This window comes from Thalassophryne amazonica, chromosome 17 (genome assembly GCF_902500255.1).
Source record: "Thalassophryne amazonica chromosome 17, fThaAma1.1, whole genome shotgun sequence".
In the NCBI taxonomy this organism is placed as follows: domain Eukaryota; kingdom Metazoa; phylum Chordata; class Actinopteri; order Batrachoidiformes; family Batrachoididae; genus Thalassophryne; species Thalassophryne amazonica.
In genome coordinates, this window is record NC_047119.1 from 62,965,260 (window position 1) to 63,037,348 (window position 72,089).

General features: G+C 42.5%; 1 protein-coding gene across 1 annotated transcript; it reads left to right on the forward strand.

Annotated features, from left to right (window-relative positions):
- The first annotated feature begins 6,385 nt into the window (after positions 1–6,385).
- On the forward strand, positions 6,386–50,057 carry LOC117529664 (long-chain fatty acid transport protein 6). The gene is made up of 10 exons (XM_034192508.1): positions 6,386–6,893; positions 27,896–28,099; positions 29,348–29,506; positions 32,638–32,762; positions 35,325–35,519; positions 37,971–38,061; positions 38,138–38,336; positions 43,198–43,295; positions 49,030–49,160; positions 49,246–50,057. The coding sequence occupies exons 1-10, from the start codon at positions 6,416–6,418 to the stop codon at positions 49,420–49,422; spliced, it is 1,857 nt and encodes a 618-aa protein (XP_034048399.1). The 5' UTR covers positions 6,386–6,415; the 3' UTR covers positions 49,423–50,057.
- The last annotated feature ends 22,032 nt before the right edge of the window (positions 50,058–72,089 follow it).

Sequence of the window (72,089 nt, forward strand, 5' to 3'; positions counted from 1 at the left end):
GCATAAGACATGTCCAACGCATCCAACGCAAAAACATCCATCCATCCATCCATCCATCTTCTACCGCTTAGTCCAATTAAGGGTCGCGGGGGGCTGGAGCCTATCCCAGCAGTTATAGAGCGCGAGGCGGGGTACACCCAGGACAGGACGCTAGTCTGTCGCAGGGCCACAAATAGACAAACAAACACAGACACACCCACACACACACCTACGGACAATTTTAAAGATCCCAATCCACCTAACCCGCACATCTTTGGATGTGGGAGGAAACCGGAGCACCTGGAGGAAACCCACGCAAACACGGGGAGAACATGCAAACTCCACACAGAAAGGCCACGGGAATCGAACCCACAACCTTCTCGCTGTGAGGCATCAGTGCTAACCACTAAGCCACCGTGCTGCCCAACGCAAAAACAGTCATCACTCATTTGACGCTAATGAAGCGTGCTGTGTGAAAGGCCCTTAACAGTCCGAGGAATCATATGGGACACCAGTTAGACAATGCAGGTAGTGTCCCCCTATGTGACATGTCAGGTGTGAAGGAGCTTACAAAGCAGAAGCAAGATCCCTGGGGTTGTGATGGTCCAGGCTCTCAGGTGTTGCAAAGCCGCCAAAAGATAGCCAGAGCGCCACCAGTACAAGATGCACATGCAGCTGTATTGAATGAGCAAGAAACCAACTGTCAGGTTCTCTCATTCACAGGACAGTGACATGTTGCAGAAACATGAGCCATTGAGAGCAGCATCCATGACGATATAGTCCATCCCAGAGGCACGCTAATCCTAGTGAGCACACGCCAGTGTGCGACAGCCAGCAGGAAACTGGTTCACCCAAAAGTCACGTCAGCATAGACGCGTTACCTGTGCAACCGGAATGCCTGGACAGAGAACAAATGGGAAATGCTCTCCTCGGCACCCCTGGGGCCTCAACAGAAACCAGGAGCTGCAGACCAACAAGTCTAACAGCATGACATGTTCCAGCAATAACCTCCAGACAACACTCCCCAGGAAGTGAGGCAAACCAGAAGTCACAGTGTTTGGCCCCAGTGTCAAGGTTAGTAGAGGACCGATCTGAGATGTGTGTGCACATCATTTAGGAGAGGGCAACTCAACTGTTCTAGACTAATATGACTCCAATGAACAACTTGGGATATGTGCCAAAATCTCTATTCGGGACAAACAGCCCAAAAATGACCACACCCTTTTAAAAAATGACCACACCCTTTTTCATCTGAAGCTGGGATGAAAAAGGATCCTAGCCACGCCTATTTTCAATAGCCAGGAGGCGGGTAGGGGTCAAATGAACAATTACACAGGTGTCAAAATTTAAAAATGCTCCAATCATATTGAAAACTATACCACATTATTTGTCTGATCATAACGACTCCAGAAAGGTATAGTTTGGACAATCTGTGACTGAATTCTATGGAGTTACAGGGTAAAACAGCAAAAATGGTAGAATGCTCCAAATTATTGGTTGAGTTAATGAGGTTTTAAAAAGGAACAGTTTGCACCATGTGTCATGCTTAGTTATCACCTTACAGGGTAACATATGTCACATGTCATAGAATCCAAAAGACACTGACCTTGTTTGTCCTTTACTTTGGAGACCAAACATTCAACACAGTGAAAACTGTTCCATGCATGTATGCACACACTGTGAGCGCGTGCACTGACAAAGTCCAGCTCACTAACCTGCCACTGCCCCCCCCCCCCCCCCCCGCCCAACTTTATTTAACCCCTAATGAACTCACAAAACAAACATGCAACCAAGTTGTAAGCATTGATGGCCTCAGATGAAGCCCACCCAGATGAAGAAACAGTTGAAGTTCCTTCACTGGCCACTTGAGGCTGGCTCCGAAAGCAGTCAGGTTCCCATTCAAGTCCATGTTAAAATGTCAAGCTTTAGAGTAGAAATAAACATGTTTACAGGTTGGCTTTGGTCTATATAGATGGTTTTCTGTTCCGTGACAACTGGGAAAGGGGTGAATTTCTTCTAACTTCTTAATTTAAGACATTTTAAGCAATAAAGTTATGAATAATTGGGGCGACTGCTGAGCTGATCCCGATTCTCACTGTTTGTAATTCATTGTCCACTAGCAGTGGCTGCTAGCTGTTGTGGAGGGCTGTGTCTGTCGTTTTGAGAATGACATTGACTCTGGCCATGCGTGATCAGTCCATGAAATTTTCAGATACATGTGTAATGGTACGGTCCATCCTGCAACGCCAGTTCTGCTTACCAAAAGTGGCCCACTAGGCAGCTAGCATTCCATGCCTGGCTCCAAGCCAGCGAGCTGGGCTTCTTACCCATTTAAAGTTTGCGAAAAGGTTGAGATCATTTCAGCCCCAAGCCCTCTAGTCATTCGTTTTACCAGATGAAATTCCGAGCGCCAGCGCCAGGGGTCCTGGGGGAAACTTCAGAGGGAACCAGCTACTAGATGGTTTGATTTTTCCAGGGGTGCCCAAGTTCGGTCCTTGAGATCTACCTAGTTGTCTCCCTGTTCCAACACACCTGAATCCAATGAAAGACTCATTAGCAGGCTTTTAATGAGCCTTTCATTGGATTCAAGTGTGTTGGAGCAGGGAGACATCCAAGAGTGTCAGGAAGGTAGATCTCAAGGACCGAACTTGGGCACCCCTGGATTAGTCTTTCATCCCTATACCCAGGTCAGATAACTAATTTGCACTTCAAGACCACTACAGGCCTCCACCAGAGTTTCCTCTGGCTTTGTCCTGCCCAGGCATAGTTCACCATCTTTCAGATCCTATTGCACGCGCTCATGCTCCACCTCCCTGATGGCACGGGCAAGACAGGCCGGCGGTGCCTCCGATTGGCAGGTCGTCAGGTGGGCGCCGCCAGGATGGCTCCCCTATCTCCCCTCCCCATGGGATCCCACCTCATCCAGTGCTGTGCATTGAAGTTAACCTCACTCCCAAATCGATAATGGCATTGATTGATAAAATCTTATCAATACCCATCCCTAGACCTAAATGACATGGTGAGATGCAGAAGAGATTCACTAGTTCATATCCGCAACATATACATATTAAAAATTCATTTAAAGATTAATTTTTTCAGCATCGGTAACATTGTTGTCTCACCACTCGCAAAGGGGTCCACCATGGCTGTGATGTTAACTCAGGTTTCCTCAGGTTACTCAATTTTCTCACGCGTTTCCAAGCGAAAATTCAAGCCCGATGTAGGGTTCAAGCCATTCTTCCCTGAGATAAAGGTCGGAATCTCTGAACCTCTGAGGGTTCTAAACATAGCATCGGGCTTCATCATTGGGTTTTCTACCTAGGTGAGGCAGGGTCTTGCCTATGCTCCGCCTCTTTACCCATTTATGGATTGTCTGGGACGTAGGTGGAGTAAGCACTGCTAACATGGCGACACCCAGAGCCACACGAGAACCACTCTCCAGAACAAGATAGATAGATAGATAGATAGATAGATAGATAGATAGATAGATAGATAGATAGATAGATAGATAGATAGATAGATAGATAGATAGATAGATAGATAGATAGATAGATAGATAGATAGATAGATAGATTATGTATGGCTAATATCAACATACCACAATTTGAAAAAGGTTATATGGCTGTGTTTTTGTTGTTTTTCTGACAAAAAAGTACTTGCATGATGGTCGGGTGTACTTCTTGCTTTATGGTAGCGCTTTGGTTTTGTTTTATACTCTCTCACCTGTGATAGTTTTTGTTTGATATATAGAACTTTCACCAAACTTCCGTATATTTGACCGGAAATAACACACAATCGTTGTGGAAACCTTTTTCCGGCAATAAGTAAACAAATACGTTTATAGCGACAGTAAGGAAAAGGCTAGCAACAATAGTGTTTAAACAAATGGCGCGATCAATGAGCAAGAGTTCTTGTAGCGTACTGGGCTATTCTTGTAATGCTCAAAAACAGCTATACGTGTCATTTCATTCCTTTCCTGTTGACTGTGAAGTTCGTCAGAAATGGATTCAAGCTATCCGGCAGCATGACGGATAGCATCTAGCCCTCACAAACACCTGCCAATCCACTATATTTGATACTATGAAATGCAAAACCATGCACATTAAGGCAGACATTACCAGAGAAAAATATTAGGCTAACTGATTAGGCTAACATTATTGTCAGTACACACAAGCTGTTCACTTGGACAACTATAGACAGAACAAATTAATATTATAATGCTACATAAAAAGTAGATGATGATAATTTACAAAGGTACTTTATATCTCCCATGTCTATGGTATACATAGTGCATACGCTAATGATTTGACATTCTAGTTAACAGGTCAGTAACAGTTAGCCAGTGCTCGCTCTCTACTTACCTTGATATTTCTGGACGAATCCTTTGTGGAAAAATCTGTACCCTCTGTTCGTTTTTTTCCTCCACCAATCTTGCAACATCGATGAAAGAAAATTTTGGTAAATCTGTCAGTGAAGTTGTGCAGACTCTCCATTTTCAACCAACTGGTTCCCCCCTAAAAATCAGTCCACCCTGCCTTCACTGCGCATGGGTCATTAGCCGCGGTTCACGGATTAACACCTTGTTTCGCCAGTCATCATCTGTCTCAGTGACAGATATCTGAAGCTTTTGTACAATAATCATTTCCACATAAATTCAGCATTACTACATCATGAAGCGATCAGAGCTCCGCGGCTACACACCAGCTGCTAGCTGATGTGTTCACTGCGCGTCGGTCATTTCAAAGCGTGACAGAGTTTCACAGAGTTTCTGCTTATAATGGCCGTTTCTGCTTAAAACTGACTTTAGAATGATTTAAGAGGTTTAATCCCATTAATCCATTTGATCACTTTGGGTGGGTGAAGAGACATCATCTCAGATGTGCTGCTGTGCTCTGAAGCAAGGCGGACCGATTTTTAGGGGCGGAGGGAGGGAGGCGTTCGTTCTGCTACACTGGGTATGGTTTTCCTGTTATGCTGACACTTGACAGGAACTCCGTGTTTGTGACAGTTCTCACTTTAGCCACCGGGTGTCACTGTTAAATGGAGCAGCGTGAGGTTACACAAGAGATATGGGCAAAAGAGTAAGAACTGCTAGGCTAAGAGCCGAGTGTGTCGTTCTCACAGATTGTTGTTAATAAAGCCAATTAACAGAACCAGAGCTGGGTACTTCATGATAGTTTCCACAATGATGACATACGAGGTCTGTTAGAAAAGTATCCCACCTTTTTATTTTTTTGCAAAAACTTGATGGATTTGAATCACGTGTGCTTGCATGAGCCAACCTTGAACCTTCGTGCGCATGCGTGATTTTTTTCACGCCGGTCGGGTGCGTCATTTGCTTGTAAGCAGCCTTTGTGTGAGGATGGGTGGAGTCTCTCGTCGGATTTTCTTTGCAAGGAAAATGGCGGAACGACTGGAGCATCAAATTTTGCCAGAAACTGGGCGACAGCCAGGTGGAAACCATTTGGATTATTCAGATGGCTTTCGGTGACGATCCTATGGGCATCACACAGATTAAGGAGCAGTACAACCAGTTTAAAGACGTCCGCACAACGGTGGAGAGCGCGCCGCGCTCCAGTCGGCCATCAACATGCTGAAATGACCAGATCATTTCCGAAGTGAACGCTGTGGTGATGTGGGACCCTCATGTGATTATCCGAGAAATTGTGGAAGAGGTGAACATCAGCACTTTTTCGGCACATTCCACTGTGACAGAAGATTTTGCCATGAAAAGAGCGGCGGCGAAATTCATCGGCACGAAGCTGATGGCGCAGCAACAGCGCCTCCGTGATGAAGCCTCACAGGACATGTTGTGACATGCTCACCTCGTCCACCATTCGGAAGATTCAGACGGCTTTCGGTGGCGTTTCAGTTGTGTGACTATCCGAGAAATTGTGGATGAGCTGGGCATGTCAGGGCATGTCCTGTGAGGCTTCCCTGTCTGTAAGAGCAACGCTGTGCTGTGTCACACAACATGGAGCAGCGCAACCTTGCATTGTGGTTTGTCAGCCCTCTACCTCAGGAGATTTTGTTTTAAGTTGTGTTGAGCAATATTTTTTTTAAACAAAAATGTTGATTGTGATAGTAAAGCATTTTGTTGTCACGTACAAATGTTTGGCGAAATTCTGTCCTCGGTCTTTTGGATCCTTTGGATCTATGAAGCTTAAGTATGAAAAAGTATCGGTATCGGTATCGGCGATACTGGGCCTGTATTTACTTGGTATCAGATCAATCCCAAAATTCCCGGTATAGCCCACCTCTAGAATAGAGGATTGTTGCAGTCTGAAATCTCACCACTAGATGTCACACAGAGGCCCTTTAAGAGTTGGGCTACTTTCTGAGTGCCATTACTTCCAGCTCGCAGCTGATTGGCTGGCCTGACAGCACGCGCAGGCGGTGCCGGGCAAGCTTCAGCGGAAGTTCGCAGCGACTAAAGATGACACCGTGGCTGCTGAACAGTTTGGCAGCGGGTCTGCTGGCTCTTTTCGTCTACCAGAGGATGTTTCATCCCTTCTTTTGGGCAGATTTGATTTATTACTTAAAGCTGCGCGGATACACAAAGGCGCTGCGGGCTCGCGCGCGCGCTGGAACTGTGACGTTCACAGACTGTTTTCGCTTCCAGGCGGCAAAAAACCCAAACAAGGCCTTCATTATCTACCAGAACCAGACTCTGACCTACCGGGACGTGGACAGGAGAAGTAACCGCTTCGCCAGCACTTTCCGGGCGGATGCGGGTCTGGCGGCGGGAGACGTGGTGGCGCTGTTGATGTGCAACGAGCCGGACTTCGTGTGCGTGTGGTTCGGACTGTGCAAACTGGGCTGTGAAGTGGCCTTTGTCAACGTCAACATTAAAGACGCTAATCTGCTGCACGCTTTCCGCAGCTGTGGAGCCACGTCAGTTGTTGTTGGCGCAGGTATTGCACACTTTTCTGGCTACTTTGCGGACACTGATTGAGAGTTGTGGGGCTTTCTGGGGCTGTCAGATGGTTCACACAGCAGGGCTGCACCAAGAACTTTCTGGGGCCTCAATTTAGCCACCAGGATTTTACAGGTGCACATCTGGAAAGACTTGCTGTGATTTATAGCTCGGCTAATAATAATAACTAGAGACATTCGTCACGAAATGCCCCGTGCGCAGTACTATTTTCCATGTAAAGTGCAGTAATAGTACTCCTCCAAGGCATGTACCCACCAAATATGAAGTTTTTGCAAGCAATAGGTGCCGAGGTACATTGCAGCGAACAAATTTCAGGCAAAGGATTTGACAGCTGTGACCACTGGTGACCTTGAAAAGTAGGTCAAGGTCATCGGCCTTCGAACCCATGCAGAGTACTCCTCCAAGGCATGTACCCATCAAATATGAAGTTTCTGCGAGCAATAGGTGCAGAGGTACATTGCAGCGAACAAATTTTGGACAGACAGACGGATGGACAAACAACCCGGATGCTATATGCCCCGCCTCACGGCGTAAGTGCCATGCAGGGCATAAAAAGTAGAGGAGAGTTTCGTGCAGGGAGATGGGCGGTGCATGTCTCTGCTGACTTGCATTCCTGCTTCACTCTTCCACCCTGCACTCAACTTCAAAGACAACCTATTATAGGCAAAAAAAAACAAAACTGTTTTACATTTCAATCTGTCTGTAGTTTAAAGGAATCTTTGAGAAGCAGCACTTTGGAAGTAAGAGTTTCAAATACAGTGTGACCCCAAACAACAGAACCCATATCAATTGTAATAAATCCTACAAAGGACAATTGGATCTGAAACCGCTATACTAAAATACGAAGTGGAGCCTTATAATCAAGAAATGGGGGTAAAATGTCACGAAATGGAGCAGACTGACCCAAACGGATTCCATCCATCCATCCATCCATCCATTTTCTTCCGCTTTATCCGGAGTCGGGTCGCGGGGGCAGCAGCTCAAGCAAAGCCGCCCAGACCTCCCGATCCACACACACCTCCTCCAGCTCCTCCGGGGGAACCCCAAGGCGTTCCCAAGCCAGCCGAGAGATGTAGTCCCTCCAGCGTGTCCTGGGTCTTCCCCAGGGCCTCCTCCCAGTGGGACGTGCCCAGAACACCTCTCCAGCGAGGCGTTCAGGGGGCATCCGAAAAAGATGGCCGAGCCACCTCAACTGACTCCTTTCGACATGGAGGAGCAGCGCCTCGACTCCGAGCTTCTCACCCTATCTCTAAGGGAGCGCCCAGCCACCCTGCGGAGGAAACTCATCTCGGCCGCTTGTACTCGCAATCTCGTTCTTTCAGTCATGAGCCAAATCTCATGACCATAGGTGAGGATCGGAACGTAGATCGATCGGTAAATCGAGAGCTTTGCCCCCCTACTCAGCTCTCTCTTCACCACGACAGTCCGATAGAGCGACCGCATCACTGCAGATGCTGCACCGATCCGTCTATCGATCTCATGCTCCATCCATCCCTCACTCGTGAACAAGACCCCGAGATACTTAAACTCCTCCACTTGAGGCAAGGACACTCCACCGACCTGAAGAGGGCAAAGCACCTTTTTCCGGTCGAGAACCATGGCCTCGGATTTGGAGGTGCTGATTTTCATCCCGGACGCTTCACACTCGTCTGCAAACCGCCCCAGTGCACGCTGAAGGTCCTGATTTGACGAAGCCAACAGAACCACATCATCCGCAAACAGCAGAGACGAGATTCTGTGGTTCCCAAACCAGACCCTCTCTACACCCTGGCTGCGCCTAGAAATTCTGTCCATAAAAATAATGAACAGAACCGGTGACAAAGGGCAGCCCTGGCGGAGGTCAACGTGCACTGGAAACAGGTTTGACTTACTACCGGCAATGCGAACCAAGCTCCTGCTGCGGTTGTACAGGGACCGGATAGCCCTTAGCAAAGGACCCCGGACCCCGTACTCTCGGAGCACTCTCCACAGGGTGCGCTGAGGGACACGGTCGAATGCCTTCTCCAGATCCACAAAACACATGTGGACTGGTTGGGAAAACTCCCATGAACCCTCAAGCACCCGATGGAGCGTGTAGAGCTGGTCCAGTGTGCCGCGACCAGGACGAAAACCACACTGCTCCTCCTGAATCCGAGGTTCAACCATCGGTCGAATTCTCCTCTCCAGTACTCTGGAATAGACCTTACCGGGGAGGCTGAGGAGTGTGATCCCCCTATAGTTGGAACACACCCTCCGGTCCCCCTTCTTAAACAGAGGGACCACCAACCCGGTCTGCCAATTCAGAGGCACTGTCCCCGATCGCCACGCGATGTTGCAGAGGCGCGTCAGCCAAGACAGCCCCACAACATCCAGAGACTTAAGGCACTCAGGACGGATTTTATCCACCCCAGGAGCCATGCCACCAAGGAGCTTTCTAACCACCTCTGTGACTTCGGCCTGGGTAATGGATGAGTCCGCCTCCGAGTCCCCAGTCTCTGCTTCCTCTTCGGAAGACGTGACGATGGGATTGAGGAGATCCTCGAAGTACTCCTTCCACCGCCCGACAACATCCCCAGTCAGAGTCAACAGCTCCCCACCCGCACCGTAAACAGTGCTGGTGGAGAACTGCTTCCGCCTCCTGAGGCGTCGGACGGTTTGCCAGAATCTCTTCGAGGCCGACCGATAGTCCTCCTACATAGCCTCCCCGAACTCCTCCCAGACCCGAGTTTTTGCCTCTGCGTCCACACAGGCTGCGGCACGCTTGGCCTGCCGGTACCTGTCAGCTGCCTCTGGGGTCCCACCTACCAACAAAGATAAGTAGGACTCCTTCTTCAGCTTGATGGCATCCCTTACTTCCGGTGTCCACCACCGGGTTCGGGGATTGCCGCCGCGACAGACACCAGAGACCTTGCGACCACAGCTACGAGCAGCCACATCAACAATGGAGGTGGAGAACATGGTCCTACTCGGACTCCATGTCTCCAACCTCCCCCGGGATCTGGGAGAAACTCTCCTGGAGGTGGGAGTTGAAGACCTTGCTGACAGAGGGTTCCGCCAGTCGTTCCCAGCAGACCCTCACGATACGTTTGGGCCTGCCAGGTCTTACCGGCTTCATACCCTCCCAGCGGATCCAACTCACCACCAGGTGGTGATCAGTCGACAGCTCTTGTTTGGATTCCAAATATGATTAAATATGATTTATTTAATTATTTTTAGGCAAAATGGAGCAAAATGGGGACTCATAATAACGAAACAGTGGTTAAACGTAGTGAAATGGAGCAGACTGACTCCAAATATTCAATTAAGTACTTTTTTTAATAGCAAAATAAATGGTAAATGGACTGCATTTATATAGCACTTTTCCATCTGCATCAGACGCTCAAAGCGCTTTACAATAATGCCTCACATTCACCCCGATGTCAGCCGCTCACTACACACCAGGAGCAATAGGGGATTGAAGACTTTGCCCAAGGGCCCTTAGTGACTTTCCAGTCTGGCTGGGATTTGAACCGAGGGTCTCAAGCCCAATGCCTTAACCACTAGACCATCAGTTCCCCTAGGATGAAACGGGGACTGATAATAACAAAAGGGGTGTTAAACGTTGTAGCACCCTCAAGGATTTAGCATAGGCACGAGGTGGTTAAAACAGGGTTTATTTTCTTCATAACCTTTGACAACCAAAAAGAAATACAACAAAATAAATATTAGAAAATGAATTGTCCATCAATTAAATGCAATTAAACAAACAAATTTGGACAAACCTTCGTGAGCTGACATCCACAGGGGGCTAAATGTTCTTCTCAGGTACGCTTTACAATAATGCCTCACATTCACCCCAATGTCAGGATGGTGCCATACAAAGCGCTGACTACACACCGGGAGCAATAGGGGATTGAAGACCTTGCCCAAGAGCCTTTAGTGACTTTCTAGTCGGGCTGGGATTTGAACCAAGGATCTTCTGGTCTTAAGCCCAATGCCTTAACCACTAGACCATCACCTCCTCTAGGATGACACAGGGACTGATAATAACGAAATGGGAGTAAAACGTAACGTAGGGGGTCACCCTGTATTTTCAGCATGATATAATCTCAATTTCTTTTGAGATCTATAGAAAAATAACTTCTGGAACAAAATGACCCATGTGAAATACTTTGTGATGATGTGATCCTTATTAAAAAAAAATCTAAGAAAAGTAAATTTCTTAGAAAAGATCGTTTCTCTCTGAATTATTCTGAGGTTGACAAGGTTGAGGTTTATTTAATTGGGGACAGTTGCACTGAGGGAAATCAATTTAAGAGACAATTTGTGAATATGGGGGCATATCAATCAAGATGTTTGGACATTGTGTGTGGCGTTTCCAAGGGGTCAGTGTTGGGCCCGAAACTTTTCATCATCTACAGCAATGACCTGTGCATAGCAAATACTGAAATTAATTTTATTCCCAGATGACAAAAATATTTTAATTTCCGGTCAGAAATTAGAGCAACTTTTAGACACGGTCACTTCAGAATTTGGCAAAATGAAATTATGGTTTGACATGAATAAGTTATTGCTAAATGGAATGAATGAATGAATTTATTCGGCACACAGATGAAACAACAAAGACAATAACAAGATTTATAAAACAACAATGTACAGAGAACCCGTGTGGCTGAAAGGGCGAAGGCAGAAGCAAAGCTTATACAATAAAAAATAAAGAATGTGTGCATATATAAATATATATACTCATAACAACAATACAAAAGAAATGTGCACGAACCATTAACCAAACAAGCAATAGTGCACAATGACAAAATTGCTAAACCTAAATTTTTCAAACTATAAAGGATAAATATATGGTTTTTGTAATTTAAGTCTTTTAAATCTAACTAAGGCACCAAGTAATTTAATATTATCAGGGCAGTTATTCCCAGTATTAACACCTTTGATGGAAACAGGACTTTTTACAGTAGTACGGATCTTTTTAATTTCTCAAATAATAATATTCCTCTCAAATTGTAGCTGGAGACTCTCATTTTAAACAGATCCTGGACATGTTGAGGTAAAAGTTTATTTTTAACTTCATACATAATTTGTATTGTGGTGTAATCAATCAAGTCCCACAATTTTAAAATTTGTAAACAAGCAAATAACGGATTTGTTGGTTCACAATATGGTTTATTACTGATAATTCTTAGTTTTCTTTTGCAACAGAAATATTGGATTAGTATTAGTTTTATATGTATTTCCCCAAACCTCAACACAGTATGTCATACATGGAAAAAGTAATGTGTGACATAAAATGGTTAATGAATGTTGGGAGAGGAAGTCTTGTGCTTTATGCAGAATTGCAATGGCTTTTAACATAATTAGTGCATTTTCCAGCTTCATTTATCATCAGTATAAACAAGGAATTTTGTATCTGGGCAATTCTGTGGTAATGGAATTACAACAGCAGCAAAATCTGGACATACGAGGTCTGTCCATAAAGTATCGTACCTTTTTATTTTTTTCAAAAACTATATGGATTTCATTCATATGTTTTTACGTCAGACATGCTTGAACCCTCGTGCGCATGCGTGAGTTTTTCCATGCCTGTCGGTGACGTCATTCGCCTGTGAGCACTCCTTGTGGGAGGAGTCGTCCAGCCCCTCCTCGGAATTCCTTTGTCTGAGAAGTTGCTGAGAGACTGGCGCTTTGTTTGATCAAAATTTTTTCTAAACCTGTGAGACACATCGAAGTGGACATGGTTCGAAAAATTAAGCTGGTTTTCAGTGAAAATTTTAACAGCTGATGAGAGATTTTGAGGTGATTCTGTCGCTTTAAGGACTTTTCACGGTGCGAGACGTCGCGCAGCGCTCTCAGGCAGCGTCATCAAAGGAACACCTCCATTTCGGAGTGTTAGAGGACAAGTTGGGACATGTCCAGCTCTCCACAAGTTCTTTTATACTCACTCGACTGGTAAGCACTGAAAGCCGAGATAGACATGTCCCAACTTGTCCTCTAACATGCCGAAACGGAGGTGTTCCTTTGTCTCGCTTCATCAGCGAATCGGTCGTGACGCGCGAAGCCTCCGCGCGGCTTTCCATGACAAAATCTCTTGTTAAAAGTGAAATCTGACGGAAAATGGCTGATGTCCAGGTCTTGTGATAACCAGAGAAAAGAGAAAGAGCACACGACGGTCTCGTATCCACAGAGCCATCAGCTTAGAAATGATCCAGTGGTTTGTGCCGCATCGTCGCAGCGCGGCGCACCGACCGTCCTTTAAAGGGGTCCTTAAACCTATAGTTAAAGTCCTTATTCTCTGTGAAGCCCGTAAAATTTTCACTGAAAGCCAGATAAATTTTTCGAATGGTTTCCAGGTGCCAGTCTCTAACAGCTTCTGAAAAAATTCTGATGGAAAAAAAGTCCTTTTCATTCCGCCATTTCCAGACAATGAAAATCTGACGAGGGGGCGGGACCACTCCTTCCACAAGGCGTGCTCACAGGCGAATGACGTCACCGACAGGCGTGGAAAAACTCACGCATGCGCACGAGGGTTCAAGCATGTCTGACGTAAAAACATATGAATGAAATCCATATAGTTTTTGAAAAAAATAAAAAGGTACGATACTTTATGGACAGACCTCGTGTGGCATCTAACCATGACAGATTAGTTCAGATTGTAATTCCGTTGCCGTAGAATTGCCCACCTGTTACAATTTCAATATTGTGTAATAATAAATTTCAACTTATTCCTATATATGATACACTTAGTTTTACTAAAATGGAGCAATAATTTGTTTGAATCGAACCATTGTTTAAATTTCTGTAATTCATTCTCCATCATGTCCAGGAGCTGTCCCAAAAGATCCCCACTACAAAACACAGTTGTATCATCACAAATAAAATACAACTCACGGACTTGGAAACCAAACATATATCATTAAAAAACAGCAATGGCCCAATGACTGAACCCTCGGGCACCCCACATGTAATCTTCAAGTATTCAGAATTTGTCCCACCGATGTGGACAGACTGATACCTATTGTGTAAGTAGCTCATTATCCAGTCATGTGCCAATCCCCTGATACCATACTTCTGTAATTTGTCCAATAGCAAACTATGATCTGTTGTATCAAATGCTTTCTGTAATAAAAAAAACCCCTACAGTATATTACTTGTTATCAGTCGCATTGGAAATTTGTTGAACGAAATCCATTACAGCCAATGAACTAGCACAATTCTAAAACCGTATTGCTTGCTCTCTAAGGGTATGATGTTTAGTTAAGAAATCATTTATCATCATTACAAACACCTTTTTCCAAAATTTTAGAAAACTATGGTAAGAGGGAGATTGGCCTATAATTAAAAAAAAAAACATGTTTGTCACCAGATTTAAACAATGGTATCACTTTAGCTATTTTTATTTTGAAAGGAAATTTCCCAGTTATTACTGACAAATGTAATTAATGACAAATGTAATTAATGACAAATATACGTTAAAGGCTTAACAATACAGTTAATATTTTTAACCAAAAACATATAAAAATTGTCACTATCAGTTTTTTTTCCCTCTTAGGTTTATGAACTGTCAATTTCCTTTTCATCCGTTCCTTTAATGAACATTGAATCTACAACTGTATTAATTGATTTGCTGTAATCCAAAGAGTTTTAGACATTTTAGAAGATACAGTTGAATTTACCAAATTTTTACCCACGTTAACAAAATAACCATTAAAATGATGTGCTGTAGCTTTGTTTTCTTTAACAATTGTCAGTATTTGTATAAAAATAAGGATATTCTTTAACAACTTTTTTCTTATTTATGATTTCATTTAAAACTTCCAAGTACTCTTTATTTGTTTTTTCCAATAAATCACCATAGTACTTACTGCCTTTTACATGATCGCATAATGCTACTTTGTTTTTATATGCCTTATATGTTCTCTTAGCTTCATTTGTTATAAATAAAAAAATTTAAAAAAAAACTGCTTGTACAAAAAAAGTTTTCTTTTTACATGCATTCTGAAGTCCATTAGTGATCCAGGATTTATCAGTGTTTCCTCATTTCCAGTTTTTGACCCAAATAGGGCAATGTTTATTATATAAATTGGAAATAATAGAAATTAATGATTCGTAAGATTGCTCTACATCCTTGATATAAATGCCACTCCAGTTTTGATGTATTAACTTATATTTCCCACAGTAATATATGTTAATATATTGTCTAACTGTTGATGTATTCCTAGTTGGATGGGTAATCACTGGATACAATCCCATACAAAACTCAGAATTTATAAATTCAGCTATATGTAATTGACGATGATGATTCAGGAAATCTATATTAAAGTCACCACAGATAAAACAAAAGCTTATGTTTAAAATTGTTGTACATATCCATCAATTTATCCCCAAAAATATTTATGTTTGAACCAGGATCTCTAGAAACGCAGCTTATAATTATGTTATTTGATTTTTCACATTTAATTTCCACAGTAACACATTCCATGACATTTTCAAAATAAAAGAACATATTAACAATTTCACAACGATAACTAGAACTGATGTAAAGTGCCACACCATTGTCACAGAAGTCATAACCCTCGAGTTGGACAGTGTCCATGTGCTCATCCCTCAACCATGTCTCAGTAACCGCAATAACAGAAAATTGTTTAGGGACATTTTTAAACAATCCTGAATTTTAGAGAAGTTCATAGAAAGAATTCTACTATTAAACTGTATAATGGAGAATGACCTGTTTATCATGGAACAGTTCTTAAGTTGTTCCTCAGTAAAGTAATTGCAGTGGTGAGTAAAATTAAGAAAAAAAACATCTGGATCTATATTACACTCAACAAAAATATAAACGCAACACTTTTGGTTTTGCTCCCATTTTGTATGAGATGAACTCAAAGATCTAAAACTTTTTCCACATATACAATATCACCATTTCTCTCAAATATTGTTCACAAACCAGTCTAAATCTGTGATAGTGAGCACTTCTCCTTTGCTGAGATAATCCATCCCACCTCACAGGTGTGCCATATCCAGATGCTGATTAGACACCATGATTAGTGCACAGGTGTGCCTTAGACTGCCCACAATAAAAGGCCACTCTGAAAGGTGCAGTTTTATCACACAGCACAATGCCACAGATGTCGCAAGATTTGAAGGAGCGTGCAATTGGCATGCTGACAGCAGGAATGTCAACCAGAACTGTTGCTCGTGTATTGAATGTTCATTTCTCTACTATAAGCCGTCTCCAAAGGCGTTTCAGAGAATTTGGCAGTACATCCAACCAGCCTCACAACCGCAGACCACGTGTAACCACACCAGCCCAGGACCTCCACATCCAGCATGTTCACCTCCAAGATCGTCTGAGACCAGCCACTCGGACAGCTGCTGGAACAATCGGTTTGCATAACCAAAGAATTTCTGCACAAACTGTCAGAAACTGTCTCAGGGAAGCTCATCTGCATGCTCGTCGTCCTCATCGGGGTCTCAACCTGACTCCAGTTCGTCGTCGTAACCGATTTGAGTGGGCAAATGCTCACATTCACTGCCGTTTGGCACGTTGGAGAGGTGTTCTCTTCACGGATGTGTTGCACTGCATGAGGCAAATGGTGGTCACACCAGATACTGACTGGTATCCCCCCCAATAAAACAAAACTGCACCTTTCAGAGTGGCCTTTTATTGTGGGCAGTCTAAGGCACACCTGTGCACTAATCATGGTGTCTAATCAGCATCTTGGTATGGCACACCTGTGAGGTGGGATGGATTATCTCAGCAAAGGAGAAGTGCTCACTATCATAGATTTAGACTGGTTTGTGCACAGTATTTGAGGGAAATGGTGATATTGTGTATGTGGAAAAAGTTTTAGATCGTTGAGTTAATCTCATACAAAATGGGAGCAAAACCAAAAGTGTTGCGTTTATATTTTTGTTGAGTATATATTCAGTGCTATGAGATGTATGTTCAGATAATCAAAAACTTTAGGTCAAGCTCCTGTGCAGAAGTAAATTGTAAAGAATCAATTGACATCATAAAAAGTTGTAATTGACAAATTATAATGCAGCTAAATAAAGGTTAACTGTTATATACGAGGTGTGTTAGAAAAGTATCGGAGCTTTTTATTTTTTGCAAAAACCTGATGGATTTGAATCACGTGTGCTTGCATGAGCAAACCTTGAACCTTCATGCGCATGCGTGAACTTTTTCACGCTTGACGATTGCTTCATTTCCTGGTAAGCAGCCTTTGTGTGAGGGCATGTGCTGTGCGCTCGGCGGATTTTCATTTCAAGGAAAAAGACGGAACGACTGGAGCAGCGGCGCATCAAATTTTGCCAGAAACTGGGCGACAGCCAGGTGGAAACCATTCGGATGATTCAGACGGCTTTCGGTGACGATCCTATGGGCATCACACAGATTAAGGAGCAGTACAACCGGTTTAAAGAAGTCCGCACAACGGTGGAGAGCGAGCCGCGCTCCGGTCGGCCATCAACATGCTGAAATGACCAGATCACTTCCAGAGTGAACGCTGTGGTAATGCGGGACCGTCGTGTGACTATCCGAGAAATTGCGGAAGAGGTGGACATCAGCACTTTTTCGGCACATTCCACTGTGACAGAAGATTTGGCCATGAAAAGAGTTGCAGTGAAATTCATGTTGCTGCTGACGGTGCAGCAAAAGCAACTCCGTGTTGAAGTCTCACAGGACATGCAGTTTCTGGCAAAATTTGATGCGGCGCTGCTCCAGTCATTCCATCTTTTTCCTTGAAATGAAAATCCGCTGAGCGCACAACACACGTCCCACACAAAGGCTGCTTACCAGAAAATGATGCAGTCGATAGGCGTGAAAAAGTTCACGCATGCACACGAAGGTTCAAGGTTTGCTCATGCAAGCACACGTGATTCAAATCCATCAGGTTTTTGCAAAAAATAAAAAGGTCCGATACGTTTCTAACAGACCTCGTAAACCTGTACATGCTACAGATTTTCTCAAAAGTTGTCTCATAACAAAAGCAAAAACAAAAATCAATATGAAAATCCCTGCAAGTAAGCCACAGAGAACCAATAAGGAACATTTTCCTCCTTAAGGAGCAGTCATTTAAAATCATACAAGTTCAAAAGCTCTCGTATCATTATGACTTTCGCTTCCTCCGGAGTACCAATTTAATTTAATCTTTACAGTTCCTGGTCCAGGTCGCCTGTGTTTTTTCTTTTTTTGAAGGACTCTGGCTTGTCCTGCAATCTCCGCATTTTTCTTTGTCAAATGTTCATTCACATACACCTCAGATCCTCTCAACGTTTTTGTTTGTCTTAACAATTCACTCTTAAACTGCCTGTTCATGAACTGGATGATAATAACCGGTTCTGACTTTTTGTCTTTTCTTGAAACTGAATGGCAGTCTGCAATATCAGTACTATTAATGTGGATGTCCTTGGAGGAAAAAAAAACCTATTGCTCCAGGGAGTGAGTTTCTTCCTGCGTGATGTCTACCTCACCGGCACTGCTGCCCACATCTGCGGCCCCGGCATACGTCCAGTGATTGTTTAATTTGAACAAAACTAACTTTGTGGTGTTTGGCAGCAGTAGACTTAATAATCAGGCTCAGATAAAGATACAGGATGTGAATATAGAAAGAGTATATGAAACAAAATTCCTTGGAGTGATGTTGTTGTCCATTCAGCAGCTCCCTGTTTTTGTTTGGGGTCGCCACAGCGGATACAGCCAGATCCGCATTGGTATTTGGCACAAGTTTTATGCTGGATGCCCTTCCTGATGCATCTCCAGTGTAACCTGGAGAAACACACACAGCCGCTGGTGTTCCAAAAAGGTCTCCCATCCAAGTACTAACCAGGCCCTTGGAGTGATGGTAGATGACAAAATTTGCTGGAAACTGCACATTAAGTACATCCACACTAAATTATGTAGAAGTATAGAAGGAATCGTGATGACGTTATCCATGTATGACATCATCACATCTGTGGGGCCCCGCCGCGTGCGGGGCCCATACAGGTAGGCAGAAAACTTAGCCACTGACTGTGTGTACAACCCCAATTCCAATGAAGTTGGGACATTGTGTGAAATGTAAATAAAAACAGAATACAATGATTTGCAAATCCTTCAACCTATATTCAATTGAATACACCACAAAGACAAGATATTTAATGTTCAAACTGATAGACTTTTTATGCAAATATTTGTTCATTTTTAAATGAATGCCTGTAACACATTACCAAAAAGCTGGGACAGGGGCAACAAAAAACTGGGAAGTTGATGAATGCTCAAAGAACACCTGTTTGGAACATTCCACAGGTGAACAGGTTAATTGGAAACAGGTGAGTGTCATGATTGGGTATAAAAGGAGCATCCCCAAAAGTCTCAGCTGTTCACAAGCAAAGATGAAGTGAGGATCACCACTTTGTGAACTGCATGAAAAAAATAGTCCAACAATTTAAGAACAGTGTTTCTCAACATTCAATTGCAAGGAATTTAGGGATTCTATCATCTACAGTCCATAATATAATCAGAAGATTCAGAGAATCTGGAGAAGTTTCTACACATAAGAGGCAAGGCCGAAAACTACCATTGACTGCCCGTGACCTTCGTTCCCTCACACGGCACTGCATTAAAAGCTGACATCATTGTGTAAAGAATCTTATCGCATGGGCTCAGGAACACTTCAGAAAACCATTGTCAGTTAACACAGTTCGTCACTACATCTACAAGTGCAAGTTAAAACTCTACCATGCGTTTGTGGATCTTGTGTTGTGCTCAGGATTTTTTGGGGGGGTGGGCCACACAGGTGCAGGTGTATATACGAGGTCTGTCAATAAAGTATAGGTCCTTTTTATTTTTTCAAAAACTATATGGATTTCATTCATATGTTTTTACATCAGACATGCTTGAACCCTCGTGCGCATGCGTGAGTTTTTCCACGCCTGTCGGTGACATCATTCGCCTGTGAGCACTCCTTGCGGGAGGAGTTGTCCAGCCCCTCGTCGGAATTCCTTTGTCTGAGAAGTTGCTGAGAGACTGGCGCTTTGTTTGATCAAAATTTTTTCTAAACCTGTGAGGCACATCGAAGTCGACACGGTTCGAAAAATTAAGATGGTTTTCGGTGAAAATTTTAACGGCTGATGAGAGATTTTCAGGTGATACTGTCACTTTAAGGACTTCCCACAGTGCGAGACGTTGCGCAGCACTCTCAGGCGCCGTCGTCAGCCTGTTTCAAGCTGAAAACCTCCACATTTCAGGCTCTATTGATCCAGGACGTCGTGAGAGAACAGAGAAGTTTCAGAAGAAGTCAGTTTCAGCATTTTATCCGGATATTCCACTGTTAAAGGAGATTTTTTTTAATGAAAGACGTGCGGACGGATTGCAGCGTCGGCTCGCAGCCGCTGTGACGCTCTACCACAGGAAAAACACCTCTGTTGGAAGACTTAAGGACAAGTTGGAACATGTCCAGCTGTTAAACAATTTCTCATATACTCACTCCACTGAAAGCCATTAAAAGCCACCTGGATTTTACAAATGGTTATCAACATGGAGGTGTTTTTCCTGTGCCAACGCACCGCGCCGGCTGCGTCCCGACGCACGGACCCGTCCGCAAGTCTTTCATTAAAAAAAATCTCCTTTAACAGTGGAATATCTGGATAAAATGCTGAAACGGACTTCTTCTGAAACTTCTCTGTTCTCTCACAACGTCCTGGATCAGTAGAGCATGAAATGTGGAGGTTTTCAGCTTGAAACAGGCTGACGATGGCGCCTGAGAGCGCTGCGCGACGTCTCGCACCGTGGGAAGTCCTTAAAGCTACAGTATCACCTCAAAATCTGTCATCAGCCGTTAAAATTTTCACTGAAAACCAGCTTAATTTTTTGAACCGTGTCCATTTCGATGTACCTTACAGGTTTAGAAAAAATTTTGATCAATCAATCAATCAATCAATTTTTTTATATAGCGCCAAATCACAACAAACAGTTGCCCCAAGGCGCTTTATATTGCAAGGCAAGGCCATACAATAATTATGTAAAACCCCAACGGTCAAAACGACCCCCTGTGAGCAAGCACTTGGCTACAGTGGGAAGGAAAAACTCCCTTTTAACAGGAAGAAACCTCCAGCAGAACCAGGCTCAGGGAGGGGCAGTCTTCTGCTGGGACTGGTTGGGGCTGAGGGAGAGAACCAGGAAAAAGATATGCTGTGGAGGGGAGCAGAGATCGATCACTAATGATTAAATGCAGAGTGGTGCATACAGAGCAAAAAGAGAAAGAAACAGTGCATCATGGGAACCCCCCAGCAGTCTACGTCTATAGCAGCATAACTAAGGGATGGTTCAGGGTCACCTGATCCAGCCCTAACTATAAGCTTTAGCAAAAAGGAAAGTTTTAAGCCTAATCTTAAAAGTAGAGAGGGTGTCTGTCTCCCTGATCTGAATTGGGAGCTGGTTCCACAGGAGAGGAGCCTGAAAGCTGAAGGCTCTGCCTCCCATTCTACTCTTACAAACCCTAGGAACTACAAGTAAGCCTGCAGTCTGAGAGCGAAGCGCTCTATTGGGGTGATATGGTACTACGAGGTCCCTAAGATAAGATGGGACCTGATTATTCAAAACCTTATAAGTAAGAAGAAGAATTTTCAATTCTATTCTAGAATTAACAGGAAGCCAATGAAGAGAGGCCAATATGGGTGAGATATGCTCTCTCCTTCTAGTCCCCGTCAGTACTCTAGCTGCAGCATTTTGAATTAACTGAAGGCTTTTTAGGGAACTTTTAGGACAACCTGATAATAATGAATTACAATAGTCCAGCCTAGAGGAAATAAATGCATGAATTAGTTTTTCAGCATCACTCTGAGACAAGACCTTTCTGATTTTAGAGATATTGCGTAAATGCAAAAAAGCAGTCCTACATATTTGTTTAATCTGCGCTTTGAATGACATATCCTGATCAAAAATGACTCCAAGATTTCTCACAGTATTACTAGAGGTCAGGGTAATGCCATCCAGAGTAAGGATCTGGTTAGACACCATGTTTCTAAGATTTGTGGGGCCAAGTACAATAACTTCAGTTTTATCTGAGTTTAAAAGCAGGAAATTAGAGGTCATCCATGTCTTTATGTCTGTAAGACAATCCTGCAGTTTAGCTAATTGGTGTGTGTCCTCTGGCTTCATGGATAGATAAAGCTGGGTATCATCTGCGTAACAATGAAAATTTAAGCAATACCGTCTAATAATACTGCCTAAGGGAAGCATGTATAAAGTGAATAAAATTGGTCCTAGCACAGAACCTTGTGGAACTCCATAATTAACTTTAGTCTGTGAAGAAGATTCCCCATTTACATGAACAAATTGTAATCTATTAGACAAATATGATTCAAACCACCGCAGCGCAGTGCCTTTAATACCTATGGCATGCTCTAATCTCTGTAATAAAATTTTATGGTCAACTGTATCAAAAGCAGCACTGAGGTCTAACAGAACAAGCACAGAGATGAGTCCACTGTCCGAGGCCATAAGAAGATCATTTGTAACCTTCACTAACGCTGTTTCTGTACTATGATGAATTCTAAAACCTGACTGAAACTCTTCAAATAGACCATTCCTCTGCAGATGATCAGTTAGCTGTTTTACAACTACCCTTTCAAGAATTTTTGAGAGAAAAGGAAGGTTGGAGATTGGCCTATAATTAGCTAAGATAGCTGGGTCAAGTGATGGCTTTTTAAGTAATGGTTTAATTACTGCCACCTTAAAAGCCCGTGGTACATAGCCAACTAACAAAGATAGATTGATCATATTTAAGATCGAAGCATTAAATAATGGTAGGGCTTCCTTGAGCAGCCTGGTAGGAATGGGGTCTAATAAACATGATGGTTTGGATGAAGTAACTAATGAAAATAACTCAGACAGAACAATCAGAGAGAAAGAGTCTAACTAAATACCGGCAACACTGAAAGCAGCCAAAGATAACGATACGTCTTTGGGATGGTTATGAGTATTTTTTTCTCTAATAGTTAAAATTTTGTTAGCAAAGAAAGTCATGAAGTCATTACTAGTTAAAGTTAATGGAATACTCAGCTCAATAGAGCTCTGACTCTTTGTCAGCCTGGCTACAGTGCTGAAAAGAAACCTGGGGTTGTTCTTATTTTCTTCAATTAGTGATGAGTAGAAAGATGTCCTAGCTTTACGGAGGGCTTTTTTATAGAGCAACAGACTCTTTTTCCAGGCTAAGTGAAGATCTTCTAAATTAGTGAGACGCCATTTCCTCTCCAACTTACGGGTTATCTGCTTTAAGCTACGAGTTTGTGAGTTATACCACGGAGTCAGGCACTTCTGATTTAAAGCTCTCTTTTTTAGAGGAGCTACAGCATCCAAAGTTGTCTTCAATGAGGATGTAAAACTATTGACGAGATACTCTATCTCACTTACAGAGTTTAGGTAGCTACTCTGCACTGTGTTGGTATATGGCATTAGAGAACATAAAGAAGGAATCATATCCTTAAACCTAGTTACAGCGCTTTCTGAAAGACTTCTAGTGTAATGAAACTTATTCCCCACTGCTGGGTAGTCCATCAGAGTAAATGTAAATGTTATTAAGAAATGATCAGACAGAAGGGAGTTTTCAGGGAATACTGTTAAGTCTTCTATTTCCATACCATAAGTCAGAACAAGATCTAAGATATGATTAAAGTGGTGGGTGGACTAATTTACTTTTTGAGCAAAGCCAATAGAGTCTAATAATAGATTAAATGCAGTGTTGAGGCTGTCATTCTCAGCATCTGTGTGGATGTTAAAATCGCCCACTATAATTATCTTATGTGAGCTAAGCACTAAGTCAGACAAAAGGTCTGAAAATTCACAGAGAAACTCACAGTAACGACCAGGTGGACGATAGATAATAACAAATAAAACTGTTTTTTGGGACTTCCAATTTGGATGGACAAGACTAAGAGTCAAGCTTTCAAATGAATTAAAGCTCTGTCTGGGTTTTTGATTAATTAATAAGCTGGAATGGAAGATTGCTGCTAATCCTCCGCCCCGGCCCGTGCTACGAGCATTCTGACAGTTAGTGTGACTCGGGGGTGTTGACTCATTTAAACTAACATATTCATCCTGCTGTAACCAGGTTTCTGTAAGGCAGAATAAATGAATATGTTGATCAATTATTATATCATTTACCAACAGGGACTTAGAAGAGAGAGACCTAATGTTTAATAGACCACATTTAACTGTTTTAGTCTGTGGTGCAGTTGAAGGTGCTATATTATTTTTTCTTTTTGAATTTTTATGCTTAAATAGATTTTTGCTGGTTATTGGTGGTCTGGGAGCAGGCACCGTCTCTACGGGGATGGGGTAATGAGGGGATGGCAGGGGGAGAGAAGCTGCAGAGAGGTGTGTAAGACTACAACTCTGCTTCCTGGTCCCAACCCTGGATAGTCACGGAGCAGCCACCTCACTGTTGTCTTTTTTTTGGGGGGGGGGGGGGGGGGTCATGGAAAACCTGTTGGCTCCACACTAGTTGTTTTTTCTCTATTTTTTTTCTGTCTTGCACTGGGTGCACACATGCAGAACTGCTGCATTTAATGACTCTGTCAACAGAGGTGAAATGCAGGCTGATGCACAGATGCGCACCCCGGCCGGACTGTGCAGGAGTGTCTTTTTTGGACTGCGTTTAAAAAGTTACTCAAAGCACGTCCTGCTGCTGCACTGCACTCAGCCCACAAGACAGGATCAGACAGCAGAAAGAACACAAACAGCAACAGGCTGGTGATGCCATGTGACCACTGATAAAATAAATGCACACTTCCAAATACTTGAAAGCCTTCACTGTCGTCATCTCCATGATTTAATTTCTCACAATTTTGCTTTCAATCTTCGGGATCAAGAGTTGACAAGTTGTCTGAAGTCATCTTCCTGTGAATTTTCTCACTGCACCTGCTTGAAGTCGGGAGTTTTCTGCTTCCCAGGTCTGTGCGTATGCGCGGGAAAGTCGGAAGTAAACAACAACAGTGATCCTTTCTATTGCAGTTATGGCAAAAGCAAACCATTTACTGTTCAGATGTCTGGGGTAACACTTATAAGAGTTCTCTACATTCACTCTTTATCTGCAAAAAGAGAGCTGTTCAAATTGTTCACAATGTTGGGATTCATGATAATACTAATGTATTATTTTTAACATCTAAAATACTCAAAGCCTGTAACATTATTGAATTGCAAACAGCACTGTTTGTGTATAAAGTCGGTCATAATTTGTTACCTCAGAACTTACTGACAATGTTTCACAACAAGAGACCAGGGGTATAGTTTGAGGGGAACACTGAATTTTAAGAGCCGCAGTGTTTGAACCACAATGAAAAGATTTACAGTGTCACAAGCAGTGGAGTTAAACTGTGGAATGGTCTGAATGGGGAACTAAAATAAGGTCCAGACATCATCCAGCTTAAAAACAAATACAAGCACATTATGTTTAATAGTGTGGCGGCAGAGTAAAACAATTGTTAATTTTGTGATAAAAGCATGGAATTTGGCACACATATTCTAAATTAATTGTTTATTTTCAGATATGGAACCATTCTGGAGCTGACCTCTAAAGAGCTACAGGGGTCACAATTTTAAAAATGCTCCAGTCATGTTGAAAACTATACTACATTATTTATCTGATCATAATGATTCCAAAAAGGCATAGTTTGGGCTATCTATGACCGAATGTTATGGGGTTAAAAACGGCCAAAATGGTGACAAAGGTCAATTTCAGTTTGTACAGGGGTCAGAAGTTAAAGTTGCTCCAATTTTGGTAAAAATGGATGCAAATTATTGGTTCACATAAAAGTATTAATAATTAATTAATAATGGAATAGTTTTGACTGTGTTTAATGCTTGGTCTCCAAAGTAAAGGTCAAACAGGGTTGATATCCATTGGATTCTGTGACGTGTGTTACCCCGTAACATAACTAAGCATGAAAGATGGCGTAAACTATTCCTTTTTAAAATGCTGTTAACTCGGCCAATAATTTGCATCATTTTACGAATCATAAGTAACTGAAACTGACCTTTGTCAACATTTTTGCTGTTTTTACCCCATAACATAGATAGTCCAAACTATACCTTTTTGGAATCGTTATGATCAGACAAATAATGTGGTATACGAGGTCTGTCCATAAAGTATCGTACCTTTTTTATTTATTTTTTTTTAACTATATGGATTTGATTCATTTTCACGTCAGACAAGCTTGAACCCTTGTGCGCATGCGTGAGTTTTTCCGCCTGTCAGTGACGTCATTCGCCTGTGAGCACGCCTTGTGGAAGGAGTGGTCCCGCCCCGTCGTCGGATTTTCATTGTCTGGAAATGGCGGAATGATTTGGGGTTTTTTCCATCAGAATTTTTCAGAAGCTGTTAGAGACTGGCACCTGGAAACTATTCAAAAAATTTATCTGGCTTTCGGTGAAAGTTTTACGGGCTTCACAGAGAATAAGGTCTGTTAGTACAGCTTTATGGACCCCTTTAAGGATGCTCAGCGTGCCGCGCTCCGAGCTGCGATGATGCGGCACAAGCCACCGGACCATTTCTGAGCTGATGGCTCTGTGGATACGAGACCATCGTGTGCTCTTTCTCTGGTTATCACAAGAACTGGACATCAGCCATTTTCTGCCAGATTTCACTTTTAACAAGAGATTTTGTCATGGAAAGTCGCACGGAGGCTTCGCGCGTCACGACCGATTCGCTTTGGAAGCGAGACAATTTAACACCTCCGTTCGGCATGTCAGAGGACAAGTTTGGACATGTTTATCTCGGCTTTCAGTGCTTACCAGTCCAGTAAGTATCAGTGAAATTGTGGAGAGCTGGAGTTTTGTTTTGAGAGTTTTTTGTTTTTGATAGCATATGTTTTATTATAGAAAACTGTAAATATTATAAACATTTAATGGGTTAATAATCAAGAAGTTATTTATATAATGCTGATGATGGGCAGGGGGGTGTCTTTGGAACAGTTAAAACAGTAGCAGGGGTAGGACTCGATAAACAATTCTGTTTCTTCCAGCTCCTTCTCGAGTATATTTTTCTTTTTTCTGTTAAATCGATATTATGTGTTGTTTTTGGAGATTTAGTTTTCATGCCTATTTCACATCGTCTGTAATACTGCAATACATAAGTCCCTTCAGCTGCTCCCTGCTCCTGCCACAGCAGATCCAAGGTGGACCTGCATGTTGATTTGGCATAAATTTTACACTGGGTGCCCTTCCTGATGCAACTCTACATTTATTTATTTTTAATGATATAAGAATATTTTTTTTTCAACTCCAGATTTGAATCATTCAAATTCAATTGTTTATACATGAAGTGAAAAGAATGTAGTACCACCTTCATTGAGCTGAGGACGCAGTATTTGTTTGAGGGGGAAAAAATGGGTGGAACATGAGAGATTTCCCTAGAGATCAAACTGAGCACTGTTGAGTTGTTATTTAAAGGAATAACAGCCACCAAGTGCCAAAGGATGGAAGTAAAATCTTTATTTGCATGATGGCTGAGATCCACCAATTATTCACAAGCCAAACATGACCTGGGCAAAGTCAGGGAGTCTGGGCACACTGCGAGGCTTAACAGGGTAAAAATTAGTCACCTGCCTGAAGACATTGTGATATACTGTTTGTCAGCAATTGCTCAAACCTAAATTATTATAATTTTTAAGTAGCCAAGGCTGGTATCGTGACCTATACTTTGTAAACCAGCAGTTTACTTTAAAAATATTTTAACTATTTAATTACCAACTACACAGTACCATTGTCAATGAAGGTTGGCACTGAAACTGCTGTTTAAAAAAAACTATTTGATAAAGCTTAGAGTCTAGGAATTCATTTTTCAACTCTATTTGGACTAAATGTGGTATAAATGGGTGGATTCCAGAGTTGCCCTGACAAGGTCAGCCAGCGAGCAAGTCGTTTAGGTAAGGGTCATGGTCAGCGGGGTCAAATCTTAGATTACCTGGACAAACTAGTTGGTGGAAGTTAAAGCAGTGCTGTTTAACCCATTTTCTCTCTTTGTACAGACTTGGTACATTTGCTGGAAGAGGTCCAGCCTGAACTGAAGGAGGACAACATCAGTGTGTGGGTGGTCGATCACACTTCACCCACTGAGGGGTTCAACAGTGTCCTTGATAAGCTGGATCGCATGTCTGGAGAACCTTTAAGTGACCTTCCTAAAGTTGATATCATGTCAAACTTCCTCTTTATCTTTACTTCAGGCACTACAGGTACTTGTCAAAATCTCTCTCTCTCTACAAATGCTAAATAAGAACAAAAGCCTCACTGCACATGCACTGAAAGTGTACACTTTGCTTCCTTCAGTTGAGACAGTATTGTGTCTTTGTACTGTTGACAGTTTCATTTGTCCATTTTGTTTTACATTGCATCATATGGAGAAAATGGCCCATTACTTCAGGCACTGAGGGGCCATTATTCCATACCACCCTTTTGAAATATGTATCACTGTGTCAGCCCATTCTTTATGTAATGAAGTAGCATCAGGAAGGGCATCCAGTGTAAAATTTGTGCCAAATCAACATGCAGATCAACCTTGGCTCTGATGTGGCAACCATGAATAAAACAAGGGAGAAGCTGAAACAACTTACTTTTAAAGGGCATGTTGTACATTATTTAATATCCTGGTTAGCAACACAGCATTCATGCTAAGGAAAAAAATTATAGTGGTGCCAAAGAAAATTCTTCTTATGACTTAAATCTTAAAATAATTTAAATTTCACTCCACACAAAATCACAATTTTCTTCTCTCAGCAAGCAAATTACGTGGATTGGGGATCATTGTTTATTTGGTAATATATTTTACACCAGTGATAAACAAAAATTGTGTATTTTTTTTTTATTTCTTTCCTGTCGCAGACATACACACACAGAACAAAAGTCCAGTTCACAAAACACGCGTGCGCGCGCGCACACACACACACACAGACCCACCCACATGGGGTATGTGCGGTGTCATCAAACCCACATGGAGTTGGTGATTGTGATTAGTTAGCTTCTGTTTTTTTTCACCAGTGGTAACACCCCGTTCTCCTGCTGCAGTTGAGGGAGTCCTGTTTCATTCCAGCCCTCTTGCTTGTCCAGCTGAAAGGAGAAAATGAGTCGTTTTGCTGCAGCTGTCTGCAAAACGCGCAGCAAAGATGAGAATATTATCCCCCCAAAAAACTTGCATAAATTATTAATCATAATTCAAGTTATACTTGGCCTAGTAACAAAATTTAAAAAGTGGTTTGGAGGTTGAAGTCTCCACATTTAGCACACTTTCAGACAGACACTCAGAGTGGAGCTGATTGTTTGTGCCATCTGCTTAATTAGGTCATGTGACTTTTGACGTGCTGGTGCGTCATTCGACTCCAGAGGATTAAAGTGGGAGTATTTAATGTTTTCAGGGGTGTAAGTGGCTTTAAACTGTGTTCCTTTTGTTCTTTCATGAAGCACCAGTGATCAGTGTTGTGTTTCAGGTGTTTCCAAAGCGGCGCGCGTTGGTCATCTTAAAGCCGTTAGGTCCATGTCGTTTTTTCACTTCTGTGGAGCCACAGCTGATGATATCATCTACACCACGCTGCCCCTGTACCACATGTCCGCCTCGCTGTTAGGGATTGGAGGATGCATCCAGCTCGGTAAGAACATGTTTGCTCCAAAATGACTTTGTGCAGAATTTAAGATTTGTCATCTGAAATTAATTAGGACACAGACAACAATTCATTAAACAGTCAATTCATGATGCTTTATGTCCCTAGAATTACATTTTATCGACTATAGTTGTGCCTCCATATTCAATCTGCTGCTACATTAAAGTGCCTCAGGCCAAAGAATGAAGGATAGAGTGTGAGTGAGTGTGTGTGTGTGTGTGTGACATCACCCATAGTTTTCTATAAAGACCCGGTATCGTACTCGATTAGTCCTGCTTCCATACTCATCACAGTCCGCTGCGAGATCTCGCAAAACTTTCAACAGTGCCAAATAGCTTTGAACGCTGTCAAAGTCATCCCCCTGAGTCCTCTATCGACCATCCTGACTCCTCTATTGACCATGCAGTGAAGTAAATGTTCTCCCTATCCAAAGCAAACACAAGATTGTACTTAAAGTAGACCTGCATTGAAATAAATGTGGTCAGATCTCAGAAAGAAATAGCTGATATGTATTTATAAGACCCTTATGAATGCAGTAAATTAAATCTGTAAGCCCAAATTTGTAATTCAGCAGAGAAATCTTCATTTAAAAATTACAAATTTGCAGCTAAAATTTGGCCTTCCGCGAAAACTGTTTGTACATCCGGCACATTGCCGTGACGTGAGGGAGAAGATGGAGCTCTTGCGCCTTCAGTCCGATCCTGCATTGAAATTGATTTTATCTGTTAGTAATGTTACTGTTATTCACATCCTGGTTTCACCATCCAAAAATAAGCTGCGATGAATGCGAGATACAGCTCTGCATGCTCAGATCAGCGGCAACATCGACAGTGGGCGACGTTCTTCCCCGACGCCTTGCTCTCACTGCCTCCGATGCGCTTATCAAGTCAGCGGGCTCAGTAAACGCTGCAGCGGGCCACTCACATCGCCCCCGTGTCTGCTGTGCAGAGCTGCGGCCAACTCCGGCACCACCTCCCTGTCTACTGAATGGAGGTGCGGCCAACTTGGCAACAAGTCCAGAGACTACGCTCGCTGTTTTGATGCAGAGCTCTCAGGCCGCCCGCAAGGACAGACTTCTTGTGGAAAAATCCGCAGCATCGCATGGTCTCGGTAATCGCAGCCCCAGAGCTCCGTGGCCATTGAGAGAGGTTTGTATCTTTTCAATAACTTGGATTCTTTGCGAGTCCCGCATCCGTACCCCACGACAGTAACACCGGAAGCTAAAGACAGTAGATTTTCAGTGCGACACCACTCAATCAAATGGGCGTATGAAAAAGTCCCCAAAAATAATTTTCAAGCAAAAATAAAAGAAATGTGTACTCACCAAACGTACCACAAGACAATATGAAGTTTTAAAAAAAGTCGATACTTCCATATAGGACAATAAAAAGGTGCTTTTGTAAGAGATGCAAACTGACGTAAACCCACAAATTACAGTTGGCGTGCGCAATGCATGTTGGGATAGGGTCTTCTCTCTTGCATCTCGGCAACGTCCCGGATGTGCTGACAGTTTTGCGGAGGGCTCAATTTTTGCTGTAAATTTGTCATTTTTAAATGAAGATTTCTCAGTTGAATGATGGATCTGGGCTTGCAGATTTACTTTACTACATTCAGAAGGATCTTATGTGTAAATATGTAATTTTTTAGTCCAAAGATCTGGCTGCATTTATTTCAGTGCAGGTCTACTTTAACTGAGCAAGGACATGTAAACTCTGGTTCCTGTACTGTGTTCCAAGCATTGTATTACCTCGAAGACTGTTGAATGAATGAGAAATGACTGACTGATCTGGCGACTGTCCGTGCACATGCGTGAGATTTCTCTGTGTACATCTGTGACATTTGGCCAGGTGCACATGTGCAGTATTGAATGTCAGGACAGATTTTGATGGGGACAGCTGTGGCACAACACCGGAACAGCCCACATGTAACACATATCTGGGCATCGCCATGTTGACAGCAGCGAAACCTGAACTCACCCCTCTTTTCAAGTCCGAACCACCTAAACTAACCAGTTAACCTGGGTTTGGGTGTTTATTAAATCATATTTTTGGGGACTGGGCAGTGGTTCGCCTAACAATTTACTTTGTTGTGAACATTAAAGTTATGCGCCCCTTATTTTCCCAGTAATTGTGCATTAACAGGTCTTAAAGGCTCAGGCTAATGATAGGTGTTAATGCCGTTAGCATACAACATTAAATACCACAAGAATTTCACTCAGCAGAAATATTACAAGAGGGATGACTTAATTGAGCGATTACAATGTTTCACCATGCAACAAGCCAAATTATTACGTGTTTGTAGTCGATACTCCAAAAACGACAGACAAACTTACAACAGCTAGCAGCTGCTTCCAGTGAGTTACAGGCAAATGCTACTAGAAGCTGAGACACTCTGCTGAGCTGCTGTCATTTAAAGCGACCACGCCCCGATTATACAAATCTTTATGGCTTAAAACATCTTGAACTAAGAAGACAGAAAAAAAATGCACCCTGTGCAGTTGTCAAGGAGGAGGAATCTATCTACAGAGACCAAAACAGTTTTCTGTACCAGGCTGTAAACATGTTTATTTCTGCTCTAAAGTTGGACATTTTAACATGGGCTCCTATGGGAATGTGCTTTCATTTGGAGACAGCTTCAAGTGGAAAGTCAAGGAACTGCAACTTTTTCTTTTTCTGGAAGGGCTCCGTTTGAGCTCATCGAAGCTCACCACTTGGGATGCAGAAACAAAGTTCACATCTATGTACTTTTGCCAGCTTGTGTTGTTGCTGGGTTCCTTTTTTTTTATTTTTTTTTTTATTTTTATTTTTTTTTAAGTGTGCTTATTTTTCCTGTTTGCGTGGCTGTGTTTTCTCACTGATTAAAATGCAGAGCCTCACACAATTCCTGGAAGATTACCCACTGACGTTGTGCACAGGGGGAAATGCTGGAGGAAACAAACATGGAAATCCTCATTGTGCTCACGTTCGCAACTCACATTTAGCAGGAAAACGCTTGACAGAAATAACCATCTGGGCAGATTTATTATGTCACTAAAACCGCTGTAGCTACTAGAGTGCGTGTTTGGCAGCACATTGTCCCTCACTCTTCATCTTTGTCTTTTTATTTCCTTTGGATCACAGGTGCAACTTGTGTCTTAAAAAAGAAGTTTTCTGCCAGTCAGTTTTGGAAGGACTGCGTGAAGTACAACGTGACTGTGGTGCAGTACGTCGGAGAGCTCTGCCGATATTTGGTCAACCAGCCCACGGTAAGGCACAAGACATTTTCTGACCAGTGAAACATTTCAAGCCACAATAGAAGCTCTTAAAGATGCAGCTTCCAACCTTTCCAGTCCAGTCTGAGAAGGCTGCATTTATCCTGAGTGTAGAACTATCTTCATGAAGTTATGCATTACTGCAGTTTATCCTTCTGGGAGCACAAATGTAAGCTGAACATTTGGCCTGATACATATTTGTAAATGGTGTGAATAAGTGATTTAAGAACTTCCACCATTCACCAGTTTTCTCATATGAGATTATTATTATTATTATTTTATTTATTTATTTTTTTAGTAGGTACAAACTAAATATTTGACTGGTCCAAACCTGGAGTGGGAGCCACATCCAATTGAGTCTTCTGTCATTTTAACACAAGTTTTCAGTAATTAATTATTTCATCACATTGAAGCAGTTTTACTTTGAAAATCCCTCATAAACTGAATCTCAATTCAGTTCACATTTAACTTTACAATTTTCACATTAGTCTGACAACATTATTAATTTAAGATACTTTTTTAATCCCTAGTAGGAGGTGGACATGTTCAATGCTTCACCTCAGGGAGCTGTGGTGGATGAGTACTGCTCCTGCTTGTCACAGAGTTTGAAGTGTGTTTCTGGTAAGTGTGTGAGGGTTTAGGGCTGTCCTGCTTTCAAATCATCACGTGCATGAGGGCTCTTACACATTTGAGCCCCTTTTGCCCACTTTCTGTAAGTGGGCATTTCTGTAGACTTTGGCTCAGGGAACTGCTCACAGTTCACAGCATTGTGATGTCAAAAACCAGGATTAGCAGGGGTGAACCAGAAGTTAAAAATGATAAGCAAGAAAAAAAAATTGTGCACAGTGCAAGTTTTCCATTTTGCATCACTTCTCATAACTTCATAATGGAACAGATCTAGGCTTGCATCTCCGATGTGCCTTCTGGCAAATTGTAGCTGAACTTTCAGGTCTTCTTTTTAAGCAAATCCTCCTCTAATCCACTTCATCATGAAGATGTATAGCTGGTGATGCAAAATTCGAAACTTGCACTTTGCCCAATTTCTCCAGTCACAGCCACGGAAGCCTAAAACTTCTTCTGGGTTGTCTGTGTGTCTTTGTGGCTTTCTTCAGTCGTCTCCTTTTTGTACAGTCACTTACTTTTTGAAAACTGTCTCTTACACACAGATTTAACATGCAGTATTATAAAGTTTGTAATTGTAATTAATTTATGTAAATTAAAACCAAGACACATTCAGTGACTTGGAAATGTTCATGTATCCATCCCCTGACTTGTCTGAAGAAAACTGGTAATAAAACTGATAATTTATGTGTGTTATACCAAAGGGAACCATTACCTATGCAACCCATCACCGTGGCTTTGATGCTATTATTTAATTCGAATGAATGAATTTATTTATTCGGCACACAGATCAACAACAACTCATTAAAAAGAACACCTTCAAAGCTTAATATATATCCATTTGTGGAGATTCGCTTTCAGTTTGAATTTAAGGAGGACAATTTAAAAAATTTTAACATCGAGAAGCCTGATTTAGTTTTTGTGTTTAAGCCCAAGGGAGCGAGTAGTTTTTGCAAGGAACTGTATATTGGGAATCTGCATGCTGTGGAGTTATTTTCCAAGGAATTCCAGGAGCGTAGGGTATTGTGTGTTGTGCAAAATGTTGTCTGCACAACACTACAAATAAATTTAAATAGAAGAGTTGACACAAAGCTGCATGTAGCTCAGCAGAAGACATTTGTATTGTTTGGATTGGAGGTCTGTCTAGTACCGTAAAGCCGCTACTTTTTCAAACGCTTTGAACACTGCGGCTTTTACAATGATGCAGCTAATTTATGGATTTTTACAGGCTTTTTCACAAGTCAAAATATGTCAGTTGATTACCTGAAAGCTCATGTGGTATAAATTCACACACAGTGTAAATATAAGGTCTTACCCGTTTGTTTTAGTGATGAAAAGTCCCTCGACACTTTGCGCCAGAGTTGTTCCATCAGATCAGTTAGTGGAGCGGAGTCTTCTCCCCCCACCCTTCCCCACCGGTCCTCTCTCTTGGCGCACCAAGTCGAAAAAGTCACAACGTCTCATTTACCACAGACTCCATCCGATCCTGGCTGCACGCAATGAAATCTCAAAAAGTTAAAATTACCCAGTTCTCTGTGTGGAGCAGAGACACCGTGCACGCCCGCTGGATGACATGTGCATCAATAGTTACGTGTAATACTTAAGCGAAAAAAGCATTTACGGTATGTTTTAATTAAAAGTTAAAAAATCTTTCTGTTTAACATCTTTCTGTGTAAATATCTCATGTTACAACGTAGAGACCTGTGGCTTATAGACAAGTGTGGCTTATTTATGTACAATTTCTTTTTCTTTTTAAAATTGGTTGGTGCGGCTAATATTCAGGTGCGCTGTATAGGTTGGAAGTTACAGTAGTCTTTCAGTCTCACCATAGATAATAAAAACAAAATTATTTTACAAATACTACAACAAAAACAAACATAAAATACCACATTCTGTCGAACAGGTGCACATTTTAATTGAAGTCTTTGATTTCAGGTTCCAGAGGAAAGGGCTTGCAGTGTTCGTTTAGCAGCAGGAAGTGGCCTCAGACCAGATGTTTGGAAGGAATTTGTCAAGCGCTTTGGGAGGATCACGATCAGGGAGGGTTACGGTTTGACTGAGGCCAGCATCGGTTTCCTTAATTACACCGATGAGATTGGCGCAATTGGACGAGCGAGCTTCTTTAACAAGGTCAGGAATGCAGTCACTCTTCCCCCGTATGATTCCAAGAAGCACAAATGGCGCCTTCACCCAAAACGCATTCTTACATTGCATGTTTTTAATTTTCTTCTTTCTCTTTGTCTTTTCTCACCTCTTTATGGGTTCCATCTTCTCCTTCAGCTCATTTTCTTTCATTTTGTCTTCTTTTTACTCTCTATCCAGCCCTATGTCAGCCTTTCTCTCTTTCTTTTCCCCTGTACTTCCATTCTCATCACTCTTTTCCAAACATATTAGTTGTCTCTTCTCATTGCATGGTCAAACCCCCTCAGTGTACTTGCTCATACCATCCTGTAGATGGAGCATTTCCTTGATGTCCATATAGTGGTTTAAATGACTGAAATCCATCCCATAGCAGTACAGTGATAAAAGATTTCCAAATGTTTCCAGGAATCTGTTATTTCAGCTGACACCATATAAGTTTCCAGTAAATAGAAGCCAGTCCTCTCTGGGTGCAAATTACTGTTGGCCTGAAAAAATGTTCACACTACTGCAAAATTTCACATTATTGGAGATCAGGTCTTTCTTTTTGCTCTGGATGTGGCTCTGGACATCTTTGTTGATTTCGTTGCCTTATTTGACCATTGACGGACAAACTGGCACTATATTCTTCAAGTTCATTAGGAAATCTGGTCGGGATTGTTTGTGGGCATGTTTAAAAACCACAGAGTCACTGTGGTGTCAGCTGAGTTAAGCTACGGCCACACTTTATTATGACGTTCTTGTAGATACCACGACATTATGAGAATATCATTTACTCAAGTGATTTTAATTGCTAGCTCAGCATGACTTTGGCATCCTAGTCTTCTTGTAACTTTAATTGTGGTTGGCATTGCCGCCGCCTAGTCGTGTGTAGCAGCAGACTGACAAAGCAACAAAGTAAAAGTCCTGCATTGAAAATGTGACTCAAGCAAAACTACAAAAGTGTTTGTATCAAAGTATACTTAAAGCAAGGGTTAAAGTTCTCCATCACCACGACGGATTTCCATCATTTGGAAAATGTAACCACATATACGCTTGCGCACATGGTGTCATGCGTGTTTTGGGGCCGAAATATGATACTCTCACTGTCAAAGCAACATCTCATTCTGCGCTAATCAAAGCAGCAGCAATGTCAGCGTGGACTGCGGAGGAACGGACTGTGTGAATTTTCACTTCTCTCCGCTCTGTTTCCTGCTTGCCATGAGCCATGGTCCTTCTCCTCCCTGTCTTCGTGGGAACATTGGCAGACCTTCCCAAAGTAGAGCAGGGTGTGGCTGTGCTTTGAAACTTGAATCAATGAAGCAATGCTTCGATCTCCTGCTTCGGTTCTTTGTTTTATTTCGCTTTATATTAATTTTTCCCCGCTAAAATTTTAAAGAGCATATGTCTGAGTAATATGTACCTTTTTATGTTAAACCTATCTGTTATGGTCTTCTGAAACAGTTGATAGATATATTTTATAACTTAAACGGGACCAATGCTAACGCGTTAGCATGTCTATGGCGTTTTCAATGTTAAAGTTAGCATTAAGCTGTTTGCATCTAAGCACGTGTGCATTTGTTTTCTGTATAATAATTGCACGTTTGCACGTATAATTGCATTTGTTGTAAAAGAGTCAAATGTATTACAAATTGTAATATTTATTTTATTTATATATTAATAATAATAGTAACAACAACAATAATAGTAATAATAACTAATAATGCTACAATACAATTTTAGAGAAAGACAAAAAGAACCTAATAAAACAGAAAAGATAAAACCAACTAACAGTGAACATAAATAAATAAATATGGAAATAACTGTTTCTTGGGAACACCAATTTTACTTGCTCTTTTAAAAAAATTCTGGGGGAGCACCCCCAGACTCCTCATAATCAATAATGTGTTTTTTACTTGACGGTTTGAAGTGAGTGTTCTTTGTTTCAGGGGGTTTCAAACCCATTAAAATTCACTAGAATATACAAAATTTTACTTGCTTTTTTGTTTGTTTTTTTATTTCTGGGGGAACACTCCAAGACCACTCAGTCAGATGAAAATTTATTGCTTTAACCCATGACTTAAAGTACAAAAGGTAAAAGTGCTCATTAATAATAACTAAAAGGAATAATATATATTCTTGGATTATATGTTTTGGCTGTTGCACTTTATGTACATATGGTACGGTAAAGTGAAATCCATTTCATTGTGTTGAGTGACACTGTGCAATATATACACTATTGTAACCAGTCTAATAATATCAGTCTGGTAATGTTTCATATTTATCACTTTTGATATAATTTCTGCCTTTCATTCTGGTCTCAGCTACTTGTTGCACAAAAAATGTATGTTTTTTCCCTCTTGCCTCACTTTCACCACTGCAATTGATTGTGATAGTAATGTGATTCATGCTCAACCAGTGACCAAAAACAATTGTAAATATTGTAATTGTTTTTGTTTTTAGCTTTCTCTTCCATTCGCGCTCTTGAGATACGACCCGCAAACACATGAACCGATCCGAACAGACTCTGGAAGATGCATTCAAGCACAAACTGGTAAAGTCCATCCACATTTAATGTGTAGTATGCTGAAAGTGAGGATTCTTTCTCTAAATATACTCTGTGTACACAGGAGAGGCAGGTATCCTGGTAGCGCCGGTATCAGCCATGAACCAGTTTCTGGGCTATGCTGGGAACAAGGTCCAGTCTGAGAAAAAACTCCTCAGAGATGTGTTTAAGGTCGGAGATATCTATTTCAATACTGGAGACCTTCTGATCTGCGATCACAGGGGCTTCCTTTATTTCCATGACCGTATCGGAGACACTTTCAGGTACTTTCACTGCATCTACAGTCTGGAATTTGCTAGCCAGATGTTAAATAGTGATTTTTTTTTTTTTTTTTTTTTTTTCCTTTCTTTTCTTTTCTTCCCAGAGACAGCACTTTGGTATGTGTAAACACCTACTAAACATCTAACCAAACCCAGGCAGCTCTACCTTTATGTCCTTAATTGTATTGATGAAATGAAACATCTTGATTATGAAACAGTAGAGGACACTACCAAACTGTCATATTTTCTGGACTATAAGTTGTGTTGTTTTATTTATTTGGCTGTTCCTGTGACTTAAATGTCAAAAATATACTGCATTATCATCTGTGGTCACAAGATGGCACCATCTTCATATGTGACAAGTGAACGCAGTTCCTGCTCACTGATGTAAATGAGGAGGAGGAACTGGGTCGTATAGAGAACAAGCTTCTACTGACCACTTTAATTGTATGCACTTTTTGGGACAGCCTCAAAGGAGGACAGCTAGGCTAAGGTAAGGCTAACTGTAATCAGTTCTTTTACACGTAGTGAGGTAAACATGCGCATGTTTATTTGTTTTAGCAGTTTGTGCATGCGGACACCTTTAATGACTGTTTTGAACATGTTGGGATGAATTATGACGCAAAAAACATCCATCCATTTTCTATACCCACTTACTCCAGTTAAGGATCACTAGAGGACTGGAGCCTATCCACAAAACATGAATAATTGAATTTATGCATATAGGTGTAATATGCATCTTTCACTTTAGTATTACAGATGGCTTTGCTTTTTATTTCATTAGTGCATCTTGAAATAAATCATTGTGGCTTGACTGTGTATTTGACTGCTGTTATTTTGATGCCAGGCTACAGTTAAAGGCAAACGTTAAAATGCACTGCAGATTGTAGTGAACGTTTTAATTGATTGGAGTGAACACTGGGGTGCGCAGTGGCTGTGCACATGGGAGCAGGGGGAGCTTGGCACAGCTCTGTGGGGCACACTGCATCTCTCCGTGAGTAGAAACACTGCTCATTGCTCTAGCATGTGGTAAAAGTAGATGAGTATGGTAAATGCAGCTTAAACATACAGTGACGGGGACCTGCCATTCTCTGCAAAAACCTCCTTTTAATTCTCCTCTGCAATATAAATCACATGAAATGCATGTTGCACTCTTCAACAGAAGAGCGTTACATTTTAGGTTTGTGTCATTCTTCATCCATCACAGGTGATGAGGTCCACTATAGTCATCCAGAGATTTGTGGGAGTTGTTCTGTGTGTTTGGAGATGACTGGTGAGACCAGTGCATGCCTGGAACGTTCTTGTACAGTGTGGACATAAGATTGCTGTCACGTTCTATGGGGGGTTGTTGGCTCTAATTTTCCTGGCCTGTCTCTGTGGTTCTGGTGCTGCTGTCCTGGATACTTCAGAAGTCTTCTTAGTGCGCTATCAAAAGAATGTGGTTATGTAGGTGTGCTCCTTCTCTGCCTTGACCAAGGCAGAATCTCTACATCTGGGATTGGTCCCCGCATGCCGGACTATGGCTGCCCACTGCTCCCAGTGGTTGGATTGTGTATAATTGTAATTAGGTCAGGTTAACCAGATCCTTACTCTGGATGGCATTACCCTGACCTCTAGTAATACTGTGAGAAATCTTGGAGTCATTTTTGATCAGGATATGTCATTCAAAGCACATATTAAACAAATATGTAGGACTGCTTTTTTGCATTTACGCAATATCTCTAAAATCAGAAAGGTCTTGTCTCAGAGTGATGTTGAAAAACTAATTCATGCATTTATTTCCTCTAGGCTGGACTATTGTAATTCATTATTATCAGGTTGTCCTAAAAGTTCCCTGAAAAGCCTTCAGTTAATTCAAAATGCTGCAGCTAGAGTACTTATGGGGACTAGAAGGAGAGAGCATATCTCACCCATATTGGCCTCTCTTCATTGGCTTCCTGTTAATTCTAGAATAGAATTTAAAATTCTTCTTCTTACTTATAAGGTTTTGAATAATCAGGTCCCATCTTAGGGACCTCGTAGTACCATATCACCCCAATAGAGCACTTCGCTCTCAGACTGCAGGCTTACTTGTAGTTCCTAGGGTTTGTAAGAGTAGAATGGGAGGCAGAGCCTTCAGCTTTCAGGCTCCTCTCCTGTGGAACCAGCTCCCAATTCAGATCAGGGAGACAGACACCCTCTCTACTTTTAAGATTAGGCTTAAAACTTTCCTTTTTGCTAAAGCTTATAGTTAGGGCTGGATCAGGTGACCCTGAACCATCCCTTAGTTATGCTGCTATAGATGTAGACTGCTGGGGGGTTCCCATGATGCACTGTTTCTTTCTCTTTTTGCTCTGTATGCACCACTCTGCATTTAATCATTAGTGATCGATCTCTGCTCCCCTCCACAGCATGTCTTTTTCCTGGTTCTCTCCCTCAGCCCCAACCAGTCCCAGCAGAAGACTGCCCCTCCCTGAGCCTGGTTCTGCTGGAGGTTTCTTCCTGTTAAAAGGGAGTTTTTCCTTCCCACTGTAGCCAAGTGCTTGCTCACAGGGGGTCGTTTTGACCGTTGGGGTTTTACATAATTATTGTATGGCCTTGCCTTACAATATAAAGCACCTTGGGGCAACTGTTTGTTGTGATTTGGCGCTATATAAAAAAATTGATTGATTGATTGATTAAATGCAGAGGAAAAGTTTCATTGTATGTATTCTTCCCAAGCATTTGGATTGATACTGAGGGCTTTGAGTGATGTTTTCAAGCGTGTCTTTTGGCAACCATGGGATCTTTTCCCATGCTGCAAGTCACCATAGAACAGTCTTTTGGGCAACCACTTGTCAGGCATCAATGCTACATGGCACACTCAACGAAGTTGTACTTGCATCAGAATAGTATGGATGCTGGGCAGGCCTGCCCTATTGAGGGCCTGTGTGTCTAGGATCTTATCCTGTGACTTGATGCTAAGAAGTTTGCTGAGGCAGACCAAGTGATTTAACCCTCTGGAGCCGACGCCATCATATACGACGGCCAAGCTTTACTAAATTATCAATAACTTTTGAATGATATGAGATAGAAACTTACTTTTTTTTTTGCTGAAAAGTTTACTCCGCGGACTTTCAAGCCAGCCATCGGCCATCTTTGTACTCCTCATAGAAGCTGTGTGATGACGTGTGCAATGTGAGTGTCCAATCAGAATTGGTTCACCGTCACATGGTTTTCCAAAATCCAATTGTAGGGCAGATTTACCTCACGTGAAAAGCCAAAGATCGTTTTCAGGAGTGATATGTTACTAGTTGGCCCGTTTGAATAGCCCCCTGGGTGCTCCAATGAGTACATACTATTAGTACATACTCAGTGCTCCCTGCGCCATTACGCACAGCGATCAGTGAAAGCAGGAGCACACGGAGAGCCTTTGATGATAATCTCACGTGCTCAAACAGAGTGTCTAACTATCAGGATCGCTCCACTAGTTTGCATGTGAATGTTACTGGATTACTGTTGCTTTCTCTGTGTAAAGCACTGTTTACCATATCAGTGGACAACAAAACGCATAGACCAGTTTGTTCAAAATGTGCATTTGTGTTTATTGTTTGAACCTTTTGTTGTACAGCCTTTCACAAAAGATCTCAAATTACCTTTATAAAGTGTCAAAACAGTTGTTTATTATAGTTTACTGTGTTTTGAATAAATGTGTGAGGAAAATTATTTTTCACTTTATTTTTTCCTTGCCTCTTTTTGATTGTAAACCTTTATTACACTTATAAAACACAACAAAAACATATATATTCTGAAAGCACAGGTTGTCCTGAAAAAAACAAACAAACATAAAACTTGATTGGGATGCAGGGAGAGCTGTTAACAGCAATAATAAAACATTTATGCCAGGCGAGTGAACTGTCCAAAAAACGCCCTCAGACCCCAGAGGGTTAACATGTTAGCATGACACTTGTTGACTGTCTCACATACATACAGACGTGTTGGAAGTGTGATTGCTCTGTCTACCTTCAGCTTGGTTTCTCATTTGCTCCAGACATGTGGGTGTAGTCCGCCTGAAGGTAGCACTGGCTTTGGTAATCCTCATATTCACTTTATTCCAAGCAGGGGAGGTGATGGTCTAGTGGTTAAGCGTTGAGCTTCAGACCAGAGGATCCTCAGTTCAAAGCCCAGCCACACCAGAAAATCATTAAGGCCCCTTGGGCAAGGTCCTTAATCCCTAGTCTGGTTGCTCCCGGTGTGTAGTGAGCGCCTTGTATGGCAGCACCCTGATATCAGTATGTCTGTGTGAATCGGTGAATGTGAGGTATAATTGTAAAGTGCTTTGAGCTTCTGATGGAGATGAAAAAGTGCTCTATAAATGTAGTCCATTTACCATTTATTGTCTATGGTTGCATTTTGTGAAAGAGTACTACCTCAGTAAGTGAATTTGTTGTTCATTCACAATGATCTTAGGCTCACTGTGCGAGTTCCCTGGTGGACGATGAACTCGTCCACCTGCCCAAACCTGCTGTCTGTCTGCGACAGCCAGATGAAGCGTGGGTGTTCCTTTGGCCTTTTCCAACCACTGGGGTCTTGAACAGTGAGACACCTGTGTCGTGGATCATGCCCGAAGAAATGCACCACGAGACCAAATGTTGTCTCACAATCTTAAGTGAGGCTTCTCACCAGAGCCTCCCCAAGTAACTGCTGTTTGACAGTTATTCTAGTGCTTTCCAAGGATCCTCAGAAGAGATCATATATCAAAGACCGTACACAAGGAAACCAAGCTGAGATTGCACTGATTCTTGGATAATGTTTAAATGTGAACACCTTTTTTTTTTATTATTATTAATTATTTGTGTTGATGTTCAAACAGCATTTTATCTGTATGTAAAATTATAACTTACAGGTGGAAAGGAGAGAATGTGTCCACAACTGAGGTGTCAGAGGTTTTAGGTCGTCTAGATTTTATCCAGGAGGCCAACGTCTATGGTGTGGCAGTACCAGGTTTGTGGTGATTTACTCCTGTGTTGTGTTTTCGTGGATAAATTTTGTTTGTTTTTGCTGTGTTTAAATGACTTCATCTCACAGGGTAAACTTTTATTTTTCATCCTGCCTCAGTTTTCTTGAAAGGACACTAGAACAATAGAAAATAAAAAGAAGTGATTTGACGCAATACGCTGCATCCAGAAAGTATTCACAGCGCCTCACTTTTTCCACATTTTATGTTACAGCCCTATTCTAAAATAGAGTAATTCATTTTTTTCCCTCAAAATTCTACAGACAATTCCCTGTAATAACAGTGTGCAAAAAAAAAAGGGGGGGGGGGGGGTTTGTTGTTTGTTTTTAAGATTTTTGCAAATTTATTTTCAAAAAAAGAAATCACGTGTACATAAGTATTCACAGTCTTTGCCATAAAGCTCAAAATTGAGCTCAGGTGCATCCTGTTTCCACTAATCATCCTTGACATGTTTGTACCGTTTAATTGGAGTCCACCTGGGGTAAATTCAGTTGAATGGACATGATTTGGAAAGACACACACCATAAGGTCCCACAGTTGGCAGTGCGTGTCAGAGCACAAACCAAGCATGAAGTCAGAGGAATTGTCTGTAGACCTTTAAGACAGGGTCACCTCCCTTAGTCAGGGAGGTGACCAAGGACCAGATAGTCGCTCTGTCACAGCTCTAGTCTGTGGAGAGAGGAGAACCTTCCTGAAGGACAAACATCTCTGCAGCAATCCACCAGACAGAAGCCACTCCTTAGTAAAAGGCACATGGCAGCCCACTTGGAGTTTGCCAAAAGGCACCTGAAGGACTCTGACTATGAGAAACAAAATTCTCTGGTCTGATGAGACAAAGATTGGACTCTTTGATGTGAATGCCAGGCATCATGTTTGGAGGAAACCAGGCACCATCTCTACAGTGAAGCATGGTGGTGGCAGCATCACGCTGTGGGGATGTTTTTCAGCAGCAGGAACTGGGAGATGAGTCAGGATTGAGAGAAAGATGAATGCAGCAATGTACAGAGACATCCTGGATGAAAACCTACTCCAGAGCGCTCTTGACCTCAGACTGGGACGGCGGTTCATCTTTCAGCAGGACAGTGACCCTAAGCACACAGCCAAGATATCAATGGAGTGACTTCAGGCCAACTCTGTGAATGTTCTTGAGTGGCCCAGCCAGAGCCCAGACTTGAATCCGATTGAACATCTCTGTAGAGATCTGAAAATGACACTCCCCATCCAATCTGATGGAGCTTGAGAGGTGCTACAAAGAGGAATGAGCAAGACTTCCCAAAGATAGGTGCACCAAGCTTGTAGATTCATATTCAAAAAGATTTGAAGCTGTAATTGCTGCCAAAGGTGCATCAACAAAGTATTGAGCAAAGGCTGTGAATACTTATGGACATGTGATTTCTTGGTTTGTTATTTTTAATAAATTCACAAAAATAAAATGACAACGATGAAAAAAAAAAAACAATCCAAAATAAAACTTCTTCATGTTGTCATTATATGGTGGTGTGAATTTTAAAGGGAAAATTGTTTTACTTAATTTTGGAATAACGTTGTAACATAAAAAAATGTGGAAAAAGTGAAGCACTGTACATGCTTTCCAGATGCACTGTGCATAATGAATTTTGTATATAAAGGAAATGTGTGTATGTATGGGTATCCAGGATTTCCCGGAGTATAAATCACATGAAAGTATCATTCACATTTATCACTTGGTGCAAGAAGCAAAACTAAACATGACAGTATTTATAAGCCACACACAGTGTTTAGGAGCACAGATAACCAACTAATTAATGTCGCTGTATGAGGCACAAAACGCAAGCAAACTGCTACTTTAAGCCACTAAACACACAGTCATGTGACAGTTCTCAAAAGCTGAGTGAGTGTACAAGAAAGAAGAGTGAGGAAAGCCACCAAGACAACTAGAGAACCCAGAAGGTATAGGCTTATGTGGCTGTGATTGGAAAAATTGTACATAGTGCATGTTTTACATTTTGTATCCCAAGTTATACACAGTGGTGGGCACAGCTAACCAAAACGTTAGCTTCGATAACAGCTAATCAGCTAACTGAAAAGTTATCTTTTATAAAGCTAAACCGATAAACCACCCAAAAATGTATCAGAAGCTACTGCTAACCGATAACTTTCAGTATTGTCTCCATTACACTTGCTACTACTAACAAGCTCATTTTGAGTTTTACCACCACGATCGCTTCTGGTAGCATCAAAGGTGACCGCAAACCCAAACAATGAGTCAGCACTTATGTCTTTGTGCACCCTGCCCACTGCTGGAAGCTCCTGTTTACTACATATTTTGCAGCAGTGAAGTAGTTGAGAGGAGCTAAGCTCAACTCTACACACACAAAAAATAAGCCATTATTCCTTAACAGAATATAGCAGTGCTGTCATGAGACAGAGGTCTTGGAAAATAAAGCAGTTCTGACTTATGGTTTTGATTTAAAATCAAATTAAACCGGATAGAATAACTCCATTAATGCCAATTCTGTCATTTGTACAAAGTTAAAATATAACGCATATCTTTTAATTTTAAATAATGCACTAATTCTGAAGTTTTGTAACAGACAGATGCCAAAAGGATTATGGGTAAAATGAGCCTCCGTTAACACTGATTGACTCATTCATTCTATGTAAAAACCAACACGTTAATGTGACGTGACGTGTGTGTGTGTTTGGTATTTACATATAAATGTGCTTTTGCAAAATATGCCATTTTATTCATATATTAAAAAAACGTCATTTGTAAAAGTCAAAAGTTAAGTTGTGATTAGACAACTGTCTGATATAACCTGGGTCAAAATGTATAAAATGTATATCTACTGGTGCTCAGATGCTCAGACCCTAAACCATAATCCTTTGCGCACCAGAGTTTTTTTTGGGGGGGGGGGGGGGGGTTGCACGCCGCATGCCAGAGAGTTGCTGCGGTTTAAACAGCACAGAGAGAACCCACGACGACAATTGTAAATGAACATTATACAACCAAAATGTACATTTTTATTTCTGTAGCTGCAGCAAGAGGCTGCAACAACTCTCTAGTGCACAAAGGATTATGGGATATCTCAATACTTAGGGTGAATACTGCCATGAACACTAGTGGCCAGTAGATGGCAGTAGAGACCGTGAAAACTTGCCAAAACAAATATTCCAAATCCGTGTCTGCTACATTTAATCTGCGTGGAATTTAATAAATGCAAACTGAATTTCAGACATAAATATTAGTTTGGAACAAAGACAACAAACAGTGTTGTAAAGGACAATATGCACAACGTTAAAGAGCAAACAGGAAGCGATTGCAACTCACAGTGATTCCAATTGAAAATAATGGAGAAGCAACCTGAGCTGCTTCTGGCATTTTTACATAAAACAAACACAGTAACGTCTATAAACCCAGAGAATATATTCACAAGAGTTTTAGGCACAATATACAAACAATTTAATACTGTTGTCCGTGTGGAGCCTGATCAGAGTCTCTCAAATGCATTTCTCCTGTCGTGAACTTTTACCCATAATGCACTGGCACTGCCGAGGCATGTCCACACCAAAACCTTCTAAATGAGTGCAGTACTTTAAAACTAAAACATATAGCTGATATTTTCCCTTTATAAAACTTCAGAAGTGATGTTAATTTAAATAGCATGTCCGAAATTAGTTTAGTTCAAATTTTAACCATAACTTACAACTGTATGCCTTTGGATGACTTGAGTGATATTGCTGGTGAGTCAGTATGGTGTCAAGAGCAAATATCTTGTGACCAGTTCTCTCTGACTGCAGAGGATAGAGCGGATTCTCCTGAAACCAGCTCGCCTCTCTTTACAGAGAATAGAACTGTTTATCTGCTACAAAACATGTAACAGATAAGCACTAAATTCTTTGATATCAGACTTAACAAATGTTTTTAAGTGTTAAAGCTTTATTCACTATGCCTGCAAAAACATGTTAGCGATCTAAAAATGATCAGACCAAAATTTATCAGAAGATACTTGATCCGATGATGGTTTTCAAAATTATCTGAAAAGTTAATCTGATAATGAAAACTTTAGCTTTGATAATTAGCATTTAATGGATTAGCTTCTCTAATGGCAACATGACACTTAACCGAACTGACTAAACCAATGAAACTTACACAGCAAATCAGTAACTCTACCCTGTTAAACTAACATAAACCGCAATAACATTTAAAACCCCCAAACCCTGAACTCCCATGATGCATTGCAGCACACCATCCATTGTTCACTGTTGTTAGCTATTATCCCTAATTTCTCCAAAAACATTAGTCCAGTCAACTTTCTGTTTTCACAGGGTTCATCCTTGACCCAAAATACATAAGCATACCAAGCAGCAAATGTCAGCTCGCCCTAGTTTCTCCATGATGGAAGGCATACACACGAACGCATACATGCACCCAGACACCACTTGGCTATTATAATATAGATTTGTTGATTATTAATGAATCGTCATGGTGTAAACAGTGTTTTTGTTAATCACTTCCTTTTGGATGGGTTTAGATGATGACTTTCAGTCAGCTTATATTAGCTGAAGAAGAAAGAAGGTATATGCCATTTATTTGATGTGCTTTCTCAAATAATTTTCTGCTGGAAGCAATCTGATGCCAAATGAGCTTGTGACCATGTGCTTAGCATTTTTTAAAAGGACCCAGAAACAAAGAAGCTCTCTCTTCAGCTCTTCTCTTGACCCTTCATCTCGCTGTCTCTGGAATTCTTCTTCATCTTGTCAGTCTTTAGTCTAAACACGTGGTTTTTGTTTTGTTTCTTTGTTTACGTCCCGCATTTTTCTGTTAGCTGTAGCTTGGAATGTTGCTACAGTAATTTTTGCCTGTAATGTCAAGGTTCAAGTTAAGTCATCTGCATTTTGAAGACCGCTTCTTCACTGAGTTTTTCAAATGAAGAGCAAATTCATGTCTCCAAATACTTCTTTTGCCAGTCAGTGCCAAAGGTTGTTTTTTTTTTTTTTTTATAAATTAAATTTTCTGCATGTTTTGGAAGCCACCAGAGCATTTTTGACAGCAAACACCAAAAATCTTCATTCTGGGCTGATTGGTGAACCAAACCTTGATGGAACCTCCGAGCTATCACGTTCCTTACTCAGAATATGAACCGGGTCCATGCCTGTAGGTCACATGGGAGATCTGGCAAATTTAATCCAACAAAGGTTATGAAAGGAACCAAGCATACAACCAGGAACCGGACTGGACCAAACCTCTTCACTGCTAAAATTCTAAACAAGTTTATTCTTAATTTCTGTGTTTAGTGACTCGTTCTTTCCTTTTCCTTGCTTTTCTCATCTCATCATACCCTCAATAATAAAAGTATGAATCATTATCCATATTCTCAAATTCTGTCACCTGTGTTTGTCACCTGTACATATGTAAATAAATTTGTAAATGTTATGCCAGTAGTTTGGTCTTGTTTGCAGTTGAAGACAGATGTTTAATCAGTTGTATCCAGAACTTATGATTTTCAAATCAAACGGATTTATATTGATCTTAACAGTATTTTCTTGCACTTTTGGCAGGCAATGCCCCTTTCGAGGTATTTAATTACATTTCAGATTTAATTAAACATTGTTGAAATTTATCCAAAATATGTACACGCTTTCTGTCTGCCATAAATCATAAGTAATAAACTGTAAAACCTTTAACTGAGACATGTCTCCACAATGTATTTGCTAATCATGTCCATTCTGTTTCAACAGGGTGTGAAGGCAAAGCCGGCATGGCAGCTGTTGTCTTAAAAGAAGACCATAAATTAGATGGTCCAGAACTTTACAAGCACCTTGTCAAAACACTTCCTGCCTACGCCTGGCCGTGGTTTCTCAGACTGCAGGTACGACAGGTTCACTGAACTGTGTCTTTTTAAAAATGACATTGTAGCCACATGTTTTCTGTTTATTATTCCTCTTTTACTTTAGAGAGTTCTTGAAGTCACTGAGACCTTCAAGCAGCAGAAGATGAAGCTGGTCCAGCAGGGTTTTAATCCACAGGTCACACTGGATCCTCTGTATTTCTTAGATGTGTCTCAGAAGGACTACATTCCTCTGACTATGTCTCTGTATGAAGACATTGTGTCTGGAAAAATCTGTTTTTAAATCCTTCATATGTGGGTTAGAACCTGAGATGATAAAATGTAGCTAGACAGGTGACGTTCCTACTAAGTCCATATTCTCATTGATTTGGATTTACCACCCTGCTGAGTCATTTTTACAGTCACAGCTGAGTGTCTCAGATTCAGTTGAAAACTAACTCTGTGTAGAAGCTGATTTAGGTTTTTCTCTGTTTCCACAGTGGTCATTGAACAAATCACTAAAAGTAACTGATCAACCTCAGTATCCAAAGACAGAGTTTGTGTAAAACCATAAAACCATGAACCATAAAAAAGATTCCATGAGGATCTGACATATCCTCACTCATGTCTCCTCAAAGAATCCTCATCCTCAAAGTGTAAAATAGAGAAAAAAAAATCCTTTCTGATGGAGGATCAGCTGAGCCCATTGGTCCTCTCTTCCTGCATCAGTGGCTTCTGTTGGTCAAGGAAAAGTGGTTGTTGGGTGGTTTTCAATTGGAAAGTCGGGTGTTGGGTATTTTTCTGTTAGAGGCCATTGGGAGGTGATGGTCTAGTGGTTAAGGCGTTGGGCTTGAGACCAGAAGATTCTTGGTTCAAATCCCAGCCTGACTGTAAAAACACTAAGGGCCCTTGGGCAAGGTCTTAAGTGCCCTATTGCTCTCGATGTGTAGTGAGCGCCTTGTATGGCAGCATCCTGACATCGGGTGAATGTGAGGCATTATTTAAGCGCTTTGTGCATCTGATGCAGATGGAAAAGCGCTATATAAATGCAGTCCATTTACCATTTTGGTCTAGCAGAGGTGGGTGATGGTGGTTTGGAACCTGTTGGTCCAGGAATGACAGGTGTTGGGTGGTTCTGTAGTGGAGGCCATTGGTCCAGGAATGCACATTTACATTCACCTATTTTACAATAATTTATTCAAATGACATGCAAATCCAGTGTTGTGTAATTTGTCTGCATTTGATGCTTTGATTTGAATTTGTTTTTATCTGTGCTAAGTTTTAAAGATTTTTTTGATGTTCTTGTTCAGCACCTTTATTTTTGACTGGAAAGTGCTCTAAAAATGAATAAATCATTAAATTATATGTCACGAGACACACTCTGATTTCACTGTAGCTTTAAAATAATCAGAACCACTGAACGTTGGTATTTATTAGTCGTTTATTTGGTTTTTGTTTCAACGACTAAAACTTCTACATACTGAAATCATTTTACAAATGAATGTTCCTCACACGTTCTTCCAAATGATCTCATGATGATTCCTCCGTGTCCGTGCTCAAACTGTCCGTAGTGAAGGACGATGATGACCCAGTGCATGCTGGGAGAGCGTCCAGCTCCTGGTGTGTCCCTGACCGGATCTTCACAGTGTGAGTGATGTAGCTCTGGAGAGTCTGACTCAACTGCAGCGATCCTTCAGTGTGTCCAGTAGGGCTACATCCTCCTCCATCTGAACATGACAAACACACGTTACACAACTACTCACACATGTTCTACAGGCAACAAGTCAGCTGGTAAAAATCCTGTTGGCACCTTGATCATTTTCTCCATCGCACTGGTCAGTTCACGCCGCAGTTGACAGATGGTGGCTGCAGCTGAGCGATCTTGTTCCTCAGCATCACTTCTGACCTTCAGTATCTGCAGGAAAAGACAGAGTGTCAAAGTCAATGAAAGAGCTGCAGCAGCTGAGCACCAACACCCTCAGGTATGAACGTGCATGGTGCACGTCACATGATCAGAGCTGAACAGACTGCAGGTGTTGTCACATCGCACCTGTTTGTGAGCATCATCCAGAGACTCCTGGAGCTTTTGGACCTGCAGGGTGTAGCTGCTGGTTTTCAGTTCCAGCTGGTTGCTGAGGGCTTTCAGATCATCATTCTGACTGACTCCTTCAGCTTTCTGCAGGAGGAGACGGAAACAAAAAGACATCATTTTCTGATGACTTTCTGCTCATCTGGTTTGTTGTTGTTAAAAGTCCTGATACTCAGCTTGTATTGAGTTAAATCATGATTTTAATCAATAATGGATGATTTGTCGGTCACAGACTGTAATTTAAGACGGTTATTTAAACGATGTTCTTCCTGTGTGTCGATGTGCTGTTGATTTCGTGTGAATATACTCCAACAAAAATCTCAGCAGAAAGTTTTAGCTATAATTCATCAGTTATTCAGAGAAAATGTTACTTTGTTTTAAGACTACATAATGTATATGAACATGAAAACACCTTTTACTGACATCAATCAATGATTACAATCTTTATATAATTATAGTTTTCTTAATCATGAAATCAACAGTGACCTCTAGTGGTCACCAGGACCCTGCGATTATCAACAAGACTTTACCAGATACTTGATAGGCCTGGTGGCAGAATTCATAAAAGGTGCTTTTAAGTTAGTCAATCAATGTTTGAACATGATTCCCAAAACCTGTATTGATCAAAAGTTAATCACATCATCTCTTATGTACCAACATGTGACCCTGTAAATAACAACATGCTGGAGGTCTTAGTTGGGGAGTTACTGTGAATGAATGTGGACTCTCAGATTACTGCAATACAAGTAAGGCTGAATACTACTCGGCCTTTGTGACTTTCCAGTGATGACATTTATGAATAAAGGCTCCACCGGCTTCGAAAAATGGAAAGTGATGAAAAGTTTAAAATCCACCATGTGAATCTCAAACTGAAGCACTGATCTCAGATCAGGGTCTTGGACAATAAGAAGACTTGGTGGTCAGGAAATAAAATGTGCCATGTGCTGCTGACAAAAGCTGAAGGTGTGAGAAAGAAGAGACGGTCACTTTTGACTGACCTTTCCACAGTCTCCAGCTGCTGCTGAAGCTGTCTGTTCTCCTCCAGCAGCACTTTCTTCTTCTGCTCCACAAGCTCCATCTGGTCCCTCTGAGTCTCCACCTAAAACACCAGAACACATGGACAATGAACAGCCGCTCCAGACGTCTGGGATGTGACGTCTCATTCAGGAGATCCTGAAATGAAAACCAGTCCAGCAGACCTCCAGGACCTCAGATGTTTATCCTCATTTGTGACATCATAAAGAGAACGCTTTATAGCCAGACATTAAAAGAAAACCGACCTCACAAAAGAAGAAAGATTTTGAGGCAGTTAACATTTTCTCGGCTCTTCTTTGATCCAACAACTGTCTATCAAAAATACAAAGATTTTCTAACCTGCATGTGGAGATCAGCCAGCGTGATGTTCAGAGCTTGCACCTCCTCCTGCAGCTCCCCGCGCACCTTCTCCATCTCCTCCTCCATCTTCCCCTGCACGGCCTGTGCCTCCTGTTCAGCCTGAGCCAGCCGAGTGCAGAACTCATCTGCCTCAGCTCGAGTTTTCACCAGCTGTGCAGAGACACCAAGCAGAAGAACCGGGTTCACACTGAACTCATGTTCACGTCACAGTCCAAAAGTGCTGTGTGTGTGTGTGTATTTCACAGACCTGGGTCTTATAGACTTCCTGCAGCCTTTCACACTGCTGGATGCAGTCTGTGAATTGTTGGACCTGTGATGGAGACAGAGGTTGAGGCTGGACTTTCTCCTGGACGTCGAGCAGCTGCTTAGTGATTTGAAATAATCGCCTGCACCACATGAAGACACAACACTCAATTCTTCATTTCACACAAAAATTCACCTTCAAATTTCCGTCCATGACATGTCAAGGTTTCCAGATGTTTTAATGATCCAAAACTAACAGGACCACTGGCTGCTCGGCTGCTTTTCATGGTTTCCTCTGAGCAGTGAGCAGCAAAAACTCCAGGTGTTCAATTTACTTTGAGAACTTGTTCAATGTTAAGAAGTATGAACTCCAGTCACTCCTGGAGTCACTGAATGACTCACTGACTCATTATGTCTTTTCTTGTCACGCTGATCTCAGAGAATAAAGAATTCACATGTGAGCTCTGGACCACGAAAACACTCAGACGACCACAAATAACAAGAGTGACGGACAGAATAATTCTTACTGAAGTTCCTCAGTGCTGGATTATCACACTGTGATGACCCATAATGCATCTGTTCTTACCTTTCTAAGACAGAAATCTTCTTTTCCAGCTGATGATTCTCTTCCTCTTTTTCCTTGTGGAGATGTTTCCAGGTCTCAGCTGCTGACTGAGCAGCTGCAAGTTTATTCTCCTTTTAAAAGAAAATAAATAAATAAATAAATAAACCTTTTTCAGTGTGGCTTCTGTCACAGACGCCCCTCCAAAATAAAAGCATGTGTGACAATAAGCAGTTTGAGTGACATGTTCCATGTTCCATCTGGTTATTAAAGCAATATGTGTTTGAGTAACATGGGTCTGGAACACAAACCCTACCGTGTGCAGCAGCTGGAGCCTCAGCTGGACTGTAGTTTCCACACAGAACTCATCTCCTCCTTTTCGGACTCGTGCAGCTAGCTTCAGAGGTTGGTGGTTTAAATCCTGATCCTTCAGCCTCGTCACCTGCTCCCTCAGACGGTTCACTTCTTCCTTCTGCTGTGTGGCTGCTTCCTTCAGGTTCTAAACCCATGAAGAAGAACAAATGTGAGTTTAGAGTCTGTCAGAACAGAAAACTAAAAAATCGGCAGAAGATACGAACAACTGGAGAGGAAACCAGGATCTTTGACGTCTGTCTGGAAATGTGTACATAAAAAAGGTTGTAATTCTGAAATGCTTCATGTGATATTTTAATTAACCCCTTGAATGAAAGCTGAAAGTCTAAACTCCCAAAATGTCTTGATGGTCCTATTTTACCTCCATTGTGGTGGTGTTCAGAGGCAAAACTACAAAAATAGTGTCAGTGTCCAAACACCTTTGGACCTGAGTGTTTTGTGTCCTGATCTGAGTTTATAATCTGATGACTGTTGTCAGGTCGAGGGTCAGTCAGGCTCTCAGTCAAACAGCACAAAGCAAACATAGAAGAGAAGCACTAAAAGCATCATCCATAGGACGACTGTAGGACGGATCCAGTGACAAACCTTCATCTGCACGCTGAGACGGCTGTTCTCGGCCTCTTTCTGATGAAGCTGTCCTTGTAAATGTGCCTGCAGACTTTTACTGGATTTTGTGTTTTCCATCTAAACATACAAAAAGAACAAAATGCATTTTGTTCATTACTCCACAATTTAAAAATCCAACTGTTCAAAGCAGGATTTAAAAATAATGGTAGTTCTTGAAGATGTTACCTTTTTAGCCGTCAAGCATTTAGAGAGGCGGTTAATTTCTTTGTCTTTCTCCTCAAGTTGTTGGATAAGATTCTGTGGAAAAACATGGAAAAAAAAATCAGTTCAGTCTCATTTCTAAAAAGGAAAATTGAAAATAGTTGGGTGAAATGCAATAATGTTTTTATAGATTTGTGTTAAACTCACAGCATTTCTGCTTCTGTGTCCGCGAGTTTCTTCAACAAAGTTTCCTGCTGTTCTGACTGCTGAGTGAAGTCCATCTGCAAAATAAAATCATAAATTAAATAAATAAAAACGTCCAGTGTTCAACACGACATTTAGTTTGATCATCTGTTTGAGATCAGAAAGACACCGAGTCATTAAAAGTGTTTCACTGCAAATGCAAAATGGAATTAAAGATGAAACTACAGAATGAAACGTTCTTCAACATTCATGTGTAAGAAGCACAAACCAGGAAAATACAATAATGATAATAATAATAATAATTTCATTTTGATCACACTTTCAGAATAAATATGTTTGAAAGTGCATTTCAACAACAAATTCACAATGCCATCTTTAAAAAAAAACAAACATGTCAAAGAAAGAAATAAACTCAAAACACACACACAAATCAATATCATAAAACATCCGAACATACGAAAGTTTACAAACTAATTATGGACATGAATCTGTTTTTTGATTTATTTTAGCTGAAAGTTTCTTGATATCTGTAGATCTCTTGAGGTGCACAGTGCACCTTATGGACCCTTACGGTGCCCCTTTAGCTACATTGTTAGCATCACATACTAAAATTTGTGTGTCTTCCGCAGCCTCCCTCAGCTGTTGGTGTTCTTCACTGAAGTTATCTTCATCAATGATTTCTTGCTGTCAAGTTTTGTTTGAATTCACAATTTCATAACTGCTCGATGATGTTTGATTCACCATCAACAAAGTCAGTTCCCTCACAAAGCTCAGAAAATGACATCACATATATATAAGACACATTTTTAAGTAAGTCCTGTTAACTGATAGACAAACCTACATGCTTGGAGGTTTGTACATTTTGCAGACGAAAGATTCATATTGGTTCATTCAAATAATAAATGATTGTGGTTAGCGGTTAGCAGCTATCGCTAGCTTCATCTTAGTGATTTAGCTTCAGCTAAATGTTTTACTGGTTGCTGATTATCACAGCTAACATTTTATTGAGCGGTGTCCACCACTGACAACAACCGCATTTAGCCTTCAGCCTCATTATCAGTGAGGACGAAGCTGCTTCTACAAGGAAGGTTGAACAACTGTAGTCTGGTGAAAAACACACAATCGTGTCCTCAAGACTGAAAAAAACAGAGATGATGGTTTTAGAAAAGGCAGCTCCAGCCTCATCAGCCACTGACTGCTGATGGTTCTGCTGTGTAGAAGGTAAAATCCACCAGGTTTCTAGGAGTCCTGCTGACAGAGGACTTGGTCTCAAGTGGCAAACCTGCTGCCATCATCAAGAAGGTATAACAGCACCTCACAGATACACTTCTGATGACAAAGTCCAGGAAGTCGATAAAAACCTGGATCAGGGACTTGATCCAGGACAATCACAAACCAAGACATGCACTTCAGTGTCAGTCATTCCAGTCTGAACCGAACCAAACCCACAGTGTTTTAATCAGTAGGAAGTTGTTGGATTTGGCCGTGAATATAAAAAGATAGAAGCAGATAATCACGGTGCTTTTGCTTTTTAACAGTTTTCAGTTGTTATTTATTAATTTATAGGTCATTATTTTCCTGCTCTTCTAATTATTTCAGGGTCTGATGTTGTTTGATCCTCTAAGAAGCATCTTGCTCAGCTGTTTGCTATATTTTTAGCCTCACGTGCTAAAATTCCTGTCCTGTCTTCAACACTGTCCCAGCATGGACGACCTACCTTAGCAGTTGGTCTTCTTTGAATCTTTGATGATGCCATCGCTCTGAGTTTATCTTCTTCGATGATTTCTTTCTGACAGAGTTTGTTTTTAATGCACAGCAGCACACCCACAGTTTTGTTTGATTCACCATCAATCAATCAATCAATTTTTTTATATAGCGCCAAATCACAACAAACAGTTGCCCCAAGGCGCTTTATATTGTAAAGCAAGGCCAGACAATAATTATGTAAAACCCCAACGGTCAAAACGACCCCCTGTGAGCAAGCACTTGGCTACAGTGGGAAGGAAAAACTCCCTTTTAACAGGAAGAAACCTCCAGCAGAACCAGGCTCAGGGAGGGGCAGTCTTCTGCTGGGACTGGTTGGGGCTGAGGGAGAGAACCAGGAAAAAGACATGCTGTGGAGGGGAGCAGAGATCGATCACTAATGATTAAATGCAGAGTGGTGCATACAGAGCAAAAAGAGAAAGAAACAGTGCATCATGGGAACCCCCCAGCAGTCTACGTCTATAGCAGCATAACTAAGGGATGGTTCAGGGTCACCTGATCCAGCCCTAACTATAAGCTTTAGCAAAAAGGAAAGTTTTAAGCCTAATCTTAAAAGTAGAGAGGGTGTCTGTCTCCCTGATCTGAATTGGGAGCTGGTTCCACAGGAGAGGAGCCTGAAAGCTGAAGGCTCTGCCTCCCATTCTACTCTTACAAACCCTAGGAACTACAAGTAAGCCTGCAGTCTGAGAGCGAAGTGCTCTATTGGGGTGATATGGTACTACGAGGTCCCTAAGATAAGATGGGACCTGATTATTCAAAACCTTATAAGTAAGAAGAAGAATTTTAAATTCTATTCTAGAATTAACAGGAAGCCAATGAAGAGAGGCCAATATGGGTGAGATATGCTCTCTCCTTCTAGTCCCCGTCAGTACTCTAGCTGCAGCATTTTGAATTAACTGAAGGCTTTTTAGGGAACTTTTAGGACAACCTGATAATAATGAATTACAATAGTCCAGCCTAGAGGAAATAAATGCATGAATTAGTTTTTCAGCATCACTCTGAGACAAGACCTTTCTGATTTTAGATATTGCGTAAATGCAAAAAAGCAGTCCTACATATTTGTTTAATATGCGCTTTGAATGACATATCCTGATCAAAAATGACTCCAAGATTTCTCACAGTATTACTAGAGGTCAGGGTAATGCCATCCAGAGTAAGGATCTGGTTAGACACCATGTTTCTAAGATTTGTGGGGCCAAGTACAATAACTTCAGTTTTATCTGAGTTTAAAAGCAGGAAATTAATTTAATGTCTTTATGTCTGTAAGACAATCCTGCAGTTTAGCTAATTGGTGTGTGTCCTCTGGCTTCATGGATAGATAAAGCTGGGTATCATCTGCGTAACAATGAAAATTTAAGCAATACCGTCTAATAATACTGCCTAAGGGAAGCATATATAAAGTGAATAAAATTGGTCCTAGCACAGAACCTTGTGGAACTCCATAATTAACTTTAGTCTGTGAAGAAGATTCCCCATTTACATGAACAAATTGTAATCTATTAGACAAATATGATTCAAACCACCGCAGCGCAGTGCCTTTAATACCTATGGCATGCTCTAATCTCTGTAATAAAATTTTATGGTCAACAGTATCAAAAGCAGCACTGAGGTCTAACAGAACAAGCACAGAGATGAGTCCACTGTCCGAGGCCATAAGAAGATCATTTGTAACCTTCACTAATGCTGTTTCTGTACTATGATGAATTCTAAAACCTGACTGAAACTCTTCAAATAGACCATTCCTCTGCAGATGATCAGTTAGCTGTTTTACAACTACCCTTTCAAGAATTTTTGAGAGAAAAGGAAGGTTGGAGATTGGCCTATAATTAGCTAAGATAGCTGGGTCAAGTGATGGCTTTTTAAGTAATGGTTTAATTACTGCCACCTTAAAAGCCTGTGGTACATAGCCAACTAACAAAGATAGATTGATCATATTTAAGATCGAAGCATTAAATAATGGTAGGGCTTCCTTGAGCAGCCTGGTAGGAATGGGGTCTAATAAACATGTTGATGGTTTGGATGAAGTAACTAATGAAAATAACTCAGACAGAACAATCGGAGAGAAAGAGTCTAACCAAATACCGGCATCACTGAAAGCAGCCAAAGATAACGATACGTCTTTGGGATGGTTATGAGTAATTTTTTCTCTAATAGTTAAAATTTTGTTAGCAAAGAAAGTCATGAAGTCATTACTAGTTAAAGTTAATGGAATACTCAGCTCAATAGAGCTCTGACTCTTTGTCAGCCTGGCTACAGTGCTGAAAAGAAACCTGGGGTTGTTCTTATTTTCTTCAATTAGTGATGAGTAGAAAGATGTCCTAGCTTTACGGAGGGCTTTTTTATAGAGCAACAGACTCTTTTTCCAGGCTAAGTGAAGATCTTCTAAATTAGTGAGACACCATTTCCTCTCCAACTTACGGGTTATCTGCTTTAAGCTACGAGTTTGTGAGTTATACCACGGAGTCAGACACTTCTGATTTAAAGCTCTCTTTTTCAGAGGAGCTACAGCATCCAAAGTTGTCTTCAATGAGGATGTAAAACTATTGACGAGATACTCTATCTCCCTTACAGAGTTTAGGTAGCTACTCTGCACTGTGTTGTTATATGGCATTAGAGAACATAAAGAAGGAATCATATCCTTAAACCTAGTTACAGCGCTTTCTGAAAGACTTCTAGTGTAATGAAACTTATTCCCTACTGCTGGGTAGTCCATCAGAGTAAATGTAAATGTTATTAAGAAATGATCAGACAGAAGGGAGTTTTCAGGGAATACTGTTAAGTCTTCTATTTCCATACCATAAGTCAGAACAAGATCTAAGATATGATTAAAGTGGTGGGTGGACTCATTTACTTTTTGAGCAAAGCCAATAGAGTCTAATAATAGATTAAATGCAGTGTTGAGGCTGTCATTCTCAGCATCTGTGTGGATGTTAAAATCGCCCACTATAATTATCTTATCTGAGCTAAGCACTAAGTCAGACAAAAGGTCTGAAAATTCACAGAGAAACTCACAGTAACGACCAGGTGGACGATAGATAATAACAAATAAAACTGGTTTTTGGGACTTCCAATTTGGATGGACAAGACTAAGAGACAAGCTTTCAAATGAATTAAAGCTCTGTCTGGGTTTTTGATTAATTAATAAGCTGGAATGGAAGATTGCTGCTAATCCTCCGCCCCGGCCCGTGCTACGAGCATTCTGACAGTTAGTGTGACTCGGGGGTGTTGACTCATTTAAACTAACATATTCATCCTGCTGTAACCAGGTTTCTGTTAGGCAGAATAAATCAATATGTTGATCAATTATTATATCATTTACCAACAGGGACTTAGAAGAGAGAGACCTAATGTTTAATAGACCACATTTAACTGTTTTAGTCTGTGGTGCAGTTGAATGTGCTATATTATTTTTTCTTTTTGAATTTTTATGCTTAAATAGATTTTTGCTGGTTATTGGTGGTCTGGGAGCAGGCACCGTCTCTACGGGGATAGGGTAATGAGGGGATGGCAGGGGGAGAGAAGCTGCAGAGAGGTGTGTAAGACTACAACTGGTCCCAACCCTGGATAGTCACGGTTTGGAGGATTTAAGAAAATTGGCCAGATTTCTAGAAATGAGAGCTGCTCCATCCAAAGTGGGATGGATGCCGTCTCTCCTAACAAGACCAGGTTTTCCCCAGAAGCTTTGCCAATTATCTATGAAGCCCAACTCATTTTTTGGACACCACTCAGACAGCCAGCAATTCAGGGAGAACATGCGGCTAAACATGTCACTCCCGGTCCGATTGGGGAGGGGCCCAGAGAAAACTACAGAGTACGACATTGTTTTTGCAAAGTTACACACCGATTTAATGTTAATTTTAGTGACCTCCGATTGGCGTAACCGGGTGTCATTACTGCCGACGTGAATTACAGTCTTACCAAATTTACGCTTAGCCTTAGCCAGCAGTTTCAAATTTCCTTCAATGACGCCTGCTCTGGCCCCCGGAAGACAATTGACTATGGTTGCTGGTGTCGCTAACTTCACATTTCTCAAAACAGAGTCGCCAATAACCAGCGTTTGATCCTCGGCGGGTGTGTCGTCGAGTGGGGAAAAATGGTTAGAAATGTGAACGGGTTGGCGGTGTACACGGGGCTTCTGTTTAGGGCTACGCTTCCTCCTCACAGTCACCCAGTCAGCCTGCTTTCCCGGCTGCTCGGGATCTGCCAGGGGGGAACTAACGGCGGCTAAGCTACCTTGGTCCGCACCGACTACAGGGGCCTGGCTAGCTGTAGAATTTTACACGGTGCGGAGCCGAGCCTCCAATTCGCCCAGCCTGGCCTCCAAAGCTACGAATAAGCTACACTTATTACAAGTACCGTTACTGCTAAAGGAGGCCGAGGAATAACTAAACATTTCACACCCAGAGCAGAAAAGTGCGGGAGAGACAGGAGAAGCCGCCATGCTAAATCGGCTAAGAGCTAGTAGCTACGCTAAGCTAGCGGATTCCTAAAACACGCAAAGTGAATAATGTGTAAATAATTTAGAGGTGATTCAGCAGAAGGAGTGCTTTAGTTAAGGCACGTAAAGATTACACTGGGAAACAAATCGTAATCTAGATAACTAGATCAATCTAACTGCGCAGATTAAACAGCTAACAGATACAGAAAAACACCGCTGTGCTCCGGAACAGGAAGTGATACAATACCGCAGTGAGAGCCAACCACCAGTAGAGGCAAGCAAGAAGCACTTGGACATTCTTTCAAAGTTGTTTAAATGGCCTTCTGCTTGCAATCAGAAGAAAGGGCACCAAAAATACAACAAAATGACAGCTCATTTGTCAAAATCGGATAAATAACACCAGAGATATTGAGATTTGAAGGGGTCATTTTCGTGCCCTATTTTCTAAGCTTATTTACATTACAATAGAGGAAAAAATTGTGTCAAATAATAGGAATTTCTGGCTGAAAGGAAAGGTAGATTATATCTCATTATATCTCATTGACACTTAATAGGTGTTCTGTGTCTTATGACCTGAGGGGAGCAGCAATGCACTGACCGTGCCTAGCTTGCCAACAACCAAGAAGAAGAAGAATCAGAGGGTATCACTTCAATACGTCATAGTTCCGCTCGACCAATCAGAAAGCAGTAACCATAAACCAGTGAGCCAGCCTGCCCAAAATATGCTCAACAAAATAAATCCCCAATCAATCCTTCATAATGAAGCAAACTGAAATAAAATCCTCACGAAAATAACATTTTTAAGATATCGATAAACTTATCTGAAGCATTTATCGGCTGAAAAATGTGCAGATGTTCATGTATAGAACAATTATTTTCCGGGCATAGCGAGTAGACGACAACATATTTTCAGCGGGAGGTCGCTACCATGGCTACCGGCGGGGATCCAAAATATTAGTGCGGAGGCACAGATTCATATGATACTTCGCTAAAATGATGTTTATTACATAAACTAGACCAAGCAAAGGTATTTAATCACCAAGGAAGTCACGCAGGTGGTGAATTTAACATGGGAACTCCACGTTCGATTTGGAAATCAGGCACATTTCAGAAATCTGAATGGATTTTTACCAGACAAAGTGCGTAAGAATTCGCAGGTCTCCTACATCAAAATAGCGGCATTTCCGGTAGAATTCATGCAGAACCAGCCTCTCCAATCCGCATTTTGCGAACGATACGAACCGCGAGCTTGAAAATTTGATGACGTCATCACGCGAGGCTAAGTTGCTGGCTGACGCGGCTGATGTCCAAGTGCCTACAGTAAAGTGAGTTTCATCACAAAGCTCTGACTATGACATCATAAAGCCCCCATTGTATAGTTGCTACCATTAAAGATGCCTTATGAGTCAGCACTCATCGATGACATCATAAAGCCCCCATTATACAGATGTCACCATTACAGGTGGAGTATGAGTCAGCACTCACTGATGACATCTTAAAGCCCCATTATATAAGATGCCATCATTAAAGGTACAGTATGAGTCAGTAATATCTATAACAAGGAACCAGTTTTTGGTTTTACATTGGACCCATCCATCCTGGAACACACATTTTCTGAAATATTAATCACTATAAGTTAATTTGTTTACGAGTTTGTGAAAAAACAGCATCTTGTGCCAAATCAACATGCAGATTGACCTCGGATCTGCTGTGGCGACCCCGAGTAGAAATAAGGGAAAAGCTGAACGGATTTACTTACTGACTTACTTATTTACTTCTGTGTCAACAGTTAATTTATCACAGTTTGGTGCTGTGTTGTTCTGTGTTTGTGTCTGCAAATAAAGTTGTTTAAAAAAACATGGAGGGTGGGAGGAGTTTTGTCAGGCAGACGTGGCAGCATGTGACGTCATCAACATACGTTTGTGACTCCTCGTCCAGCTAGCAGCAGGTGAGACAACAAAATTTACTCTAATATTTAAATTAAAAAAATGTAATAGAAAAATAACCATATGTGTTTCTTTTTGTGTGGTTGTCAGGATGTGTGTCAGCGTATGAAAGAATGCAGCTTTCTTTATTAGTTTGGTGGAGGTGTTCCACGTTTGTACACGCTGTGTGTGAAATAAATACACCAGTTTATGATGATGATTATGATGATGACTATTATTATTAGTAGTATTGTGTAAAAGCTTCTCTTCCTTCTTTCAGACTGTTTAAAAGGCTCAAAGTGTCAGAAACTTCACTGTTTTGGGGGTTTTAGCAGTGGCAAATAAATTCAGTACATGTGGATGAGGTTACATATTTTGTTATTGGAAGTGACTGTTGCCATTTATATAATAATAATAATGATAATAATAATACTGCTACTACTATTAATAACAATAATAATAATTTTATCTATATATATAATATTATAAGGCTGTGACACTACGCGCACTCTGATTAGCTGATTACCAGTTGGATATTTTCCCATATCAAACCGGTTACCATGACAATTGGTCTGCAAAGCGTATTTCGAGTGTGGCGGCTCTGAGAGCTGATTGTGAGTCAGAAGAAACTTGTTGGGAAAGTGTAGTGACACAGACCCACAACAGGGGGCGTAAATGAGCGGACAATAGATGAGCCAAAAATACAACACTTTACTGTTGTGAAAAGTGCACAACGAGAAAACAGACAAACGCAGAATTTGGATCACAATCAAAATATACAAGGTGATGTGTGGGTAGGCTCGAGGATAGGAGACATCCGTCCCGAGAAGAACCGGATCCCACACGATTTCCACTGCCACCAAACCCGAAGGATACTGGAGCCGCCAAGTCCCGAGTCCCCAGGTGGGGTATCTCGGCGACGAGGTGGAGATGTCGTCCGGCTTTTGTGTGTGTGGTTGATGACCTGGTGATTGGTGACAGCTGTCATAGTTGATGAGTGACAGCTGTCACCCCGGCTGTTCTTGTGAGGCGGCAGCGCCCTCTCGTGCCTGAAGCCCGCACTTCAGGCAGGGCGCCCTTTGGTAGTGGGCCAGCAGTACCTCCTCTTCAGCAGCCCACACAACAGGACCCCCCCCCCTTAACGGGCGACTCCTGGCGCCCGACCCGGCTTGTCGGGATGGCGACGGTAGAAATCGGCCAGGAGGGCCGGATCCAGGATGAAGCCCCTCTTCACACAGGAGCGTTCTTTGGGTCCATAACCCTCCCAGTCCACCAAGTACTGGAAACCCCGGCCCTTCCGGCGGACGTCCAGGAGCCGACGCACAGTCCAAGCCAGCTCCCCGTCGATGATCCGGGCAGGAGGCGGCGCCGGTCCGGGAGCACAGAGGGGTGAGGTGTGATAGGGTTTCAATCTGGAGACATGGAAAACCGGGTGGATCCGCAGTGAAGCTGGGAGCTGTAGCTTCACTGCGGCAGGACTGATGACCTTGAGGATCTTAAATGGTCCAATGTACCTGTCTTTTAGTTTCGGGGAGTCCACTTGTAGAGGAACGTCTTTCGTGGAAAGCCATACCTCCTGCCCGGGCTGGTATGCAGGGGCCAGGGAACGCCGCCAATCTGCATGGGCTTTGGCCCTCATCCGGGGTTTCAACAAGGCAGAACGGGCGGTGCGTCACACCCGACGGCACCTCCGCAGGTGTGCCTGGACCGAGGGCACACCGACCTCTCCCTCCACCACGGGAAACAATGGGGGCTGGTACCCTAGACACATCTCAAACGGGGAGAGGCCGGTGGCAGAGGACACCTGGCTGTTATGCGCGTACTCGATCCAGGCCAGATGTTCACTCCGGGTCATCGGGTGCGCGGACGTCACACAGCACAGGGCTTGCTCCAGTTCTTGGTTGACCCGTTCTGCCTGTCCATTGGTCTGCGGGTGATACCCGGACGAGAGGCTCACGGTGGCCCCCAGTTCTCGGCAGAAACTCCTCCAGACTTGAGAGGAGAACTGGGGACCACGATCTGAGACAATGTCTGTTGGTATCCCATGCAGACGCACGACGTGGTGGACCAGGAGGTCTGCTGTCTCCTGGGCCGTAGGGAGCTTCGGGAGGGCCACGAAGTGGGCCGTCTTGGAGAATCGGTCCACTATTGTGAGGATGGTAGTCATGTCCCAGGATGGCAGGAGGCCCGTGATGAAGTCCAGGCCGATGTGGGACCAGGGGCGATGGGGCACAGGTAACGGTTGGAGGAGTCCCTGTGCCCGTCAGCTTTTCCCCTGGCACAGGTGGTGCAGGCCTGGACATAGTCCCGGACGTCGGCTTCCATGTACGCCCACCAGAAGCGCTGCCGGACCACTGCCACGGTCCTTCGCACCCCCGGATGGCAGGAGAGTTTGGAACCGTGACAGAAGTCCAGGACTGCAGCTCTGGCCTCTGGTGGGACGTAGAGGCGGTTCTTCGGTCCGTTACCTGGGTCTGGGTTCTGTGCCAGGGCCTCCCGGACGGTCATCTCCACGTCCCAGGTGAGGGTGGCCATGATAGTGGACTCAGGTAGGATGGATTCCGGCGGATCCGACAGCTCGGTTTTGACTTCGACTTCGTGAACCCGGGACAGAGCATCTGATCTTTGGTTCTTGGTCCCGGGGCGGTAGGTGATCCGGAAGTCAAAACGCCCGAAGAACAATGACCAGCGGGCTTGCCTGTGGTTCAGCCGCTTGGCCGGTCCTGATATACTCCAGGTTCCGGTGGTCCGTGAAAACCCTAAATGGTACCGTGGCTCCCTCTAACAGATGTCTCCACTCCTACAGAGCCTCTTTCACCGTGAGGAGTTCCCGATTGCCCACGTCATAGTTCCGCTCAGCTGGGATCAACCTGCGTGAAAAATAGGCACAAGGATGGAGAATCTGATCGGACTCCCCGCTCTGGGACAGCACGGCTCCTATCCCTGAGTCCGAGGCATCCACTTCTACCACAAACTGGTGGCTAGGATCGGGCTGCACCAGAACTGGTGCAGTCGAAAACCGACGTTTCAACTCCCTAAACGCGGCCTCGCACAGATCCGACCAGGTAAATGGTACTTTGGAGGAGGTCAGAGCTGTCAGGGGGCTAACTACCTGACTGTAGCCCTTTATGAACCTCCTGTAGAAATTCGCAAAGCCGAGGAACTGTTGCAGCTTCCTACGGCTTGTCGGTTGAGGCCAGTCTCTCACCGCCGCAACCTTGGCCGGATCAGGGGCGATGGAGTTGGAGGAGATTATGAACCCCAGGATGGACAAAGAAGTGTGGTGGAACTCGCACTTCTCGCCCTTCACAAACAGCCGGTTCTCCAACAACCGCTGCAGGACCTGACGTACATGCTGGACATGGGTCTCAGGATCCGGGGAAAAAATGAGAATATCGTCTAGGTATACGAAGACGAATCGGTGCAGGAAGTCCCACAAGACGTCATTTACCAAAGCCTGAAACGTTGCGGGGGCATTGGTGAGGCCGAACGGCATGACCAGGTACTCAAAGTGACCTAATGGGGTGTTAAATGCCGTCTTCCACTCGTCTCCCTTCCAGATCCGAACCAGGTGGTACGCATTTCTAAGATCAAGTTTTGTGAATATTTGGGCTCCATGCAGGGGTGTGAACACCGAATCTAACAGGGGTAGAGGGTACCGGTTGCGAACCGTGATCTCGTTCAGTCCCCTGTAGTCAATGCATGGACGGAGTCCGCCGTCTTTCTTGCCCACAAAAAAGAAACCTGCACCCATCGGGGAGGTGGAGTTCCGGATCAGCCCGGCAGCTAATGAGTCCCGGATGTAGGTCTCCATTGATTTGCGTTCCGGACGTGAGAGGTTGTACAGCCGGCTGGACGGATACTCAGTGCCTTGGATCAAATCAATGGAGCAATCGTACGGACGGTGTGGGGGAAGAGTGAGTGCCAGATCTTTGCTGAAGACGTCAGCGAGATCGTGGTACTCCTCAGGCACCGCCGCAAGATTGGGGGGAACTTTAACCTCCTCGTTAGCGGTCAAACCGGGCGGAACCGAGGATCCTAGACATTCCCGGTGACAGGTTTCGCTCCACTGAGCCACAACCCCAGACGGCCAATCAATCCGGGGATTGTGTTTGATCATCCAAGGGAAGCCCAAAATCACGCGGGAGGTAGAAGGAGTCACAAAAAACTCAATCTCCTCCCAATGATTCCCAGACACCACCAGAGTCACAGGTAGTGTCTTGTGTGTGATTAAAGGGAGAAGGGTGCCATCTAGTGCCCGCACCTTCAATGGTGAAGGAAGCGCCACCAGAGGGAGCCCTACCTCCCTTGCCCATCTGCTGTCCACCAGATTCCCTTCTGACCCCGTGTCCACCAGTGCAGGGGCCTGAAGGGTTAGATCCCCACTCAGGATCGTAACTGGGAGTCGTGCAGAAAGACGGGTTTGTCCCACGTGAATTTCTTGGCCCACCCTTAGCCCAGTTTCTACGTGCGGGCGTTGGTGTTTAACCGTTTGGGGCAGTCTCTATGCTGATGCTCGTTTGAGCCGCAGATAAAGCACTCTCCGTGGACCAGTCTCCTTTGTCTGTTAGTGGCTCTGACTTTAGCCCTGCTCGTGTCCATAGCATCATCAGCAGGGGGAGCTGTCGCCAAACGGAGCGCTGAGGCAATGGAGCGTGGGGAGGGCGGTACCTTTTTGGATCCGGAAGGGAGAGGGACGGCGCGTACCCGACCACACCCTTCGTCTCGCTCCCGACGGCGTTCCTCTAACCGATTGTCTAATCGCATGACCAGATCAATAAGCCCATCTAAATCCCGCGGCTCATCCTTAGCCACCAGATGCTCCTTCAGGACTGACGACAGTCCGTTTACGAAGGCGGCGCGGAGTGCAGCGGTATTCCAGCCGGACCTCGCAGCCGCGATGCGGAAGTCGACTGCATACTCAGCTGCACTCCGACACCCCTGTCTCATTGACAGCAGCACTGTTGAAGCAGTCTCGCCTCTGTTTGGGTGATCAAATACTGTTCTGTACTCCCTTACAAACCCAGTATAAGAGGTAAGGAGCCGTGAATTCTGCTCCCAGAGCACCGTAGCCCTGGCCCGTGCCTCACCTCAAAGCAAATTAATCACATAAGCCACCCTACTGGCGTCGGACGCGTACATCACGGGACGCTGTGAAAAGACGAGCGAACACTGCATTAAAAAGTCCGCGCACGTCTCCACACAACCCCCGTACGGCTCTGGGGGACTTATGTATGCTTCAGGGGATGGTGGGGGGGGTCGTTGAATGACCAGTGGAATGTCTATATTCAGCACCGAGTCAGCAGGAGGAGCTGCAGCAGCGCCCTGAGCGCGCGCTTCCACCTGCGTGGTGAGAGCCTCCATCCGGCGATTGAGGATGACGTTCTGCTCGGTCATTAGATCCAACCGAGCAGTAAAGGTGGTGAGGATTTGCTGCAACTCACCTAACACGCCTCCTGCAGACGCCTGTGCACTCTGCTCTTCCATTGGCTGTCCAACAGATGGTTGACGCCCCTCGGGATCCATGACGATGGCCGAGATATCCTGTTGGGAAAGTGTAGTGACACGGACCCACAACAGGGGGCGTAAATGAGCGGACAATAGATGAGCCAAAAATACAACACTTTACTGTTGTTAAAAGTGCACAACGAGAATACATACAAACGCAGAATTTGGATCACAATCAAAATATACAAGGTGATGTGTGGGTAGGCTCGAGGATAGAAGATGTCCGTCCCGAGAAGAACCGGATCCCACACGATTTCCACTGCCACCGAACCCGAAGGATACTAGAGCCGGCAAGTCCCGAGTCCCCAGGTGGTCACCGTCTCCGACTGTCGGATCTGGTACTGCTGGCAGGAAGCAGAAGAACAGATGTGATGAGTGTGTGACAATACACTCAGTAAACAGTCAGCAAGTCGTCTTTCCAGGTGGGAAACAACACCTCCACCTTTAACACAGAACACAGTTGTGCAGAGCCTAAGAGCTACTTATGGTTTTGGCGTGAGGGTGAAGAACGTCACTCCTACACGGAACCACAAAACACAGCACCCAGCTGACAGCAGCTACAGCAACTCCTGCAAACACTCAGAAAAGAAATCACCTGCGTAACGGCACAGTCAAACGGCTGAGAGTTTACCGTAGAGGTAGACGATATCTCGGCGACGAGGTGGAGATGTCGTCCGGCTTTTGTTTGTGTGGTTGATGACCTGGTGATTGGTGACAGCTGTCATAGTTGATGAGTGACAGCTGTCACCCCAGCTGTGTTTGTGAGGCGGCAGCGCCCTCTCGTGCCTGAAGCCCGCACTTCAGGCAGGGCGCCCTTTTGTAGTGGGCCAGCAGTACCTCCTCTTCAGCGGCCCACACAACAAAACTGGCGCGTATTCACGGTGATCGCTGTACTTCTGTGACTGCGTCAGCAGAAGCCTGGTGTGACATGCTAACCACCCACGCTGAGAAGATCAGTTCACTTTTCACGAGGTGTCTTGCCTGGCAGGACATGATTGAGGTTCGGAAAAACCTCACCCCTTTTTTTGGTTAAAATCATCCGTGACTCCTCCCACTCTACATACATCCTTACATACAGCACCACATCAGAACTCCTTTAAACAGGTGTCATCAAGCCAACATGATCACCACACACGTCGACTCGAGTTCTCCCCGGTTCAGGTTTCAAACCAGAACATCGGAGAAGTTTTCCAGAACCTTTACGGTTCCCTGCCTTCCCGTCCCCCATGTGTGAAGATGAAATTTAAGAAGGGGGATATCATGAGGGTATCTAAAGTGAGGGGGGGTGTTTGATAAAAAATATGAGCAGTTTAATTTTTAAGTATAATCATCTGGATAAGATTGAAAAATTAAAGCAGGATATTGAGAAATGGAGAAGCCTTCCTATTTCTATGGTAGTTTGCATAAATGCAATAAAAATGGTCTCACTTCCAAAATTTTTGTACATTTTCCAAAACGTGCCCATTTACCTGACAAAGCAATTCTTTAAATCGATAGATTCAATAATTCTTCCTTTTATTTGGGGCTATAAAGCCCACAGAATAACTAAGGCTCATTTATGTAAGCCCAAATCGATGGGGAGGCTAGGTTTGCCCAACTTTCAACATTACTATTGGGCAGCACTCTGCCGCATGTTGGTCTACTGGCAAACGGAGTACACATTGGACTCAATGCCTGACATTCCTCCTTGGGTGGCCATTGAAAGTCAATCAATCAATCAATCAACTTTTTTCTTGTATAGCGCCAAATCACAACAAACAGTTGCCCCAAGGCGCTCCACATTGCAAGGCAAGGCCATACAATAATTATGAAACACAGTCTACGTCTAAAGCAACATAACCAAGGGATGGTCCAGGGTCACCCGATCCAGCCCTAACTATAAGCCTGAGCGAAAAGGAAAGTTTTAAGCCTAATCTTAAAAGTAGAGAGGGTATCTGTCTCCCTGATCTGAATTGGGAGCTGGTTCCACAGGAGAGGAGCCTGAAAGCTGAAGGCTCTGCCTCCCATTCTACTCTTACAAACCCTAGGAACTACAAGTAAGCCCGCAGTCTGAGAGCGAAGCGCTCTAATGGGGTAATATGGTACTACGAGGTCCCTAAGATAAGATGGGACCTGATTATTCAAAACCTTATAAGTAAGAAGAAGAATTTTAAATTCTATTCTAGCATTAACAGGAAGCCAATGAAGGGAGGCCAACACGGGTGAGATATGCTCTCTCCTGCTAGTCCCCGTCAGTACTCTAGCTGCAGCATTCTGAACCAACTGAAGGCTTTTTAGGGAACTTTTAGGACAACCTGATAATAATGAATTACAATAGTCCAGCCTAGAGGAAATAAATGCATGAATTAGTTTTTCAGCATCACTCTGAGACAAGACCTTTCTGATTTTAGAGATATTGCGTAAATGCAAAAAGGCAGTCCTACATATTTGTTTAATATGCGCTTTGAATGACATATCCTGATCAAAAATAACTCCAAGATTTCTCACAGTATTACTAGAGATCAGGGAAATGCCATCCAGAGTAACGATCTGGTTAGACACCATGCTTCTAAGATTTGTGGGGCCAAGTACAATAACTTCAGTTTTATCTGAGTTTAAAAGCAGGAAATTAGAGGTCATCCATGTCTTTATGTCTGTAAGACAATCCTGCAGTTTAGCTAATTGGTGCGTATCCTCTGGCTTCATGGATAGATAAAGCTGGGTATCATCTGCGTAACAATGAAAATTTAAGCAATACCGTCTAATAATACTGCCCAAGGGAAGCATGTATAAAGTGAATAAAATTGGTCCTAGCACAGAACCTTGTGGAACTCCATAATTAACTTTAGTCTGTGAAGAAGATTCCCCATTTACATGAACAAACTGTAATCTATTAGACAAATATGATTCAAACCACCGCAGCGCAATGCCTTTAATACCTATGACATGCTCTAATCTCTGTAATAAAATTTTATGGTCAACAGTATCAAAAGCAGCACTGAGGTCCAACAGAACAAGCACAGAGATAAGTCCACTGTCCGAAGCCATAAGAAGATCATTTGTAACCTTCACTAATGCTGTTTCTGTACTATGATGAATTCTAAAACCTGACTGAAACTCTTCAAATAGACCATTCCTCTGCAGGTGATCAGTTAGCTGTTTTACAACTACCCTCTCAAGAATCTTTGAGAGAAAAGGAAGGTTGGAGATTGGCCTATAATTAGCTAAGATAGCTGGGTCAAGTGATGGCTTTTTAAGTAATGGTTTAATTACTGCCACCTGTGAAGAGGTTACTGTTTATTCACCTTGTATATAAATTTGCAAAACTTTAATAAACACATTTGGCAAAACAAAAACAAAAAATATGAGCAGAGTTATACTGACAAAGTGTATCGCTTTCACTGCCCGTTTATAAATTGGAAGATTATGACGGCGAGCTTATTCAAGGGTCATTTTGTGAGCAGGAATAACAAAAGGTTAAAATAAACAAAGACAAACCCTATCAGGTGCAAGACATTCTGTACGAACGAATGGGGGGGGGGGGGGGGGGAGTATTTGGGGGGGAGAAATTGGCCAGACAAGTTCAACTCCGGAGTGCCCACCAATCAGCTGATCTGAGTATAAATACACAGGCTGTCTGTTCTCTACTGCACTTTGAAATGGGTCAGGAAGTGAGACACGGGTTTTATGTGACCCTGCCGGCAAATTCCAACCTGGATGTGTT

What these genes read in the sequence shown, in the direction of transcription:
- LOC117529664 (XM_034192508.1), top strand. Translation starts at nt 6,416, where the DNA reads ATGACACCGTGGCTGCTGAACAGTTTGGCAGCGGGTCTGCTGGCTCTT. An exon ending in CGTATCGGAGACACTTTCAG is followed by an intron (nt 38,337 to 43,197) that starts GTACTTTCACTG and finishes TATAACTTACAG; the next exon opens with GTGGAAAGGAGAGAATGTGT. An exon ending in CGTGGTTTCTCAGACTGCAG is followed by an intron (nt 49,161 to 49,245) that starts GTACGACAGGTT and finishes CTTTTACTTTAG; the next exon opens with AGAGTTCTTGAAGTCACTGA.